This window comes from Amblyomma mixtum, chromosome 4 (assembly GCF_055824585.1).
Source record: "Amblyomma mixtum isolate Tamu chromosome 4, ASM5582458v1, whole genome shotgun sequence".
Taxonomy (NCBI): domain Eukaryota; kingdom Metazoa; phylum Arthropoda; class Arachnida; order Ixodida; family Ixodidae; genus Amblyomma; species Amblyomma mixtum.
The window spans coordinates 8,415,782-8,487,870 of record NC_143015.1 but is presented as its reverse complement, the minus strand read 5'-3'; the positions used below and the strand labels follow the sequence as shown (position 1 = coordinate 8,487,870).

The following is a 72,089-nucleotide window of genomic DNA, read 5'->3' as shown; positions in this document are numbered from 1 at the left end:
AATTATGACGTTAATATGGAGCGACCAATTTAGAGTGGAAGATATATGAACTCCGAGGTAGCGATATGACGTGACGGCCTCCAGTATGGTATTATTTAGACAATATGCACCTGTAGTAGATGATGTGCGGGAGACACGTAAAACTTTGCATTTAGAAGAATTAAGTTGCATTAACCATAAGTTGCACCATGCAGATATAGCAGATAGATCATTCTGTAGAGCGCATACGTCGTTAGTGTCGTTAATTTCGCGAAAAATTACGCAGTCATCAGCGAATAAGTGTATGTTAGAGGTTACGCAAGAAGGTAGGTCATTAATGTAAATAAGAAATAAAAGAGGGCCTAAGACGGATCCCTGTGGCACTCCAGAATGGACGGGGGTTGATGGAGAGGTGGCATTGTTAGCAGTTACGAACTGAGTGCGGTTGCAAAGGAAATATTCGAGCCAGGAAAAAAGCCTCGGATCAAGGTTTAGTTTGCTTAGCTTAAAAAGTAGTAATTTGTGGCATACCTTTTCGAAGGCTTTTGCGAAGTCGAGGAAGACGCAGTCAGCTGTTGAGCGGCGATCAAGGATGAGATTAAGTTTATGCGTAAATGATGCTAACTGAGTTTCGCAAGACAGTCGCTTACGAAAACCGTGCTGCATGTCTGTAAAAAATGAATTTGACTCCAGGAAGTTCGCGATACCTGTGTATAATATGTGCTCCAATACTTTACATGGAATACTTGTCAAAGATATGGGACGGTAGTTAAGGGGTGAATTCTTGTTACCTGATTTATGGATTGGGACCACCTTCCCGACCGTCCAGTCAGCAGGCAGAGCACCGGTGTCGAGGGACTGTTGAAATATCTTGCAAAGCAGCAATGAACAGTAAGTTTGAGAACCCTTAAGAAATTTCGCGTTGATTAAGTCAGTATCTGGACTGGAGCATGGTTTAAGGGATTCAATAATCTTCTCAATACCGCAAGCTTCGATGCAAATGGGATCCATAGTTATGTAGTTGTAAGTCTGCGCTTGTGGAAAAATGGTGTTAGTACAATGAACAAAGTTATTACAGAATGTGGAGTTCAGTACCGCTGGGCATTCTGTATCTGGGATGGCAAGGCCATTCTCGTCTAATAAGTTAATGGTATCGCTGTGGCTGGGGTTGACAATGCGCCAGAACTTTTTAGGATCAGTGGAAAGAATGCTAGGAAGTGTATTGTGAAGAAAATTATTTTTTGTGCTTTTAAGTGCAGTTACGTAAACGTCATTAGCTTCGCGGTACGCCTCCCATTTTGCGTTACTACCAGACCTTTTCGCAACTCTGTAAAAACGTTTTTTTCGATTGGACAGTCGTTTAAGATAGGAGTTGTACCACGGGGCTCTCGAGTGGGAACAGATTGTCCGTAATGGTATGTATGTATCTGTTAGTTCTTTAACTTTGGTAACGAATAGATTCCAGTTAGTATCGACAGAGCGGTCATCAAATCCGTTGCAATAATAATCGAGAAATTCGGCGAGTTCCCTGTTAATGGCCTGAAAATCAGCTTTTTTATAGTCGCGGATGTGTTTAGAAATCTTCTCAGCTGGGGGAGTAACGATGCAAATGTCAAATGAGAGCGATAGATGGTCGCTGAGACCAGGTAAGTAAGTGATTTCTGAGGCCATATCGGGATGGGTAGTCAGTATTAAGTCCAGCGTGTTTGCAGTGGTATTAGTAATTCTTGTCGGTTGAGAGACTAGTTGGGAAAAGGAAAAAGTGGAACAAAGGTTTAAGAAATCGGTGCTTAAGTTAGAAGAAGGGTTCTGAACTGGGGTATCAAAAGACCAAGATATGTTAGGAAGATTGAAGTCGCCAAGTAAGAAAACAGGCGCCAGGGGGTGTCGTGTGCAAACAGCATTTATGGCATCGTGCAGATCATCGAGGAAGTTAGCAGAGTGACTGGGAGGGCGGTAGCATACCCCGAAAACAATTTTTGAGTGTCCAAGTTCCACGCATGCCCAGACAATCTCGAGATCTGTTGTGATGTTAATAGCGTAAGACCGGAGTGTTTTACAAATGGCAAGTAATACGCCACCACCCTGACGTGACGTGCGGTCGCAGCGATAAAAAGTGTATCGGGATGAGTTGTGGAAAATTTCGGTGTTACGAATGTTAGAATGAAGCCATGTTTCAGTAAGTGCAATAATACCTGCGTTACACGTGTCAGCTACGGAATGAAATGCGTCACGTTTGTTTACGATACTTCTTACGTTAGCGAAAAGAACAGATGTGCGTGGTGAAGGCGACGACTGCCCACGTCCCCTCTCGTGATGCTACAGGGCGTTTCCGGTGTTTTGGGCATTTGATGAAGGCGACCGCGGTGTGTCCTCTTCGGGTACTTCGGTGGGAAATTCCTTTATCAGTTCGATGTTGTTTGTCACGCTGTCGTACATGTAGCACTTATTGTTAACGTAGAGTTTGTTGTAACGAAGCTGGAACTTTGGCGACTGAGGCAGGCTTTTAGCGAAATTAGTAAGTTGCTGGCGCGCGTTACGGGTTGCTGGCGAAAAATCCTCTGATACAGAAATGTTGTTAGTTTTAAGTTTAGCTCGACATGCTAGTATTCTGCCACGGTCTTTAAATGAGCCGAACCGGATAACTACAGGCCGACATTTCTGATGTGAAAACGTACCTATCCTGTGGGCGCGCTCAATGACCGGTTGATCAAAATCAGTGCCTAAAGAAGTTGAAAATGCAGTGATAATTTTTTGTTCAGTCTGTTCCCAGGTTTCACGTGCGTCGGGTATACCGCGTAAGATTAAATTGTTCCGTCGTGAACGGTCTTCAAGGTCATCTATACGAGCCTGTAATTCATACTGTCGCGAAGTCAGCTGTTCGACAGTATCTTGAGTTGCGGCGACGTCGAGTTCTAGGGTTTCCAGAGTTTTGCATCTGCTTTCAATCAGTTCCAAACGGTTGAACACGTCAACACACTTAGTTTCGAGGACTGCCTGGCTTGATTTGATTGTGTTAACGTCTGCACTCAGTTTAGTTTGGCCAGTCGTGAGTTCAGACGTTTTTTTGTCAATGCCTTTAAGTAATTTAATTATCTCATTCATTTGCTGAGAATCGTGTTCCGGATCATTAGAGGCAGAGGCGGTACGTGTGTTGGGACCAGGGTTGGACTCGACGTCGCCGCAGCATAGCAACAGATATGCAGAGTCAAAGCAATCGCGGGCAACAGCACAGATCACCCTTGGGCAAGGGAGCGAAATAAGGAATCTGTTATCGTTTTTCTTAACGAAAAGAGAGTGCCGGTTACACACCTGGGGTGCGAAGAACAGATGCGTGTTAGCCATGCTGGCGCAATGGCTGCTCCCTTGCCCACTGAAGATGGTGACGGGCTGCAGGGCCTTTAAGTGTTCAGGCTGCTGCGGTGTCGCTGTGGTAGCGAAGAGCCTGATATCTGGTACGATGACAGGAGATTGTTCCGCGATGTAGGCGCATGCGTGGCAACAGCGATCGGTCGCATCGGCATCGGGTAGACAGCCAGCTTCATGAAGTGTGACTGGCTGCGAAGCAAGCAGGCAACACGTCGCCAGGGACAGGAACGCCTGGGGTGCGAAGAACAGATGCGTGTTAGCCATGCTGGCGCAATGGCTGCTCCCTTGCCCACTGAAGATGGTGACGGGCTGCAGGGCCTTTAAGTGTTCAGGCTGCTGCGGTGTCGCTGTGGTAGCGAAGAGCCTGATATCTGGTACGATGACAGGAGATTGTTCCGCGATGTAGGCGCATGCGTGGCAACAGCGATCGGTCGCATCGGCATCGGGTAGACAGCCAGCTTCATGAAGTGTGACTGGCTGCGAAGCAAGCAGGCAACACGTCGCCAGGGACAGGAACGCCTGGGGTGCGAAGAACAGATGCGTGTTAGCCATGCTGGCGCAATGGCTGCTCCCTTGCCCACTCTTTATCACTATGTCTCTGAAAACATGAAGCATGCTCCCTCCAACCTCCGAACACGCGCTTACCGCAGTATAATTTGACCTAAATGTGAATATTTTTGCCTATTTGGAACCTGGGACCCTCATCAAACATACTGAATAAATAACATCGAATCACTGTAGTACCGGCAGTGCGTATTATTTACTTAGATTAATCACGTCACATCGGCATTAAAAAACACGCATGTATTCAGGAATTATGTCTCTATAAAAAAAATTGCACTATTATTAATTTTTTATAAACTGTATCATCACACAGTGCTCCATAACGACTCTTTTTATCTTCGTTTTTACAACTTTAGATGACGACCATTCTTCTGAAGTTAATCATTTATTATGTCGTGCATTCAACTCCGCGCATTCATCCATAACACGCGCAATAACCGACTGCAACGCTCTGACTTCACGTGCTGCAAATGCCGTTGTTCCTGCTAAACTTTACACTCTGCAGTCTACCATAGCACTGCTTAACTTCTTGCATACTTTGTTCAACATCAATGCATTGTGTTGATTTGGAATTGTATTGGTATTAATAATGTTCTTGCTGTTTCATTTCAATGCTGATGTTGTATTAATGAAGTATGTGCACCTACTTTTAGCGGAATGTTTGCTTCTCTACAATGATGCGGAAGACACTATTATGCATGAATTAGCATGTAGTATGCACCAACAACGTCTAAATAGTTTATAACAGTGTTTGCAGGAGAGGAGAAAATTGGTATGAAAAAACTGCAATGTAATCGCTGATTCTGCATTTACTGTCATTCCGGTTCTTGAAACAGGCCGGCTGTAGCATTGTAATGACCTAAAATGACGAAGAAGTGAATCAGTGATGACGATGCAGTGAAGTAGTGACATTGACGTCAACAGCCATCGTTCAGCTGTTGAAACCGCACGAGAAAATTCTATTATAAGTTATTTAACGGTCATAGCGGAATACAACATGTTTATACTCGTATCGTAATGCCTTATGCATCATCACAAGGAAGACAACTCGCACCGAAAATTCGCATTAGCTGGTAATAGTTTTTTCAGTGTCTGCTGCTCAGGTAACTGTTTTGCTTTGCCTTTACATTCGGAATTGGGAATTAAAATGAGTTATAATTTTTATCCCAATGCCACATGATGTGTTTTGTTTTGTTTTTATGGTCTCACTGCCCGGTATTATGGCCTATCACAGGTACCCCCTTCCCCCCTATGTAATAGCCTCAGTCGTGTAGACCTTTATGGGTATCGTGTATAAATAAATAAATAAGTCGAAGACTAAGCTGACGAACTTCGGGTTGGCGCTCACGATCGCTGGTCTGCTGAGCAGTAGCGTTCTAAAAAAGACTGTGGTTGTCCACATTAGTTGTGCGAATTGCCTCTTTACAAAATGAGTAAATAAAACAAAAAAGACAAAAAATGTTTACTTCATTTTTCACCGCACCAGCAGGAAGGCTTCAGTGCCTAAGTTACATTTTATTGACGCCGTCAGGGGTTCAGGCTCTACCAAATGTGTACAAAGCACAGAAAACAAGGAATTACTTAACCATTCACCTGAAGTTGATGGTGTTCCAATGTACAAAGGAGCGAGAATTTCCCAAATGGCGGGGCAAACCTCTGAGATAAGGGTGCATGTTGTTGATCTGCCAGCCATGAAATTGAACGACGAAGAGCGGAGAGCATCTCCAACTGCCAGAAACCTGCAAAATATCCCAGCTGTGCAGATGCCCTGCCAACCAGAAAACATATTGCACATTTGCGGTTCCAAAGAAAATGTTAAATGTACCATTTCGCAGTTCCCTCGAGTTCAAAAAGCTATTTCACTAACTGAAATGCAGTAAAAGAGACCTATGGTAAAGCTGCTCGAATCAGCAAATATTGTTACTAAATCAGTGGTTTATATATATCAGTTCTTCGTGGTGGCATGGATGTGAGTATGCTCTCTGGTAATTAACTGACAACAAACTAAACACAGAGTGTAAGTTTAAAAAGAATATTTAAATATAGCTCCCGGCCTTATCTTGTATCATTATGTGCTATTGACTCATTTTATGTCATTAGCACATAATGGCGAAATCGGAAATGTTATCACATTTTCGATTTCCACTCAGTCTTGAGAAAGTATAGCATGGATATAATGCAGAGACAAACAGGGGGATGACCAAAGCCTTCAAAAAGTTCGCTTCTCCTTGCATCTGAAAGCCTCGCGGTTAAGCCATACTGTTAAAAAATTACATCCATTTGCTTGCTGCTGCAGGCCTTGCAATAGCACCGTTACCGATCTGTGGCTCCAAGAAGTCCCATACTGCCTGCGGGCCGCGGCGGTATCAGTCCGCGCAATGTACACAGTCATGGACAGAGGCCTAACTGATTAAAGATGTCTTTACGCAAACAAAAAAATGCATAGCTGTGTAGAGAAGGCAAAATCCGACCACAGTTTTACTATTTTATACTAGTTTAATATAGCGGGGTAATACTGTAACATCAGCTGTAATCCATTTGAAATTTAAGTATCAACTCGTTAGACGCCATAAAAATAAGGCAAATTGTTTTACATTCCTCGGGCTCCAAGTTATTCTGCGCTCTTCACAAACTACTGCATCAGACATGACAACTTATTTCTCTAGAGAGCAAAATAAAAAGTGTGCCTACAATAAAGAATATGGGCGCGCGCCTAATTAGCAGGGCAAATATTTTTCTTCGTACCTAATAAGTTGCTCCAGGCGGTGATCCGCAGGTATCGCCTAACGAAATCGCGTGTCCTTCTTTGCAATACGGGGCCCATTGAGTTTCCCAAGCGTACCGAAGCTCCTGGGCGACATGCGCAGGTAGCTGCCTAGACGAGAAGACGAATGTGAGATGACAGCACAGCTCTTCGTATAAAATGCCGCGAAGTTTGCGTGAACTTATTCTCTGTAGTAGTCCACGTCATGCTCAGCCCTTTGTAGTTCTGCTACCATAGCCGTAAAGGAGTTGCAGAGGATAGCCGAAACAAACTTCTCTTGTTCCGCAATGCCAGCCATCTTGAAAAATGTGCTAGTTGTTCGCAGCTGCAAACCCAGGAACGGGGAATAACCGGCGCGAGACTAGCAGACTTCATAGGACGGGGAAAAAAAAAATCGCGAGCACTGCAGGGGCTCTTGCGAGCTCTTGCGAGATCTCAAAATTGTCGTAAAATCTCGCTGACTTCATACAAAACAAAGAAAGAGCAGCGGCGCGGCGGATCCGCCTCGCCCGGGCGTCAACAGATGTGAACAGGTCGTAATTTTTTCGGCGAGCGAACGGATTTTTGGAGAAGTGTGAAAGCGCCCTCACTTAAGTTCACTCATTTTACGAAATTGGAAAAAAACAAACAAACAGCAGGAGTGCTTATTTTTGTGCATCTGAAAACCTTCCAGTTTTATACACCATAACACTGGTAGCTATCGCTGAACATTTCAGCCTATATTATTCAGTCTTCTATGGCTTCAGGCAAGGACAGCTCCATCCATTGTAAGAAAGAGAGAAGCATTGGCATCAGGAGCTAAATCTCACCTGTAGAGCATTTTTAATAGCAGCTAACACGGTTTACAAACATGAACAAAAGCAATGACATGGGCACACTAAGCAAGGATTGTTGCAACCTACCTGTCACTTTAGGGGTGCAAATCTCAGCGAATATTTTTCACTCAAAGCCAGAAAAATGGCACCTTCTTCTGGTTCAATCCTCGAAGGCAGCATGTGTACAGCATAAAGTTGTAACAGCCATCCTTTGTGATATGGGCAGCTGTACAAATAGACCGATAATAGAAAGAGACGACCGCAGGAGCCACCCAGGAGTACCCATCTCAAAACTGACCTGTCGCCAACTATGTCAATCCTAGCACTGGTCGATAGGTTCCACCTGTTTCTGTATGCACAAAAGCAAAAGGTATAAGAGGGGCCTCCACTGCGAGGAGTGCTGCAGCCTACCTGCTTGTTGTGGAGTGCATATTTCAGCAATTGCTTCCCATTCAACGCCAGAAAACTGGCACCTTGTTCTTGTTCAGTCTTTCATTCATTATTACAGCGCAAAGACGGCACAGAACAAGAAGGGGACACAACAGCGCTGACTGTCAACTAAGTTTTATTCGAGACCAGTAGGGTTTTTATACACCTGGCGATCAGAACGGGAAAACAAACATACAAGAATAGCTGTAGGCATGCGCAAGGGTACAGTAACGGCGGTTATCCGGCACGTGTCAGATTTCACATTCTAGATACTTCATCTCTTTCTGGGACAATGCCACTGATGGTGCGCTTATGCACTCGTCCTGCAGTCTAATAATCATAGCAGCTTCTATTATTTCTCTTGTTAATGTGTCTCGGTGTTTCCCTATGATACTGCATTGCCTGTACAACGGTTCACATTTATCCTCGCTGTCATCTTCTGCGCTGCAGTCCCTGCAATGTTTGGCTACGTGGCCAAACAGTGGCTACCACAGGCCACGTAGCCAAACATTGCAGGGACTGCAGCGCAGAAGATGACAGCGAGGATAAATGTGAACCGTTGTACAGGCAATGCAGTATCATAGGGAAACACCGAGACACATTAACAAGAGAAATAATAGAAGCTGCTATGATTATTAGACTGCAGGACGAGTGCATAAGCGCACCATCAGTGGCATTGTCCCAGAAAGAGATGAAGTATCTAGAATGTGAAATCTGACACGTGCCGGATAACCGCCGTTACTGTACCCTTGCGCATGCCTACAGCTACAGCTATTCTTGTATGTTTGTTTTCCCGTTCTGATCGCCAGGTGTATAAAAACCCTACTGGTCTCGAATAAAACTTAGTTGACAGTCAGCGCTGTTGTGTCCCCTTCTTGTTCTGTGCCGTCTTTGCGCTGTAATAATGAATGTAGGTAACCAACTCGCCCAAAATGTTGTATTATTGTTCAGTCTCCTAAGGCAGCATGCATACTGCAAAGGCGTAATAACCATTCTTTATGAAATGGATAGCACTACAAACAGACAGAACAGAAAGAGACGCTCGGACGAGCCGCCACATTGCCGATCTCGAAACTCACCTCTCCCATACCGTACAGAAACAAGAGCGAAAGTCAAGAAAAGGGTTGACAAAGCAGAGGGTTGCAGCTTACCTGCTTCTTCATTAGGAATGCATAGTTCTGAACATGTTTCTCAGTGAAAGCCAGGAAAATGGCACCTTGCTGTTCAGTCTTCAAAGGCCACGTGTATACTGTAAAGATCTACAAACCATCGTTTATCCTAAAAACAGTAGAATAGAAATTGATGTCAAGATGAGCAGTTAGAGTCCACATCTTGAAACTCACTTGTAGCCTACACTGGCATTCCTAGCCCAGGTTAATATGCTCCTAATTATGCTTTTATATGAACAAGAGGAAAACATGTACACACCATACCACTGGCCCATAGAAGGGCCCACAATGCAAGCAATGTTGAAGCCTACCTGTCGCCTCAGTAGGGGTGCATGATGCAGTAATCGTTTCCCAGTAAAAGCCAGAATAATAGTGCCTTTCTGTTGTTCAGTCTCTAAAGCAAGCATGGTTGCTGTAGAGGCCCAACAATCACCCTTCATAACATGGTGAATTGTACAAGCAGACGTAAAAGAGAGAGGAGTTGGACTGAGCAAACACAGCACCCAACTTGAAACTCATTTTTAGCCTACCTTCAGTCCATCCATACTTCCTACGTGGGTAGCTATACGCGCCTTGTTATGCGTCTATAGAAACAATTCCAAGAAGCTTGTGAAAGCTGTCAGCATCAAGAACTCTAAAAATTTACCTACTGCTGATGTAGTTCTGTGGTTACTGACCATGTCGAAAACAAGTGATGCTTCGGGAAGGCTACGGCTCCCTTGTTCACAGTGAGGCAACCAGTTGGACGCCTCTAATGTTTGTAGCAATTAGTAGTGTTTTTTATTGATTTCGCATAGATGAGCTGCAGGGTACTATCGTCTTTGTTTAGTGTGTCACGCGTTGTCTGGATGATAAGTGACTCCAGGTTTCGGTGGGCTGGAGCATTCTTTTTACTTCTCACTACCTCTGCTTCTTCCCAGTGGATCTCGTAGCCAGTTTTCTTCGCATGCTTTACGCTTGCATATGTTCTTATTGTCGCGTTACATTGCTTCGCTAGACGGCCGTCAATCAGGACGTATTTTCCCAATTCAAGAGACACCGCAGTGCCTCAGTGCTTGTGGTGCTCGGCTTCTCACCTAAAATGCACTGGTTCGATGCCGGCCTCGGCGCTTACATTTCGATGGAGGCGAAATGCCAGAGGCCCGTGTACTGTTTACATAGAAAACAAAACTACACTTGGAGTTATCAAAATGGGGACTATGAGACCGGCGTGTCTGTGAAAGTGAAGCTATGTGCAGTCGTGGCATAACTACCATCTTCTGCGAAGTGGTGGGCCTGGGTCCATTTCTTCATATAAGCAACCGGACTAGAGCTTACGGATGTTTATAAGTGGTCAACCTTTTGTGTCAGAAAGCTCAAACAATGAAAATGCCATTAGCACCTGAACTGAATGGCTTGTGAAAAAATCTTTCTTCACCTTTATTCACGGCCAATAACGAAAGGCTTGCAAAACTTTCAATGACTACAATGGCATTATTAATCATGCAACAGTTGTCAGCTGCGCCTACACCGTGTACAAAACTGGGAAACTTGAAAAGTCTGTGCAGGGGTGACCTGCAGGAAATTAGAAGCGGACCATCCACATGCTCTTGTGTGGGGGTTAAAGCAGGTGAAGACTTGACAGACGAGCCTGTTCCTTCTCGCTATTTTAAACGATTGTACAGCTGAGCAGTATGAGTGTTGGGGCTTCTCAGGAGGCGTTAAAGGAATTGCATGTTATTTTCATTAGGAAATGCAGCGATACTTTCTAGTGGAGCCTCATTTCGGGCGTTAGTTCCCAGATTCAATACACAGTGTACATTGTATGTTAGTTGATCTTCCTCGCAGAGTTCATCATCATCATCATCATTTATTATCCCTTAAGGGCCCTGGTTTGGGCATTTATTAAGGGGGGGGGACAAGAAAGTATGGCCATGGTCATATTTATACAGACACGAAAAACACAACGAGGCATGGTGAAGTACGTGCATTGCAGTTCAGCAAAAATCTTCACAAAGTGGGAGAAAAGTCGCTCTGTATAGTTGAGATCTTATTCGAAAGATCCGGACTTGCAACAAGGAGGGCATGTCAGTGAAGGTTAAGGAAATTGCTACTGTACAGTGGTCGAGGCAACATCGATTCCATCGAGGCAACATCGAGGCAACATCGATTCCATGCTGGGCCAAAGGCCCAGCATGGAATGGAAAAAACCTCAACTCTGTTGCTTTCCACCTATAAACTTCGTATGCAATTCCTTCGGGCCTGTAAGGAAACAATAAATGGAATTAAATGAAATAAACTTCTGCTATGCTCCTTCTTTACCGCGGAAACTCGCTTGGCATGCGTTCAGCAAAGGAAACATCTACATCAGATAGCTCCTTCCGGTGCTGGTGCTGAGGTCCAAGGCGTATATGCAAAGGTCCACACACCCGTACATTCTGAAGTTTCTTGAGAGTCCAAGGCAAAGCAGACGCATGTAATCAAGCGAAGCTGTGTATACTCAATCGATTGGCAGAGCTGTGAGCATAAATGTTTCATTGTGATGATCTGGGTAAGTCTGCCGCCGGAAGGAATCATTAGTCTTTAACGTCAATTTTTTTCTTAAGGGCGAGAACAATCCGTCGGTTTGTGTAAGTTCCTTGAGCAGTGCACTTTGGGCATCTAAAATAGATCATATGACCCTTAGCGCCAAAGATAAAAGAACGTGCTGGTGCGTCTCAGCTGAAGTTGTAAACAAACTTGAACTTGTCGTCCTTTGGTGCACATCCCATTTGACATTAGTTGCTTGAGTTCATTCAAAAACGGGTCCAAGAAGCCTTTAGCCGAAGCCGGTTTTGGTGGCCCAGCAAAAATCCCAGTGACGAAAGGGGACGTTTTGTCGAAATCAACAACTAAGCACTGGCAGCCACTTGAGAAAGGGGCGAGTCTTAACTGTTGCTTCAGACCGAAATGGCAGTACTTGCCAGGGGGCATCTCAACTACTTGTGAATTATGATGCGTATTTCCGGGTGTTTGCAACAAGGTACGAGCATCACTTGGAAGAGTAGCAGAGACCACTATGTTAGATTTGAGTATCTTTAGCAGCGATGTGAAAGCGCTTTATGTTGTGTTCTGCTGAAGCGCCTAGCGCCTCAGTGCTCCAACGAAATCAGTGATTACAACACCTGAGTATGGATTTTGTCACGATCGGTGCAGCTAGTCTCAACAACTGGAGGACCTGTAATTGGTGAGGATAGCAAACCTCTTTGATCATGTTTTATGCCTGCAGAAAAGTCATGTAAAGTTTCTTCAGGCGTATCTGTCTCTGCAGGCATTCTGCTGGTACCCTCATCGTTACCAATACCGAAGCCGTCAAAACGGGACGCATGGTACGGTTATCAGAATAACTGCTACATGCTTCTTGCTGAAATTTCTGTTCATGTTAAATAGCAACCATTTCCTTCGCCTACGTTTAATTTTGGCATAGCCGTCTGAGGCCTATCAAAGGTTGCATTTGTCTGCTGGTACGCTTTCTCGCTTGCGTGCGCCTTTTCTTCTAGCTTAGGCATAACGACCCCTGCGGAACGGAGGATGCGCATGAATTAGCGAATGGCTTCAGAACTTCAACGAGGCAAGAAAGTGGGCTAGTGGGTTACTTAATTTGGAAAAGAATGTGACAGACCGGCCGAGGAGTAACAAAAGCACACTCGGGAGGAATGAGACTTACGATACACGAAAGAGCCCAAATTTCTTGTCTATAGAAGACGTGAGCTGCGCGCTCTAATCCCGTTCCTCATTTCACATGCGTCACCTAGCGATAGCACCGGGTTCAAAATGTGCAAGGTGGGAGCAGTACCTGACTCATAACACCTTATTTTCTTCCTTTACAAATCATCGCTGCACGGAGAGCCGCTTCTGCAGTCGGGAAGACAAACAGCTCGTTGTTCTAGACAATTATTTTGCCCTCTGTTCTACGCGCTTAGAGTAGACGTTCTGTTCATCTGCCCACGTTTTTTTTTACTAATGTGGCGCATTTTTCTGAGAACAAAAGTGCATTAGAGTTTAATACCCTGAAGCAACATGTGGGCTCTGTGGGGACGCCGTAGTCGAGGGCTCCAAATTAATTTAGACCATCGCACAGCAATGGCGCTTCCTGCGATTCACCTCCACCGAACGCGGCCAAAGCGGCCGGTATGAAGATGAAAAATAAAGGCCAAAGTCAGTTTGCCTGTGGACAAAAGCAGCTTGCTAATCGACGTGAGCTTTCAGGAAGTTCAGAAGTCGTTTTGTGACGATACAAAATGTTAAGACAAGCTTATGGGCTACCGACTTCCGATATCTCTCCGACTAGCGCACGAGACGTACTCCAAACACTACTTAGGCTTATTTTGACTTGCGAACGCACCACTGCGTCGTCCGGTTGCGGGGCAGAAGACAATTTCGTTTTCTGGGAATAAATAATAGGTTTTTACAAGAGCCCTTCGTTTGCTTCACCGCATTAAACACTTTGTCAAATGGCAAAAAAAAAAAAAATTAAGGTGCAGTGGAAGAACAAGATACAAGCGAGGATTTTTCTTTGGTTACAGGTAAATTCTATTTTTTGGCACTAGGACTAAAATCTGGGGCCAAAATGTCTGGTCTCATCTTATATATATATATATATGTACTTTCTAATCAATATACGACAATTTATCCCGCAGAAGTCGGCATTGATCTTAGCAGCAATGCAGCTCCGGCAGGAAGTTGAAAAAATTATCCCCCCAGCTGGGATTGCGACAATTAGGAAACACTTACAGACCTTCACTATGAGTTTCGTAAACGTTGTAAACAAGAAAACGGTAGGGAAAAAAGTTTAAAAAGTGTCATCCCTGGAGCGTCCTCGGAGCTGCACTGAACGCTGCTACTTCTGCAGGCACCGCCGTTGAACATCGCGGCATGTGACCACCTTCCCCGTCCACGTGAGATTTTATAAATGCCGGGCATGCGAGTTCGTTACACTGCAGCACGTGTAGCGACATTTCGCAGCTAGTGAGTGGTAGTGCTGTCATCGAATTCAAGTACTTCGGCAACTGAAGGCAACAGCGTGCATTTACAATTTTTGAATTTCGCAGCGTTTAATGTTTGAGTACATATTTCGTGCTTTAATTCAGACGTAAGCCATTGTCGAGTTCGACGATTCGCAAGAAGTTGAGCTCAATCCGTGTCGCTAAACAAATGATTCGGTGTGCAAGTGGCTGATGTACCCGCGGAGAGACTAGCCATTCATGTGCGTCACTAATTAGATGACGAGGCATTTGGCTATTTTGTTGGGCGTCCTCCCCACCTCCCGCCAGTGGGACAGTAGGTGCACCACCGCGCCGCCCACTTTGCCGCCTTCTTTATTGGCAAGAGATTTCAAGGCACCTTATGCATACTGAGAGGTGCAGTATTACACATTTCCACTCACCCAGTGAAGGGGAGCCAGGCGCCCCCAACGAGGACACCAGTGTGCCGTCCCCGTCAGTATGGGACTTATGCGTATTTGTACTCTCTTTCAAGACTGGCTGCAACTTTGGACAGCATCCACGGTGTGCGCAAGGTTCCATTCTGATTCCCGGCAGTTCGAGGCGGGGGCACCTCCTCTCCGCGGCATGCAGGCCTCCTGCGACACAACGACCACGAACTTTCTTTGGGTCTTACCTTGCGGCGTCCCTATTGCAGGGCTCGACGAGCCATTGAGGACTTAATGTCGGCCGGCTGTAAGAGGAGTTTGGCGTGCCCACATCTGGATGGCCTCTTACCCAAGGTGGTCCACCTGATCAAAGCTTATGCCTCGTCATAGCTCAGCCACCAAAACATCAAATACGTGGCCCGTACTGGCAACCACCACACATCAGCGCCCCCAATGAAAAGAGGGCCACCTGAACCCAAGAAGATAGAAAACATCATCAAATACATCATCATGCTGCATTCAACTTCAAGCAGTAGCAGACATGTAGTGACACACTGGCTACTTTCAAGAACGAGCAGTAGCTGAAGCTTCTGAGAGCGAATCCCGGGCCGCCTTACACACACGGGTTGACCCGGCACTCTGTCCGCCGACACAACCATCCTGCAGACAACGCCCTTTTTTTAGGGGTGTCTTGCAGGACTCTGTGGTTTGCAGTGTGGCTTCTGAAGCCGGGAGATCCGTACGGCAGTACAGCCACCATCAGGAAGCCACTGGCCACTGCAGGAATTCCAGCACCGCAGAGGTACGCTGCCGCCGCCATGGACAGCAGGCAGCACAGGTCACATCCAGAAGGTCTCGGAGGCCGACTCTCCAATTGAAGGCTCCTGGCAATCATGCTTGGGCCGACAGCCTCTCGGCTGCCGGGTTGCTCTTTCCTTGTTTTCAATACGTGCCAAGCCTTATCACTGCGCATGACACAGTGTGCCAGCGCAGAGAACTTGCCCTCGCTGATGTCAGCGGCCTGCGAAAGTGTACAGACTTACCTCCCAGGTTCACTCTTCCTTGCCTTTAGCCTCAAGCACCTTTAGGTACTAGAGTTACCGTCGCGGACGTGAGCATAAGCTCGGACGCGGGAAGGGCAACCGAGCTTTAGTAATATGCACCCGTGAGCGGGGTTGTGTTGCGCACCGCGACAATTTGGCGAGGCATTTGGCTATTTCTTTTTTGCGGTCATTCCCACCTCCGGCCTTAGCCCCTTCCGAAGGCCACCAGGGAACATTGTCCTTAGTGCAAAGCATCATGCTGGGCAGCCTTCGAGAAGACTAATGCGCCGCGATAGTCAAATCGAGACGTCGCACGCGCTGAGAGAAGGTCGTATTACTACTGTGTACCGGCAGTAGGACCGGGTGTTAGTAGGTGGAGAGCTAATCATGAGAAAAGGGCTCCATAATCAGGACCTTCTAAAGGCCGTCATCTGTTGGTGACGTCTGAAGGCCTGAACCCTCCCCCCCCGCCCCCCCCCCCCCCTTGCAGGCAGCGGAGAGTTAGTAGTTTAAAGTCTTGCTGCGCAAAACCAAGCTTTCTGAGGATTTTAACTGAAGCTGCGGCCCAAACACCGCGGTAAGAGATGGTTACCGCGAAAAGAATGGGTTTCCAGCTATCTGGCAGTTGTTGGATCAGTTCTGGGATTACATACTAAAGGGCGTTGATGTCATGGGCCTGTGAGAACGTAACCCCCTTCCCCCCTACCACTTGGGCATCCAGAAGGGCCAGGACCAGGTCCGAGAGCTTTGTGCCCTGTTTGACCAGGAAATGGGGCTCCAGCTCGATCTCAAAGCCAAGCTCACGTACACGCTCTGCAATATACCGCACAATGGAATCATGCCGCGAGGCCCGGGATTAGTCAGTTCTATGACACATCTGTGTAACGTGACCTAGTGTCTGAACGGCCGAACAGCCAGCCCGACAGGTTTTAGGAACATCCCTGACCCTTGTGGTGCGGGCAAGAACAGGCATAGCGTTGTACCGAAACTTCCCTACATTTATGAAATCGCGGCCGCTTAAAAGGTGTGTTTCTTCCCGGAGCCAACTGTTGGCGCCTGGGGAATTTCCAGCACCCCGGAGGGATGCACCGTCTGTGCTGGTGTACAACTCGTTCCTCCAAAACACTTTGACCAGTTTCCCAGAAGAGAGGGCCGTTCCACTGTAGGTAATCATCTTCTGTGCCCTAGCGATCATGTCAATCATGTACGGAATCTCTGCCAGCACTGTACAAGATGCATTCGTTCAGTCCCGTAGTGCATTCAGACGCTTCAGCTTCAAGAAGGGTATCGTGGCCCGAAACGAAAAAATCCCTAGCCCGCCATCTTCAATAGCCGCATAAAAGATGGAGTGCGTATCGTCGTGCAGCAAGTGTAGCCAACGTCGCACAGCTGCTCGGGTAGTCTTATCGAGTTTCGTCAACAGTTTTGAAGATGCCGGTCCAAGCACCACGCGGCGCATAAGTCGTGGCAGTAGGTATGTCCGGAGCACCACCTGACGCTGATGTGGCTTCAGAGGCGCCGCACTAGCCCGCTGTAGCCAGAGCTTCAGCTCCGCAGTGATGTCTGATGGTGCCATTCCTTGGGGCGAAAACGTCAGCCCTAGCCTGGTACACTCTAATCCCGGTAACCCATAAAGCTACCTATATAGGAGTTACACACAATAAATTCGTCTAAAATAAGCGTTACAGCGCGAGTGTTTTTGATGTTTTGATTATTCTTGACCGATGCATAGGTTACAACGACTCAAGAGGTGCGTTTTATAAGTTACTGCTGATGGAGCTGCCTTGTAACCCATAGAAAAAAAATGCCCAAAACCGGTTTTTTTGGTTTTGTAACCGATAAAACGCACCTCTCAGACTACGGTAACCTATAATTGGCGCGGCGATCCCGTTGAAACGAAAAAAAAAAAAAACCTTGTTTCTTTTTCAAGGCCACTGCGTGCTTTTCCCGCATTGCGGCGCCTCCCGACAAGACGGAAGGCGGGGAAGCCGGGTCGGCTGTTTTCTCGCTGCCGCCATCTTTTACCACTTGCATTTGCATTGCGGAGCCCGCGAAACGAGTATCCTTTGTGCGCACCGCTGTAAAGCAAAAAGCGTGTTAGCATGTGCATCGTATATGCGGAATGAAGTAGAAGCTTTTAATGCGCGTCGTGTTATGGCACGTTTTAAATAATTCCAGCGACATAAGCTCGGTGCATGATTTTTAGCAAGGAAGCATAAAGTAGCTGTGTTATTCTAAGGTTAAATATCGTCCAATTAGGCCCTTTAACAAGGATTGGAAATGTTGTGATCGGACTTCTTGCATGTTACGTCCATAGAATGCGGAGAGGATTGGATCTCAGCTTCTTAAAGAAAGGCCCGAGGTAGCGAAAAGATGCCAGCGGTACGGATGACATCAATTTCGAGACCATGTGGGCATCGGAGCTGTCAAGCGCGGGGCTGTAGCGAGCAGGCACGCGCGCACTCAAGAGTCCACGTGACGGCGCAAGAGAGTTCGTTCTCACTTCCCGAGAGCGATAGTGTGTACGGAAACTGTGCGTAGCCTCTTCGTGGGAGCTTCGCTACTCTGTCCGCCTTTCGCTTGCGGCAGCACGGTTGGCGCGGGCCGCGTGCGCAGCTCTCAGAGAGAGGAGGAGGAGAAGGAGAATAACTGCGAAGGCGCTCGCCAAAGATGCGTCATCTCGTTTCACGAGTGGACGATGAGATAGAAGTCAAGATGGCTGCCAGCAGCAGGGACGTGTTTGGCGCCTTGCACGGGCGGTGCAGTGAAGATAACTGTGTCTGCCCGTAGTACATGGTTTTACCGGAATTTAAACTGAAGTGCGAGTACTGCGGACACTGCCCGGCAGCGCACGGGAAGATAAACGAGATCGGTGAGTACCTTTAGGTGGATTTTTATCTCGTGGTTACATGTTGTTGTAGCAAGCTTGTTTGCACATGAACAAAGGGGGGGGGGGGGGGGGATTGAGCGCCTTAGTAGAACTCTGTGTAGCGCATCTCTTGGTTTGCTTGCGTGCATTATTGTGCGCTAAGTGCGTCTTCGTGAGTAAACCTTTCGGATGAAACAGGGAGCTCAGCAGCTCGACAGGGAACGCATGTGCAGGATTCCTTCTTTATCTTCCCAGTAATTGGTGAATAGGCCAATCCCGTAGGCAATGTAATGTCGGGCGAACACATGGCGCGAGGCGCCGTTACTATGCATTACTTGGTCCAGCGCATTACATCCATCATGCCGGCCGGCGTACAATGAGTGTTTCCCGTGTCTATTAAGGCGAAAGCCTTTAATGTCTCATCGTTGTAAGCAGCAGTTGTCGACAGAGAATGTCACGCTTTTCAGTTGGTCGAAACGGTCGTGACGTCACAGTGCGCCAATTTCAAACGGGGCCAATTGTACTTTGGCTAGTAACCAGGCAACCAATTGAAGGGACCATATAGTGATGCTCCAAGTAAGTGGGACTGAGCTTAGTTAATTGCTTAATTACCCAATTAGCCTAATTAACTTCTCTAGTCAGGCCAAATAAATAAATAAAACCTAGTAAGAAATTGGTCGAGCTCGGGAATCGAACCCCGGTCTTCGGAGTGCGAGACGAGCATGCTATCCACTCCGCCATGCCAGCTCTTTTTTTTTTCTTTATTGCATGGAAGAACATGCGTAAAATGGAGGAAAACTTCAATCAGACTGGATCGCGTCTCAAGTTGCCGGGCTGCTTAATAGGAGCCCGCCATTGCCCTAACACAACACTGCATCCCCATCAAAACATCAAAATTCAGGGAGGCACACACATGCATCTAGGCACGGCAGCCAGCTTGGAGGTTCTTCGCGTGCAGCATATACACTCCTCACCAAAGCACACTGTTCACGAAACACAGATTTGGACGATCTTGGTGGCTCGGCATGTCTGTCCATCATACGGCTTTTCCAAAGAGTGAATAGTCCCATCAACATAAACAGATCATAAGGCACAACAGAGTTTTTGTCAACAGGCAGAAATCTAATAGTGTACGGTGTAATTTCAATGTCCTTCTTGAGAGTTCGTTGTAGTATGTCCCAAAAAAACATGGCATCACGGCACAGGATAAAGCAATGATCAATTGTCTCAGGCACGTTACACAGACGGCAATTCACATTCCAAGGTACAAACATCCCCTTGTCATTAAGAAATGTCCTGACAGGCAGCGTCGCTGTGTGTAGTTTGAAAAAGAACGTTTTAGCGGCTGCCTGAATGCACATCCGCCTAACACGCTTTAGAACACTGATGTCCAAAGACCCCAGATAAGGCTGCCGATACAATGGTGTAGGGAACAAAGACTCAGTGAGAGCCTGGGTCATCTGTTTTCTCGAGAGGCTATACAGGTAATCTAAAGAGAAGCGCACAGTGAGGAAATTGAAAGTGTCAGCAACCTCCTTGAGGAATCCCCACAAAGTCCCCTCACGAGCCTGCACAGTCGGTGCGAATAAGTAAGGCAAATGAAAACTAAGCCGCCTAATGAGCACAGCTACCAGAAACGGGTGGTTTGCCGATTTTAAAAAGAAAAAAACGGGAAACAAGTTGATGCACGAACAGGTGAACAAGACCCACTCCACCACCCTCTAAGGGAAGGAACAGGTTGTCACGCCTCATGGGCTCCCATTGAGAGCGCCAAACGAATGTTGCAAATATTCTGTGTATTGCTTGCACCTTCCTCCTCGCACAATGCAGGACTTGAAGGACATACGCGAGCTTTGAAAACAAAAATATGTTACAGACCTGTGCCCTCGCAAACACTGAGAGTTGCCTACCCATCCAAGCCTGTGTTTGCCGCCGTAGAGTTACAATTTGTGAATCCCAGTAGGCTGTACTGTTGCGAACTTGGTGCAGCGGAACGCCTAGGTACTCAAGAGGGCTACTGTCCCAGCATATGCCACCGAACTGGCTTGGCCTAGTTCCCCAATAACCCAACCAAAAGCCTTTGGATTTCTCTAAATTAAGAGCCGCGCCTGACACATCACAGAACTGTTTAGTCAAGTTTAGAGCCTCAAGTACACTCTTTTTGTCAGAACAAAAGAGGGCGACATCGTCAGCATAGGCTAAAACTTTAACTTCACATTGAGCCAGAGAGAAACCACGGATAGCTGCGCTGTTAATTATACTGAGACAGAGGGGTTCCAGATATAGGGCAAACAACAATGGAGACAGTGGACATCCTTGACGAACAGATGCTTCTAGTGGTATTGGTTTCGTTAGCTCCTGATTAACAATAACCCTTGTATAGGAGTTCTTATAGCACAGCCTTATGCCTTTGAGCAAGACGTCACCAATATTTGCATACTCCAAGACCGCGAACAAGAAATCGTGCCGAACTTTATCAAAAGCCTTCGCCAAGTCAATTTGAATCAGAGCAACTTGGCCTGTCTCATCTGATATTGTCTCGAATACTGAACGTGCTATATGGATATGTGTTTGAATACTACGGCCTCTAATACCACAGACCTGATGCGAACCTATCAAGTTCATAATGACGAGCTGCAGACGACTGCTAAGAACCTTGGCAAAAATTTTGTAATCAACATTGCAGAGAGAAATTGGGCGATATCCCTCAACAATTTTCAACCGATTAGTATCTTTGCTTTTGGGAATTAATATTGTGTGCCCAGAATAGAAAGTGGGAGGCAGGACACCCACATCATAAGATGCTTGGAAAACTTCCATCAAAACAGGCACTAGGCAAGGCGAAAAAGTTTTATAGAATTCGGTAGTAATACCATCTGGCCCAGGAGATTTCTGGCTCTGCAGGGCAGAAATGGCTGATTGAATTTCATCCAAAGTGATAGGTCCCTTCACTATAGCACACTTCTCATCGTCTAGTCGAGGGAAGTTTCCGAGTAAGGAACTGTAATCGAAACCCTGATTTGGATCATCGCAACTACCAAACAGCTTTCGATAATAGTCGAAGAAAGCAGCAAGAATACCAGGCGCATCGCTGTATGTGCAATCACCATACTGAATTTCCAATATTTCCTTCGCAAGAGCATTCTCTCTTTCATCACTCAGGGCCCGACGAGAAGAATGCTCATCAAGAAACCTTCGGGACCGAGATCGTATCAAGGCCCCCTTATATCTTTCTGTCGCAAATTGTTGAAGCTCTGCTTTTACGTTATTAATCTCTTCGAGATAGGCACCCGGGCTTACCCTCTCTAGCTCATGTAACTCCGTTAGGGTGCGCCCAAGCTCACGAAGGTGGTGTCTCTTCAGAAAAGCGATTCTTGCTGAGGCCTCAATTGCCAAGTTTTTGATCTCCTGTTTAAACAAATCCCACTTTTGAAAAACGGACAGATCACGGCGTGGCCATACGTCCTTCAAACAAGTAGGGACAGCACGCTGAAAGATTTCGTCTGAGAGCAGACAGTTATTCATCTTCCACAACTCCCATCGAGGGTGAAGTACATGCCGAGTGTACCTCCCTATCTGAAGAGACACCATACAGTGGTCACTGAAGAAGATGGGGCGATCCCAGTAGCCAAACAGACTTGCTAACGCGTCTACAGAAACGTAAATTCTGTCAAGGCGAGGATTAGAGGAAAACTGAAAATGAGTGAAATGTATGCAGTCGCCTTTTTCCTGTCCCACATCCACAAGACTATATTCAGAAACCAAGTCGGTAAGTAATGCAGCACTAGGGTCGTATCTCTTACATACCACTGATCGGTCCTCATCCCTACAAACGCAATTAAAATCTCCCAACAATATAATTTTGCGGTCCGTGCAGAAATGTTCAACTAATGACAGAAAGAAGAGCCTTCTCTCGCGCTGCTTTGTGGGGGCGTAAACACAAATAATCCGCCACTGTACACCTGAAATTGTGAGATCACAGCATATAAGTCTCCCCTCGTCATCTATGCAATAAGACAAGGCTGTCATCTCTAGCGTGTTCGCCAGGAATAGCATACAACCTCCTGATAAGCCTCTCGCGTGGCTAACAATAATGTTGTATTCCGACAAAAAAGGCTCGAGAGCAGCTGCTGTCTCTTCATCAGAGGACAACTTTGTTTCCTGGATAGCGGCCACACACACATTCCATTTCTTTAAGAGATGCCGTATCTGCTGTTGCCTCCTACGATTACGCATACCCCTAACGTTAAGGGTAGCGACTTGATATGCTGCGACGCTCGCCATTTTTGGTGCCAGTCTTAACAAACGCCATCCCCTGGAATGGGGTGGCCCGCCTCCAAATTGGCGGCCTCTCGGGCAGACATCGCCCTCCTCTTTAACGCCACCCTTCCCGTGGCCTCTACACATTGTGCCTTGTGGTCAGCGCCATCGATACACACCTCGTCAGCATCTGCTGGACGTTTCAAAGGTGCAGTGCTGTCCATGTCTTCCTCTGAGACAGCGAAGGCCTCGGCCCACGAACTCGAGGGGAGCACATCACTCGCTGCCACACTGACAGCCGACAGAGAACCGGACACGCCAGAGATCGACGCCACACACGGCTCACCGTTACCCTCCAACGACGAAGCAGAATCAGCAACAGAGGAGGATCGGCGAGCATTCACTGGCTGTATCGCCTCGTCTGACTCCACAGGAGGCATATCCGGACGTTGGCGACGAGGTGTTCCTGTGCAGCAAGCACAACAGTCTCTGTAGCACTCACGGAGGGGCCCGGGTCCGGCGGTTTTCGTTCTGGAGGCGCGGATGCTAGATGGCCAGTCGCTTCAGATTCCGTGTTGATTTCAGGTGTTGAAGTCTTCTGTTCCCCATCTATTCGATGCTCACGACTTAGTTCTCCGGTCGCGTCGACAACCTCAGACACATCCATGATGTGTTCTGATGCCACGTCATCTTCCCGTGACCACTGGCCTTGACGCAGCCTGTCAGCGTAACTCAAGACACAGTTCTCCGCAGTACGGCCAAAGCGTCGGCACTGGGTGCACCGAGGCGTGCGACACTGGCGCCGTACATGCCCAACCCGGCTGCATCGGAGGCACAGTGGAGGTCTCCCTGGGATAAGGACTAATGCCTGCACTCCATAAACATTAAGTGTGTGTGGGATTGTGCTTGCTGACACTCCATCCTTGAGTGTGAGGGAGATTTCACGGTTCGACGTTTCCATATGCTCCATCCCTGGGCACCGCCACTTTTCACGCTCCACAGACTGAACCGTGCCATAAGGCTCTAATGCTTCCACAATCCTCCGGTGTTCCATATAGCGGGGAAGCCAAAGGAGCTTAACCTTGACGTTCTTAGTATCCGGGTCAAACACCAAGCACCGCAGTCCTTTGACAGGAAACTCCGCTTTGTTAACAAGCTTCTGTTTGGAGGAACTACTCTCGCAGGTAACCATCCACACGTGGCTCATTTGGTATTGACCAATGCACAAAATTTCCCGGAGATCCAATATCTGTGCGAGTGCATCACGGAAGTCAGGTGCTCGGTATGGGCGACCCTTAAGGTCAGCATGCAGGAAAACGGTATTAAGGACAACATTACCGGTAGGCAATCGGGGAAGTACAACTTTGTACGAGTCCGTAGTGCCCTGAGACGTCGGTAGACCTCGGCCAACGGCCGATGCGCTGTTTCCAGCAAGGAGCATGTTGAAGCACAGCCGCACAGAACGGCTTCTCACTCCGCCATGCCAGCACGATGGTTTGGAATGAACCTCCGCCATGCCAGCTCCATCGAGCTCCGCCATGCCAGCTCGATGGTTTGGAATGAACAAAGGCACGTCTAGTGAATACGGTGTCTTCGCTCACTGCCATACTCCTCCCTTCCCTTCCGGCGAGGTTTAGGTGTCCACCGAGATATGACAGAGAAATACATTTCCTTTCCTCAAAAACCAATTTACCGACGAGCGAGGCGTAGAACCGAATGGGCGATGGCGTTCTATGGACTCCCTGGCAGCGTTGCAAGACGCTCTCGCGTTCCACTCTTAGAGGCGAAGCTTAACATCTTAACCACACATCAGTGACCACACTTTAAGTCAAAAAAGTGCCCCCCCCCCCTGAATTTTGACGGGTGTCCACCGAGATATGTGAGACAGTTACTGCGTAATTTTCTTTCCTCAAATACAATTTTCATTTTCTTCATTACGGGCCATCTTCGTCTTTCTTCTTTCACTCCCACTTCCTCCGTTCCTCTACGGTGCGGTTCAGGTGTCCACCGAGATGACAGAGATTTACTGCGCCATTTCCTTTCCTCAAAAACCGTTGCGTTGAAACGGCAAGGCATCGCGCCGAACGGGTGGTGGCGTTCCGTGGACTCCCTGGCAGCGCTACAACACGCTGTCGCGTTCCACTCCTAAAGGCGGAGCTTAAGCTTAAGCTTAATTAGCAGTTAATTAGTATTCAGGCATTAATCAGTAATTAACCATTAATTAGTGATTTGTCATCACTTAGTAATTAGTATTCAATTACATGTGACGCCACCAGTGCCACAGAAGCACTGAAAGTGGTGCGGAAAACGCTTTCGCCTCTACGCACTTTAGACAGTCAAAGTGCCCCCTGAATTTTTTCGCTGGTTCGAAGTCGCCGCCGTGATTTTCATTACCTCAAGGCGTGAGGGTGCATCAACAGCCTTGCTAAATTTTAGATTGCTGAATGAGATTTAAAGATGAATTGTGTAATTGATGTGCACCTTGTGCTTCCAATCTCCTTTAAACATCTGCATAACAGGAGAGATAAAGCAGTGAAACGAGTGTACGATAAATCTTTCTCGCCTGTATGTCGCAACCATGACTCTTAGAGCACTGTTAAACTGCTTCGTATGGGAGCCGGTAACTCACTTCTGTGTTAAGTACCTCTTCCTTTTTTTCTTGTAGGCGGCACTGCCGGCAGGTGAAGTACAAGTAACGGCGCCTCACATCTACACTTGCACGGACGGAACGTTTGTTTTTGCTGGCAGCCTAAACGAAGTCATCAGGGTGTCCTCAGGTGGCCTGCAGCGTGCGTTAATTATTTCTCTTCTCATCTATTATGTCAAGAACTTGGAGTATCCCTCTGCTTTTTCACAAATTCTTTTTCTGGTGCAAAAAATAGTTCTGCCAGGGGGGAATTATTCCTAGGGGCCTTGTTTCAGCGCGCCTGAGGAAGTTTCTGACTGTTTTGAATAAGATATTGTAAAGCTGTGGAGCTTGCCGCGAAGGTTTGTTGGTAATCTTTACAGAGCCAAAGTCTGGCCCGTTCTCAGTATGTACATTATTTTCACGCAGTGAGGTTCAATAAAACAAATTGTGCCTCATACCATTTGTTCCTTTTTACGTGTGCACAACAGCGGCTTAACATTGAAGCGCGCATTTCACTACTGCGCAGTACAGTTATCTTCAACTTGGACGGGTCGAAGACTTATTTGTTGAAACATTAACCCGCCATAGCGGTTCGAACTTCCATGGGACCTCGGCTACTGAGCCAGAGGTCTTATGTGCGAACCGAGCCGCGTTTCGGAGGTGAAACGCTAGGGCGGCAGTGTGCATAAATGAGAGTTAACACGTAACGTGTGAAGTACTAAGATATATAGCTCCACGTTGTGTCCACTGTGGCCTTTGGAACAGCATCACTGCCGATGTTAAAATGCTGGCTATCGTCTATCTTGGTAATTTTTCTTTTCGCATGAGGGAGGTATGCCACCGTCAGGCACTTTTTAGCGTTGATGGCTAGTCCCCGCGGTGTAAGGTAGGCGTACAAGCCATCCAGTTGGTCGTGGAGACCTGCCGACGTTGATGCCATGAGAATCAGGTTGTCGTCAAAAGCCATGGCATTTACAACCAGTGGTCACTCTTGAAGTCTATCTCAGGTGGGCACGCCACCAACCACTCGTCCAGCACAAGATTAAACAACATAGGCGAGAGTGGGTCCCCTTGTCCCACGCCCCTTGGAATGCGAGAGCAGTCTCGGCACCGTCGTAGAAATCTGGTATAGCGTAGGAAAGGCACATCCAAAGCTTTACGTCGTAGTCCCTCCAGGATTGCTCCTTTGGTCAACCGGTCGAATGCCTTAGCTATATCAAGAGTTGCCATGTACAGCGGACGATAACGTCGTCTAGCTTCATAGATGGCACCCGCCAACAGGTGGATATTTTCGGCACAGCCATCCACAGGCATGACCGCCCGCTGCTTGAGATCTAATGGGACAGCGCACTGAAGTCGTGCGGCAAGAACCTTATGCAAAAGCCTCACCAGAATGGGCGCTACCGTAATTGGCCTAAATTCGCCAGGCCCACTCGCGTTCTCTTCTTTGGTATGAAGATGGTGCGAGCTCCCTTGACGCAGACTGGCAGTCGCCCCAAAAGCATTGTCATTGACAATATGACCTTGAGCACCGAAACCGGCACACCCCGTAGGTCCTTAGCCGTCAAGCCATCGTGTCCTGGCGCTGAATTCAATCTCGGCATTGCTGCCTTGAGCTCGCTTATAGTGACTGGTTGGAAGATGGACACTTCTTTCACATCCCGTTCTCCTGTACCAAGAATTGAAGATGGTGGCTCCGTTTCCATAATCTGCTTCCAAGTATGGAGAAAAGCGGGGGTGTCCTGCACGTTGGCATGCTTGGAACCATTCAGTACCTCTCGCGCGCACCGCCTTTGGCATTTTTTTGAATTCCTCTTGAACTCGGCGTACTCCATGCGCCGTTTCATCCGTTTGCTTGGAGTCTTCGTCTTGTGCTGTGATTGTCGTTGCGCTTGCAGTGGTGGTTGGTCGCGAAAGAAGTACTGTCTGAAATAATTGTTGAACGCGGTCAAAACATCTGTCCGTCTAGGTACAACTTAGCGATTGTCCAGAGATCGTCAGCCCCGAATAGTCGGGGACATGGTCTATTCGCCAAAGATTGTAACTCCTCACGATAAAGTTCGTGATCTGATTTGGTGTTTATATTGCTCTCAGGTGTACTGGCCGCCGCCTCAGCATCAATCCTGGCACTAGCTGACTCGGTTAGTGGCTCCAGTTGTTTAGCAAGAAGGTCTTGTACCAACGCCTCGTATTCTGTCTGGCGCCGGTTCGACTTCAGACTGTCAAACGTTCGGTGCGTGAAGAACACGTGTAATCTCTCGTTGATGTTATACACATATACCCGGTCCTCACTTGCCTTCTTAAAGATCTGTGCTTCGCGAAAAGCAAGTCTGATGTTTTCCTCCAGAAGCCATCGCGGTTTAGTTTTGCTGACAACTATGTCCGCATTGTACGCAGGTAGGTGGGCCCGTTTAAGGTGGAGACTCGGGCCTACCTTGGTTGTAAATGTTCTACCACAGTCTATGCAGATGTTGTGATTGAGCTCAGCTGATTCGTCTGGATCAGAACTCAACACCATATTCTGAAGTCTAGCAAGTCGGTCCTGCCCAGCAGTAGATGGGCCCGCGACAGACGCTATACCATCGGAAGTGCGTCTTGCATCGACGTCACCTTTGCACCCGGAACTACTACTAGAACTAAGTCCCATGCGCCTAGCGCCAGGACGTTACCGCACAACTATATCACTGTCGGAGGATGGAGAGTCCGATAGAGAGTCGGAGGAGATGGAGATGTGTGTTGCATAAGTTCTCTGTCTCTTCTGCCGGGCTCGGTTGGCATGAGCCTGTAAAGCAAGCCAAAGGCTGGCTGAGACTGGGTTCCTAAGAACATGGGTGAGCTCTCACCCGAGGCGACCCTATTAAAATAGGGCTAATCTGTGCTGCCTAAAGGGTGTACGGCGCCTCGTTTGTTTACGTTGACATTAAGAGCACTGGGCAGAAATAACATTTCGTCAGCACCGTTATGGCTCTCGCAATGCTTTGTTGCGGCTCACCGATACCACAATTTGTTTCCTTTGATGAAATGATCATCATGGGAAAGTTCCGCAAGCACGCGGGTGTTTAGTGAGAGTTCAGAATGTTTCCAGCATTTTTTTCTAGCCCATATGAAAAATGGCAAAAGGTGCTGTGAGCAGTGCACTTTACATCAGACCTGTCGATGAAGCGGCGATGAAGAGAAAAAGGAACAAGATGGAGCACTAGCGACTTGGAAACTGACGATTGTATAGAAACGCTGCTTTCGCACTCGAGGAAGCCGAATTTGCGTAATATATTTATTTAATTGCCATGCTTTGTTAACACGTGGCTGTCACACTTGTATGCCTGGGAACCTGTCGTACTTGGCAGTGGCTGTTACTTGCTAGCATTACAATTTCACAGGCTGAAGAGTTTACGAAACTAGATTTTGAATTGTTCTTATGAACTGAAAATCTTTGAAATAATTTTTTACAGTCCTATGTTACATGCTAGAATTATATTCCTCCTTGTTTTCAAAACTTCCCCCTCGAGTTCAATATAATATAGTATAAAAATATGTGAAAAAGCACAATCTTTAATGTGATTACTCTATTTCTTTTTCAGTAGCTTGGTGCTGTCCATGTTAACTTTTTGGTCATGGCTACTGCGGATTGATCTCTTCAAAATAAAAGTTTTCTCTCCCTCTCACTGGTTATCGCGTTTGTCAAATTCCACTTATTCTACACAGCTCGCCATCGGATTGTTCGGAGAGTGCAAAGACTGAGTGAGTCACTAGAAACTGCGTTTCCAAGTTACACTTGCAGGAGGGAATCAAATTAGGTGCATTTGTTGCTTGTTTTATGTTCTGTGCAAGATTAATATTAACATTTTAAAATAATCTAACGCAGCAGGCAGTCGAGTGATGAAAGATTATGAGTCAGTGGTAGCATTTAAATGTTGCAGCCACACGAAAACTATTGTACAATCCTTGTTTTCAAAAGCAAACCTTATGCTAGATGTTTAGAATGCTCATGATTTTGCAGTTGGATATGAAGGATGCTTTGCAATGTTTTATTCAATGAGATAGCTTCTATTCATTTTTGCGGTTTTGTTTCAGCTAATGAACATATTTTTTTGTACTGCCAATTTTTAAATATGGTAGCAACGCAGAAAAAGGCAAAAAGAAGAACGGGCGCGGGTGTTGAACAACTTACCTTTCGGCGGACTCCGGGGGTAGGCGAACGATTTACTCCTCGACTAAAAGGGTTTTTTTTTTTTCGTTGCGGAAGTAGCACTACGCCAGCCAGTTCGCCTCGTCGCGTAGCACTCTGACCTCGAGCCGTCGCCTAGCAACCTCCCCAGCTGTCGGTGCGCCGCCGCTCGGCGCGCCACCTGCTCCGGCGCTCCGCCGTCACTGCGGCCGCGGGGCCGCTGCCGCTCGCTTCGCCAGTTGTGCGCATGCGCGGTAGAGGAGAGGAGGTGTCGCAGTGTGTGTATATATTTGTTTATTGATATTGTCGACCTTGGCATTAGGGTCGTTACAGGGAGGGTATACAATGCAATGTACAAAAAACAAATTTCATATAACATTAAGTTGGGCGCCCTCGACACAAAATATCGATAGAACGTTCGAACTTCGAACTGCACGTCTGATTGCTCGACAACTTGAACAGGCAAAGCATTCCAAATTTCGATCACATCAGGAAAGAAAGAGTAACGAAAAACATCAACACGTGAGTCGTAAGGCTTCATTGATCGAGTGTGATTTGTTTTCGCGCTGTCTTCCGGGAGAGTGAACATACCTATCTGTTTCTATCTTAAAGTGCCCTTGAATTATTTGAAAGAAAGGCTTGAGTCTTGTTTTTTGCCTTCGATTTTCAAGTGACTTGAGCCCACATGAGTTTAGCATTTCCGTCACTGAGTCCCTTCGGCGTAGCGGGAGGCGAGCCGTTGTGGAGGGCGACGAGTCGGCTAGACTCTAGCTTTCGCAACACCATTCGGTTAACCAGATTTAACCACCAGCCAATTTGTTTCTTTCATTCGACTAAAAGTGCAAGCCTGACTAGTTGGCGTTATTTATTGAATTGTTCCAATTGCGGTTTATGTCGTTTAACCGCTTGGATCTGGCTTCATTTCAGCAGCATTACAGCGCGAGAGCGACGTCTCTCGAGCCGCCCGCGAGGTGCTCCTCCGGTGAGAGAGAGCGGGTGAAATGGTCGAAGCTGGCAGCGCTGCATTTCTCGTCTTATCGTGGGGCCCGCTGCAGACACGCAGAACTATCCGCTGCGGAATGGTTCGAGACGGTTCACGTGCCCTGGAGGCGAGAATACGAAAACATCCACCGGGTAGAACATCCGAGGCTCGGGAGAAGCCCGAAATTATTTGCAAGTCTTTCCCTCACATTCATACATAAACACAAGGGGTGTCAGAAAAAAAAAAAAACCTACACAGCGCGCACAGGCAGTTCAGCAGTCGCTGAACTTAGCGCGTTGCGCACCTAAGCATAAAGATGGCCTTCTTTTGGCGATTTTTTCAACGGGTTTTAGTAAAATTTGATATTAATGGGAAAGCCTCGTATGGTTTACCCGCAACAAAACCCAGCCTCGGCGTTCACCAGCAGCAGTAGTTCCAAAAATTTCAGATGACGTAACCATGGTATCGAAGAAAAAATAAAATTTCTTCCGAAGGCGCGGGAAATTGAACCCAGGACTTTCAGATGGAGAGGCGAGAACGCATCCCATACACTAATAAATCGTGCTGTTCCTGGCGAACAATGTAAACGTAGTATACCGGTTGCCTTACGACTGGATGCTAATAGGTAGGCGAGTCATGAAGAAAGAAAAGAAAAATAAAATTAATAAGAAATAAATTAAAGAATAAAGGTAATCTTTCCCATTCAAAGCACGTAAGTAGTCTTAAGTGCCCTGCGTATTTTTTTCTTTTCTATATTCTGAGCCTACTATTACCATAAATGTTCACTATGCAACTTATTAGTCTATTATAGCAGTTTACCACTGATATCTTCATTAACGCTGGGAAGTCATCTTAAATGCCGTACGTTTTGATGGCCGGAAAGCCAAGGCTTTTAGATATGGAGTGCAGGCGTTCTCCTAACTGCGACTAATCTGCAAAGGGAACACTCTGACGCTGTTCCAGCTTTCTGAAATCACAATCAGGCTCGTGGACGCTGTTGCTGTACCAAGTTAATTTTTTGTGAATAGTTGTTGTTGTAAAGCTTATTGGTGTGACGTCAACTGGGCGACACACCTATGCAGGCAGCCATGGCGGCCAACAGCATGGCGGTCGCACCCACACACGAGCCACACGAACGAGCTAATATTGCTGTTCGCCAAATTCAATAATAAGCCCCCGCCTCCTACATTGTGGTGAAAGGGACTTTGTCAGCGCGCTTCAACACACCTATTAGAGAAGCGGCTTGGCTGCCGCTCCACACCTCCCTTTGCTCACCGTATTTTAGGGCCGCGAGCACTCCTGAGTTGAAGTTTTTAATTTCGAATGTCGCAACCCTATGACGGCAGGGGTAGCTGGTGAGTACAGGCTTGCCACGGAGGAACTTCCCGACATCTGTCAAATCTGATAGTGAATAGAACCTGACATCATGTTCTCTTTATAACGGTGAGTCACGATCTCTCCTTCCCCGATGGGTTAAATGATGGTGCTGACGTTGTGGGGACCTGCCCACTCGTCCCCTTTGGCTGGCTTCCCTTCCCTGTGGCTGGAGACGGCTCTCTTCGGCTGGGCATCTCGTCGTGTACGGAGATGTCTGCACGGCCGTCCGCCCTTCGCCGAGGGGGCGAAGCCTCGTGGTGAGGAATGTTCCCCCGCATCTCGTCCCGTCCGGCCACGGAGTATCCCTTGCCCTAACGTGGGCGAACATTCGCTCATAACCTTGCTGACGAGTCGCACGACCTTGTTTCCTTAGTGCATTTTGTTGCTAGCTGGCGTTACTGTTGTTACTGTAGCAATAAACGCCTGTTTGTGTCAGCCACAGTGTCCTTCCTTTGTTCCATCAGAGCAAGGCCCGCCGTGGTCGACATGCGCTCGGTAACGTACGCCATCATGGGGTATGGTCCCGACGGTTTTGAATGGTTTCAGCCGGGATTAAACAGGGAAAATGTATCCCCCCCTGCCCTCTATAAAAGCCCCACATCTGATGAACAATGTGGGGCTTCGTCTTGAAACTGTGGACGTCTGTCTGTTCGGTTGATCTGTCTGTCCGCTCTTTGTCCAAATTTGACAAGCGCTAGGCCTAGCGTGAATTCTGATAGCTAGGACTTGCGGCATGCTTTCTTGGATGCGAGGCATATTGCGCAGCGCGTATTTCAACTTTTCGACATGCTCAGCCCATTTTCTTCCCTGGAGTTTCAAAAGAGCGAGATAACCAATTGGTCCGCAACAAGGGAGCGCAAGGCCTAGCGCCCGTGGAGTTGCCGAGCCCGAAGCGAGAGAGTGCAGAAGCCGCGCGGGTATTCAGAGTTTTCTGGACATATTTTTCTCTACTGTCTCTGTTTCGACCCTGGGAGTCGCACCTCCAAGAGCCTTGAGGCCTAGGGCCACGGGTGCTGCTACGAGCTCGCTGGTGTTGCAGCTCAACACCGGGTGCTCTGAGACCATCCAACACGTTTGGCGCCGACTGCTCAGAAGCTGCTTCGTGCAGTAGGCGGGATAGGACCCCCCCCCCCCCCCCCAGGGATGATGTTTCCTAGCAACTGCGCACACGTAACTCTTTTTGGGTCATTTCTTTGTTCAGGTTCGTTGTCACAATGGTAATGAAGCATAAGGCTTTTCAGAGCTGCCTGCATCACGTCGCAAGAGACACGACCACCGGACCATAGTGCTGAGAGGGCGCGGACTTTGCTGGCCACTCGATTTGTAACCTCCAACGAACTGAGCGGTCTCGTTCAACTTAACAAAGGGCTTTGTTCACTCGAGCTTTGCGTTTTCACAGCCGTCCGACACGTTTTGCTAGCGAGTTGAGCTTAGCGCGATGAGGATCTTGCGGACGCCGTTTCCCCTCCCGCAACCTATGTAAAGCCATGGCCATGCGCAGTGCATTTTAGCAATCTTGCAGATCCAGTGGAGCCACCTAGGCTTGCTGCCCTGTGCACATCGTCTGGCCTGTAGTTTTCAACCGGCCTTCTCTTCGCGTGTCAGCGGTCGCGTAGTCCACGGGCCAGGCGAGTCGTCCCAGCGTAGACCTTCACCCCACCTTCGGAACACCGCGGAAGTCTGCGTGTACGCGGTCGGCGTGACCTCAACTGCAAGAACTGTCTCAAGTCCAGAAGACTCCTGCGGAACATGTAGTTCTAGACGCGTGGCTTTTTTTAAGGTTTGGGGAATGTGGGGACGTGCCCGCTCGTCCCTTGTGGCTGGCTCCCCCGCATTGCACCTTCCCTGGGCTAGTTAGTTACCTTAACTAACAAGAGAGGGAGCCAGCGTTGCAGCGAGAGGAGCCCCACGGACGGCGTGAACGCGGCGCGCGCGGGGGAGACGCCGCTATTCGGCTGAGGATCTCTTCGTGTACGGACGTGGCGGCGCGGCTCACCGCTCTTCGCCGGCGGGGTGAAACCTCGTGGAGGTGAACGTTATCCCTCATCTCATCCCTACCGTCCGCAGAGTATCCCCTTTTCTAGCGTGGGCCAGCATTTACTCATAACCTTGGTGGAGAGTCGAACGACCTCAATTCTTAAGCGTATTTTGTTGCTAGCTGGCGTTATTGTTGTAGCAATAAATGTCTGTTAGTGACCGCCAGAGTGTCCTTCCTTTGTTCCGTCAAAGCAATGCCCACCGTGGCCAGCGTGCGCTCGGTAACGTACGCGATCACGGGGTGGGGTCCTGGCGGTTTTGAATGGTCTCAGCCGCGATTAAGCGTGTGAGAACGTATCCCGCCCCTATTAAAACTCCAAAACGTGAAGTGGCAGAGGGTAGGTCTCGTGACACCCTTGGGATATGATTCGCGACTGGCGGGTTCAGAAAGATGTGCGCGTCTTCCGCAGCTGAGGCAGGCACTACGTAGCTTTCTCAGAAAAGGCTTTATCAGCTATTTACTAAACCGTGTTACCTTAGCCGAAACTATACTACCGCCAACTATACTACTCCCGTCTCAAATTCTAAGGCCCCGGTACCAACACCAGACACGCACGATCGACATGCCCGATTGCAGCAAAACCAACCACCTGACATTTCGCTCATTTGCAACCCTACAATCACATTCTCGCCGTGCCCCCACACCCCTCCGGCCATCAGCTAAATCCTCCGCCTTTTATTTTATCTAGCTCCCCGCAGGGGGGCGTCTGCAGCATGCAGACGTTGGTGAGTGGCGAAACCACGGGGTATCCCGAGCATCCGCAGGGACATCCCCGCAGGGAGATGATGGTGAGCAATGCGTCACCACGGACCCGAGCATCCGCGCTTAGCCGTGCGTGGCATCGCCGTGTCCGGGGAAAAGGGGATCCTGGTGGTTGAGCCGATGCCGACCCTTAAGGCCCCTCGGCGGAGGCAACACACCACTTTGGCCCCAGCTTCCTGTAGACGGCACCTCCGGCCTGACCCGACCGGGGGAAATCGGCAGTCGCCTTTTCCTGTTCTTCTCTCCATCTTTCAGTTTCCTATCTTCTTTCTTACAACTTTCCTGTATTCTCCTCCCTTCTTAGTTTTTTCCTTTTTTCTGGCGGCGAGGGTTAACCTTGTGTGACCAACTAACCTTGGTTGAGTCATATTGGGTTATAGTTAAGGTGTACAGCTGGCGTGGGCAGGACTTGCTTTCAAGTTCCTGTCGCGTCCCCTTGTTGAACTCCGTGGTGGGTGGCTGGCACCATGACCGAAAAACTAAATTTTTCTATGGCTCCCCCCCTTTCCAAACCAGATCGCCCTCTCAAAAGAGGACGGACCGATGTGATAGCTCAGTACATCCTCAAATCTAAAGAAAATTTTACGAAATTCCTTGTTCTCCACAGCGAAGACACTTTCAACACACTTGATCTAGTTTTTGTCACGGATGCAGAATTAATAGATTCTATGTCGTGTGTCGATGGTCTGAGTGATCATAAAATGCTGTTATTCAACCTATCCATTCAAGCACCTGTTCGTCAACCATCCATTAAACACATACGCGACTTTAACAGTGCTGATTTCACCCGCATCAACGAAGAGTTGGAACTGTTCTACCTTTCCTTTCGCGAATCTGCTAACAGTAGATCAGTAAACGAAAACTGGATGGCTTTCAAACACACACTTTTATCTCTAATTCATACCTATGTACCACTCGTTTCCATTCGTGGTGACGCAGGCAAACCTTGGTTTTCCAATCCTTTGAAAAAACTATCGCAAAAGAAAAAACGCCTTTTCCGCGCTGCCAAAATATCAAATTCTGCTCTTAAATGGGAAAAATATTTTACTGCTCTGAGGGAATACAATAAGCTTTTAAAAAGTTCTAAGAAAAAGTTTTATCATCTAGACCTACTGAGCATCCTCCGTACCAACCCCCCAAAGTTTTGGAACGTTCTTACTCCTCCGCGTAGTAAAAACCATAACATTTCCTTGCTTAACGAAGACGGTTCTCTGGTACCGGTAGAGCAGCGCTCCAATGTAATGAATTCATACTTCTCATCCATTTTCACTCATGAACCTGCTCAAAGCATGCCGGTCTTACCTCGCTCACACCTCAACCAGATGCCGCCCATTCATATTTCTGCAGAAGGAATCGAAAAACTTATTGACAGCCTTAAGTTCTCTACCAGCCCCGGCCCTGACAACCTCCCCGCGAAGATTCTGAAGTCCACTAAAATAATTTCTAGCCTGATCTTGCAAATCATATTCACCCAGTCATTAACCGACAGCTCGCTTCCGGAAGACTGGAAACTAAGCAAGGTAGTGCCAGTATTCAAATCAGGAAACCGCTCAAATCCGTCCAACTATCGCCCAATTTCATTAACGTGCATTGCATGTAAGCTCATGGAACACATTATATACTCTCAAGTCGCCAACCACCTTCACAATAACTCATTTTTCTTTTCTAAGCAGCATGGCTTCCGCCCCGGTCTTTCATGCGAGACACAACTTTTTGAATTCACTACTGACCTTCATTTGCATTTGGAATCATTATTTCAAACCGATGTCATATTTTTAGACTTTTCAAAAGCGTTCGATCGCGTCCCGCACCGACGTCTTATGTCAAAACTTTCTTGCCTCAATATTGATCCCCTCACACTATCATGGATTAACTGTTTCCTCACTAACCGGTTTCAATATACCGTCATCGGCGGTTATCATTCAGCAACTCATGAAGTGATTTCAGGCGTGCCGCAGGGTTCTGTGCTTGGGCCCCTGCTCTTTCTCATATTTATCAATGATCTCCCATCCGGCATATCTTCGTCCATTCGTCTTTTCGCTGACGACTGCGTGTTATATCGTCGCATTTCCTCTCACCACGACCAGGTTATCCTACAAAATGACCTACAAAAAATAGATAATTGGTGTTCCGAATGGTTGATGGAGCTGAACATCACTAAATGCAAATTTATGCAAATTTCACGCAAGCATTCCAATATTACGTATCCTTATTCTCTTCAATCAACTATCCTTTCGCTGGTTGAATCATATAAGTACTTAGGTGTCACAATCAGCAGCAAACTGACGTGGGAAAAACACATCACTCAACTCGTTGCTGATACATCAAAAACACTGGGTTTTTTTAGAAGGTCACTTTCACTGTCTCCGCAATCAATCCGTAAACTAGCATACGAGACTTTCATTCGCACTAAACTTGAGTACGCATCAGCAATTTGGTCTCCTCACCAGGCTTACTTAATTAACACCATTGAATCCATTCAGAATCGTGCGGCACGCTTCATTACTTCAGATTACGATTTTCACCACAGCATTACCGCTATCAAGTCATCCATCGCTATCAGCCCACTAGCCCTTAGACGCAAAGTTTCTCGCTTATGTTTATTGCACAAATTATATCACAATTTTCCTAACCTACGCGAGTCCCTGCTAGTCCCTCCTGTGCGCACGTCATCCCGTTTATTCAACTCCATGAGCATCCAACGTTTACACGGATCAACTAATGCCTTTAACAAATCTTTTTTGCCAGCCGCTATTCAAGACTGGAATCGGCTTCCAGAATCGGTTGTCATTGAAAGTGATCCTGAAAGGTTTAAGGAACGTCTGATGTGTTATCTTGCTGTATAAATGGTTTCATTTCCCTTTCGTGACTTTATTTCTCTTTATGCTTTTGTTGTGTGTGTGTTTTCTTGTTTGTTCTTTTTTTTTTCTTTTTTTCCCCACCAATGTGAGTCATGATGAATGTACTACTCCCCCCCCTTATGTAATACCCCCTCCCAGGGGCCTTTAAGGGTCTAATAAATGATGATGATGATGATGATGATGATGATGAAGAGACAGATAAACCTGCCCGAACGATATCTCCATTCTCGGTAGCAAAAAGCCTGACCGATGCCTTGGGCACGGGTTACAAGCTAAAAAAAATGCCTAGTGGCGACCTCCTTCTGGAGCTTAAAGACAATGGGCAACTTTCCAAGCTCTCCACTATATTTTCAGTCGGGGAAAAACCAGTCTTAATAGCTCCACACCGTTCCTTGAACAGTGTCCATGGTGTCATTTCCGAAGCAGACTTTGTCTGCCTCACTGAGGAAGAAATCCTTGAAGATCTCAGTGACCAGAATGTCACAAACGTGCATCGTATTAAAAGAAGGAAAGACGGCAAAGAAATCCCGACGAAACATATGGTTCTTACATTCAACTCCAGCACACTTACAGAGTCCATCGAAGCAGGCTACATGAAAATAAACGTACGTCATTACATACTGAATCCACGAAGGTGCTTAAACTGTCAAAGGTACGGACATGGGTCACAGAGTTGCCGTGGCCACAAAACTTGCGCTAAATGCGCCTCAAAAGACCATGCTTCTGAGAACTGTGAAGGAGCAGCAGTTCGCTGCGCAAACTGTGAAGGTGATCATCCCGCATATTCTAGATCTTGTCCTTCTTGGAAGGCTGAGAAAGAAATCATCACAATGAAAACAAAACACAACATAACTTTCAAGGAAGCAAGACAACTCTACCACGCGAAGAACACCTTCACGTTCTCCACAAAAACAAACTTTGCTGACGTGGTGCGCAGGGGCTGTGCACCACGCAGCACTCCGGCATCTGCCCAGGCTACCTTTACGGAGCCTGTGGCAGGGCCATCCACGCTCCAGGCAGGGACAGCGAAGGCTGCCCTGCCATCTCCAAAGCAGGGAGTACCGGCCCACGAGTCGGCCCACCGCAGGACTTTTCCCCGTAGGGGGAGGCCTAACACCAAGACATCCGCGGCTTCGCGGTCCTCCAGCACCTCTGGTGAGGTGAGGCGTCGCAATCGTCATTCAATCGTCACTCTCGGGAGGCGTCGCAATCGTCATTCAAAGCGGCGTCCCGGCTCAAGAAATCAAACTGAAAACAAAATTTGAGGCGGTTGCGGTTAGCGTCATCAGCTACCAAACCATAACAATATGTTCTGCATATATTCCCCCACGCATAACAATAACATGCCAAGATCTAGAAGGCCTGATCGATGAATTGCCGGAGCCATTTCTGGTAGTTGGCGATTTTAACGCTCACTCTCCATTTTTGGGAAGCGAACGCTGTGACTCTAGAGGCCAAAAAATCGAAGATTTTATACTTTCAAATAATGTCTGTCTTTTAAACACGGGAAAAGCCACTTATTGCTGCCCAAGCTCAACAAAAATGAGCTTTCTCGATCTAGCTTTCGCATCACTATTACTTTTTAACAATTTTAAATGGGATGTTTTAAATAACCCCATGGGCAGTGATCACTTACCTACTGTCATCAGGCTCTCATCGTCTACTCCAATCATACCCACAAGACCACGGCGCTGGAAAATTCACCGCGCCGACTGGTCACTTTTTACAAAAAGTGCCACACCGGAAAATGAATTTTGTGACCACCTCAGCACAGATGAAATTAATGAGAAGTTTACTGAATGCATAATAACGGCCCCAACATTCGCTATACCACAAACAACAGAAATTGCACAGAAGAAACATAAAGTCTAGTGGACACAAGAATGCACATTAGCAAAAAAAAAAACAGCAAAACAAAGCCTGGAACGTTCTCCGTCGATATCCCACTGCAGAGAACTTACATACCTTTAAAGGCTGGAATACATGCGACGATTTTTTTCACGAAAAACGCGCGTCAGAAAGCGCTGCAGCGGCGATGCGAAGAGAGTTCGCTGGGCACGGATACATGGAGCGGAGAACCGGCGGACGCCGCCTCAGTGTGGGCAGACGAACGGAAAATATTTTCGCCAAAAAGAAGTAAACAAATGAGCTTTAGAAACCATTCTTCTTTGCTTATAACAACTAAGTAAAACAGAAACATTCTAAACATTTGTTTACGATTGACGTTAGCCGCTTTTAAGAATGTTTCGGTATTTTTGCGCCTGTTTAAGCGGAGCGCGCGCGCTGGATGGCTACACTGTGCAGACAACGAGGTACAGCGGCGAGCTTTTTGCCCCGATCTTTCGTCCTCTTGACTTCGTTGACTTCGTTCGCTTCTCTATACAATCACTTTGGGTTCGGAGGCACTGCGAGAGGAGCAGAATATGAAGGAGTGCGCGCAGCTTGGGCAGACTACTCGACTCTCCATGGGGGTACTCCGTCGGCTACTTCTAAAGAAGAGGTTGCTCCTCGCGAAGGCGAAAGAACTAGAAGAGAAAAAAGAATAAGGAGATTTTGGGTGCATCCCGTATGGGAGGCACGAAAACAGGAGGGCGAGTACCACACATCGGTAAGTACGTTTTGGCTGATTGCTAACGACTGACCCATTGTCCTTTCTTCTGCTTCTCATCTAATGCTCTGGTGCAGGCGGAATCGTAGCTCATCTCTCCGCTCAAAATTATTAACTTTACCTGCTTGCGCGTGTCGTGAGCATGAGATTTTCCTCCGTTTGGAGAACATCACAGATCAGACAGTCTTGCAGCATGTTTTCAATAATTTGCGTGTTCGGGCTGTCAGCTGGGCATAGTAAACATACGTGGATTACATTCAAGTATGCGCAAAAAAAAATGTGAGAATAGCTTTGTATGGGCCGCGATTGTGCTCAAAAAATGTGAGAATAGCCTCGTATAGGCCGCGATTTCAGGGATTCCATCCTGGTGTCTTCCAACGTATATTTTTGAACCGTCACTCACGTCAGCGTCCGCGTCGGTTCCGCATGGGCCATGAAACGCAGTCGGGAGGTCAGGATTCTCCGCGAAGGCGTTTATTATTTCACAAGCAGCACGTGTTCGCTGCGCACCGCGCCCGATCCCACGCTACTGACAAGAATGGTAAAGGAAAAGTTTTCCTTCGAGTGGCGACAAAGGCTGTACAACCCTTAGAAAAACGGGCAATAAAAAAAAAAAAGCTTCAGGTCTTCGTGTGATTTTGCTTGCCAAGAGCCCATTGAAGCGAAATGAAAGAGTAGGACGGAAATTTTAGCGTTTTCATGAAATAATGGCGTACCGCTGACAGTTTACTTTTGTTTTCTGTCATTATTTCAGTACAAACTCATGAGGAGGGACCCGGAGATGTTTTTCCAATACTATAGGATGATGCCGCAGCAGTTTGACGAGCTGCATGGGATCATCCAAAGGGATTTGGAGCACCAGTTCCTTTGCAGGGAGCCTCTCTGTTCTGAAGAGAGGCTGGCCATCACCCTCAGGTATACTGGAGCGCTTGTGAAACCTATGTCGTCATGCATGTTATTAATTTTTCATTGTATGCAGGTACCTTTCCGCGGGAATGGCCATCAAACTGGTGGCCATGGTGTTCCGAGTTGCACCGTCAACCTGTCGAAAGGTGATGCACAATACATGCAGAATTATCTGGAAGTATTTGGAGCCACTGTATGTTCCGGTGATTACTGCTTGTCTTACTTTACTGCTCCCTGTTGTGGAGCTTGAGTAGAAAATGTTATATATATATATATATATATACATGCATGATGCATTCTGAAAAGCCATCAGTTCATTCTGCCATTCTAAAGAGCCACGTGAAAAGTATTGTCGTGGCTGGCATGAAGTAGTATGAAAAGTGAAACGAGTTTTGGCTCATGATTAGCATGCAAAACTAGATTCTCCACAAATCTCTTCTTTTTTCTTTCTGCTATCTAGGAGCCAGGGCCCGAGCAATGACAAGCTGCTGCAGATAATTTTGGCAGGCGGTGGAATTTCCCCAACTGTGTTGGTGCAGTTGACGGGAAACATGGACAAATAACGGCGCCACCGCTTTCTGGTAGCAATTTTTATAACTATAAGGTAAGGTTCATTTAGTGCATTTGTTATATTATAACTTGTTCAGACTTTGTACCCCTTCAGTGGTGTTGATGCATATGCTGTGTTACGTATTTTCAGGGCACATTCTCCATAGTCCTCATGGCTATCGTTGACGCCAACTACAGATTTTTAATGATTGACGTTGGCGCTCCTGGGCGGCACAGCGATGGAGGCGTCTTCAAGGAGTGCAACTTTGGGATGAAGCTCGCCCGTAACGCTGCCAACTTGCCGTTACCAGCACGCCTTCCCAAAACACAGACAGTAGCTCCACATGTCTTCGTCGGGGATGAAGCTTTTCAACTGCGGAAAGATTTCTGGCGTCCCTACCCCGGCATGAATGTGGAGCCTACAAAGAGGGTGTTTAACTACAGGCTCAGCAGAGCAAGGTATCGAATGACATTCTGTTAGCTGGGCATGCCTTTCTTTGTCCGTTATGAGAAAAGAAAACAAAATGCTCACCTGAAATATAGAGTACATAATCTCTAGCATTGTTAGATGAGTGATATTCAGATATGCTCCACCTGGCCTGTACATTTGGTTTCTGCAATTAGTTACTTGATCCAGTGAAATTTCGTTGTTTGATACTTCCACCTGGAGCGTAAATAACGACTATGCAAACCTTTATTGCAAGGTGACAGATTATCATGGATTTACTGTCTTTAATGCAGACGCATTGTGGAAAATGCATTTGGGATCTTGGCAGCACCCTGGAGAGTTTTTCTGGGCCCACTGAACCTCCTGCCTGAGAATGCAGCTTTTGCTGTCCTCGCGTGCTGTGCGCTGCACAGCTTTTTGTGTGCAACAAAGGACACCTCATATTGTCCACCAGGCTATACCGACCAAGAAGATGATTACGGAAATGTCATCCCAGGTCAGTGGAGGTCAGAAGGCGAAGCCGGTGCCCTCCTCGACCTGGAACCCACACAGTCGAGGAATCATACAGCAGCCGCTGCCCAAACCAGGGACATTTTTGCCCGCTATTTCATGAAAGAAGGTGCCGTACCATGGCAGTGGGCGCACACCGGGCTTCCAGCACCTCAGAATGTGTAGGTCTTCGCACATTATGCAACCTCTTTCAGTCGGTTCTGTTTATTGGAGTTTAACGTTCCAAAGCTACTCAGTCTATGAGGGGCACCGTAGTGAAGGGCTGCGGAAATTTCAGGCACCTGGGGTTCTTTAACGTGCACTGACGTCGCACAGTACAGGGGCCTCTGTATGTCCCGAAGGTGTCCCTTTGGTTGCGCCATTTGATTAGACGTGTGTTGCTCTTTTTATAAAATTTATGTTCTACATAGCAACAGCTCTTGTAACTAAGTGCTCAACCATTGCTGCCTAGACAATCATGCTTCGAAGCGTATCTTTTTGCTGTATGTGCTTTAGTTAGCTGTGTGCTGTACTTTGTATAAAATTATCCTAAGTGTTCACTGCACTGGGAGGCGAGGCCTTGTAAGGTGTGTTTGAAATGCGTTTTTCCTAGTCTACCTTCATACAATGTTCGCCTTGTAATCTGTCTTGTCCATGATATGTACCCACGTTCCGCTAAATATGAATACAAATTAGACCTGCTGCCACATTGACCATCAAGATTTGTAAGGTTTAGGTGGTGTTCCATATTAAACTGAAACGCAAGACAATGAATCGCAGTTGCTCTTTGCTGCCTGCTATTCTGTGCGCTCGGGCACATTGTATTCAGTTCGACAAAAACTTATTTATTGAATAAGACAAGCTGTCTGAGTAGTTGGTGTTGCATCATTTCCAGCAGCACGTAGCAGCATGAGCGCAATGCACATTCAAAACACGAAGGCAGAACAAGCCCTGAACTTCAACTTCAATTCGGAGAATTGTCAAAACACTGCATATATACTCCCAGAAAAAGAGAAAACACCAACCATGATTACAAAATTTTTCTTGCAATCCTGGTGGGTGTTTTCTTTTTTTCAGTGGGTGTATATGCAGTGTTTTGGCAATTCTCCGAATTGAAGTTTAAGTTCAGGGCTTGTTCTGCCTTCGTGTTTTGAAAGTGCTCTGTGCTCATGCTGCTACGTGCTACTGAAAATGCGTTATTTATTTAACCTATTGTGCGTCTTCAAAGGTGTACTTTGCAATAAACTATAGAAGTTCCATTTCCATTTCACGTTTGTGCTCTCTTGGGCATTCGCGCAGCTTGTGCGCCACAATTTGTCCATACAGAGAGGCCTGGTCCCTATCATCTTTGATCAGCTGCTCCACCCTCTGTATGTCCGCTGCCCTGCGGTCCGCTGCCCTTGTCGAGGGTTTGCTGAGGCAGTCTGTGAGCAGCCATTGGATGTGCTCGGCTCCGGGCTGTCTCTGCCGAGGACGCTGCTCTCCTGTGTCGGTTCTATGAGAAAAAAAAAGAATTTTGGAACTGAATCTCTGGAAAGCATTTTATATTATGCCACAAAACAGAGTTCAGGAGAGCAAAATGACTCTCCAAGAACTTGTGCTGCTTCCAGACATGAGCCCACAGGGGCCAAGATAAAGGTCGGCCATGCTGACTGCAGTAACATGCAATGGTAGTTTTCACTTCTTAAGACCAGCTTGTGGCGTTTCTGGATGGTCCTTGCGAAAAGCTCAAGTGCATTTTATGTCTCTGTATGGCTTCAATATTGCCTGGTTCTTTTGCATTTGTGGACCCTCTGATGTCGCACCTTTGCTTAGACCAGCTTGTGGTGCTTCTGGATGGTCCTTGCGAAAAGCTCAAGTGCATTTTATGTCTCTGTATGGCTTCAATATTGCCTGGTTCTATTGCATTTGTGGACCCTCTGATGTCGCACCTTTGCTTAGACCAGCTTGTGGTGCTTCTGGATGGTCCTTGCGAAAAGCTCAAGTGCATTTTATGTCTCTGTATGGCTTCAATATTGCCTGGTTCTTTTGCATTTGTGGACCCTCTGATGTCGCACCTTTGCTTAGACCAGCTTGTGGTGCTTCTGGATGGTCCTTGCGAAAAGCTCAAGTGCATTTTATGTCTCTGTATGGCTTAAATATTGCCTGGTTCTATTGCATTTGTGGACCCTCTGATGTCGCACCTTTGCTTAGACCTCCCCGCAGGGAGGCGTCTGCAGCATGCAGACGTTGGTGAGTGGCGACACCACGGGGTTAACCCGAGCATCCGCAGGGACATCCCCGCAGGGGGATGATGGTGAACAATGCGTCACCACGGACCCGAGCATCCACGCTTAGCCGTGCGTGGCATCGCCGTGTCCGGGGAAAAGGGGATCCTGGTGGTTGAGCCGATGCCGAGCGTTTGGACCCTTAAGGCCCCTCGGCGGAGGCAACACACCACTTTGGCCCCAGCTTCCTGCAGACGGCACCTCCGGCCTGACCCGACTGGGGGAAATCGGCAGTCGCCTTTTCCTGTTCTCCTCTCATCTTTCACTTTCCTATCTCCTTTCTTACAACTTTCCTGTATCCTCCTCCCTTCTTTGTTTTTTCCTCTTTTTCCTGGCGGCGAGGGTTAACCGTGTGTGACCAACTACCCTGAGTTGAGTCATATTAGGTTATAGTTAAGGTGTACAGCTGGCGTGGGCAGGACTTACTTTCAAGTTCCTGTCGCGTCCCCTTGTTGGACTCCATGGTGGGTGGCTGGCACCATGACCGAAAAACCAAATTTTTTTATGGCTCCCCCCCTTTCCAAACTTGATCGCTCTCTGAAAAGAGTGCGGAACGAAGCAGCAGACTTTTTTTCGAAAAAGAAACCGACATTCACTAAGTTTCATGTTATACACAGTAACTGTGAACAAAAGCAAGCCCGAATCATATCCCCATTTCTTGTTACCAAATGCCTAACAGATACCTTAGGGCCTGGCTACAAGGTATCCAAAATGTCAAGCGGCGACCTACTCCTCGAACTACGCGAGAGCATCCAGTGCTCGAAACTTGCAAACATCGATTCCATAGGGGACATCTCTGTCTCCGTGACTCCCCACCGATCCCTCAACTCAGTCAAAGGCGTTATCTCAGAAGCTGACTTTATCCACCTAACAGAAACTGAAATGCTTCAAGGACTATCCGAACAAAATGTAATAGACGTCCACAGGATCAAAATCCGCAAGGATAACAAGGAAATAGACACCAAACACATGGTCCTCACATTTAACACCAGCAGCTTGCCCGAAACAATCGAAGTAGGATACCTGAAAGTCAACGTAAGACACTACATACCCAATCCCCGTCGCTGTTTCAATTGCCAGAAGTTTGGCCATGGCTCACAAAGCTGCCGCGGCCGCAAAACCTGCGCGAAATGCGCATCAAAGGACCACCAGTCTGAGGAATGCGACGCAGCACTACGCTGCGCAAACTGCGAAGGCGACCACGCTGCGTACTCCAGGGCGTGTCCGTCCTGGAAAAAGGAAAAAGAAATTATTACAATAAAGACCAAAGAAAACATTTCATTCAAAGAAGCCAGAAGGCGTTTTGCACTTAACAACACATTCTCCTTCACAGCGAAACCAAACTTCGCTGATGTGGTGCGCAGGGGCGTAGCACCACACAGCACTCCGGCACCTGCCGCGGCCACTTCCACCGCGCCTGTGGCAGTGCCATCCACGCCCCAGGCAGAGACAGCGAAAGCTGCTCTGCCAACTACAAGCCAGGGAGTGCCGGCCCACGGGTCAACACCCCGCAGGACTTCCCCCCGTCGGGGGAGGCCCGACACCCAAACACCTGCGGAATCTCCGCGGTCGTCCAGCACCTCTTGCGAGGTGATGGACCAAACTCCCAGCCCGCCTGCTTTACAGCGGCGGAACAGCTCTCTTGAGCCGAAAAAAGGCAGGGCCACCATAACGGCCCCAGAACATAAGTAAACTCTCAATCGTTCCTATCCCAAACATAAATATGGCTTTCCTAGTTCAGTGGAACTGTAGAGGAATGTTGAGGAACTACAATGACATAAAAGATATCCTAGGGTCAATCTCGCCCGTAGTCTTATGTCTTCAAGAAACAAATCTAGGTCCACAACATACAAATATCCTGAAACATTATAAAACTTTTAGACGCGATCGTGAGCAGGCAAATAGACTATCTGGAGGCGTTGCGATCGTCGTGCAAAGCGGCGTCCCTGCTCGAGAAGTCACACTCAAAACAAAACTTGAAGCCGTCGCGGTCAGTGTCGTCAGCCATAAAACAATTTCTATCTGTTCTGTATATATTCCTCCACATTTTACATTAACAGTCCAAGATTTACAAGAACTTATCAATGAATTTCCAGAACCGTATCTAGTAGTTGGGGACTTCAACGCTCACTCCCCTTTTTGGGGAAGCGAGCGCTGTGACTCAAGGGGTCAAATAATCGAAGATTTTATCATCACAAACAATGTATGTCTTTTAAATATAGGAAAAGCCACCTACTGCTCCCCTACTTCGGGGAAAATGTCCTTTTTAGACTTGTCATTTAGCTCACCTTCGGTTTTTAATGATTTTAAATGGGATATCATTGACAACCCATATGGCAGTGACCACCTCCCTACACTAATCACTTTAACATCCCCACCGGAAATAATCCCCACAAGGCCACGGCGCTGGAAGCTTCACCTCGCCGACTGGTCACTTTTTAGAGCAAAGGCAAATTTAGAAAATATACTTTTAGATAATCTCTCCATCGACCAGATAAATGAAAAGTTCACTAATTGTATCATCACTGCCGCACTCACAGCTATTCCACAGTCGTCAGGAGTGGTGCAACAAAATCATAAAATATGGTGGACAAAAGAGTGCAAGAAAGCAAAAAAACTACAAAACAGAGCTTGGGGTAAATTTCGCCGGTATCCGACACATGAGAATCTCATAAATTTTAAAAAAGCAAGAGCTAAAGCTCGGTACGTCCGTCGTAGTGCCGAGAAAAAATCATGGCAAACTTACGTCTCTTCCATAAACAGTCACATCATATCTAAAAAAATGTGGGAACATGTGCGAAAATTAAATGGTAACTTTTCACCATACACAATTCCTTTTTTAACAACACCCGGCACACAAACAAGCATAGAGGAACAGGCAGACATACTAGGGGAACATTTCGCTGCAGTTTCAAGTTCATCTCACTATACACAGTCTTTTTTAAAATACAAAAACACAGCTGAAAAACAGAGGCTCCCAACAAGTGGAGGCACAAATGAAAAATACAATTGTCTAATTACCCTCCAAGAACAAGAAATCAATAAAGTACTATCTGCCGGCAAAAAAACTGCTCCAGGACCCGACGAAATACACTATGAAATGCTTGCGCATCTTTCCGAGCCAGCCGTGGACGCACTTTTAAGATTCTTTAACACAATATTCATGTCTGGGAAAATACCGGAAGCCTGGAAGAAAGCTATTATTGTACCTCTTCTTAAGCCTAGTAAACCCCCAACTTCTCCTAGCAGTTATAGACCCATAGCCCTGACTAGTTGCCTTGCCAAATCCTTCGAAAGTGTCCTAAATATAAGACTAACCTTTGTTCTTCAATCTGGTGAACTTCTTGATATCCATCAGTGTGGATTTAAAAAGGGATGCTGCACTACAGACCACCTAGTCCGCCTTGAAAATACTGTCAGAGAAGCTTTTATACACAAGCAACACTGTCTTAGCGTCTTTTTTGATTTAGAAAAAGCATATGATACTACCTGGAGGTTCGGGATCCTCCAGGACTTAGCTGAGCTTGGCATCCGTGGCAGAATTCTGAACTCAATTAAAGACTTTTTGACTAACCGTTCATTTAATGTTCGTCTAGGCTCAACCCTTTCGAGGGATTTTATTCAGGAAAATGGAGTGCCTCAAGGGTGTATTTTAAGCACAACTCTTTTTATTGTAAAAATGAATTCTCTTAACAAAATTATACCAAGGTCCATAACATATTCAGTCTATGTCGACGATCTTCAGATAGCGTGCACATCTTCCAATATATCTACATGTGAAAGACAAGTACAACTTACAATCAACAAACTGGCAACATGGGCAGACAGGAATGGTTTCCAGTTCTCACCACAGAAAACAGTAGCCTTACTTTTTTCACTAAAACGAGGCTTGCACACAGATCCCACATTACACCTAAACCAAACCACACTGCCTTTAAAAAAAGAACACAAATTTCTAGGCATCACCTTCGATAAAAAGCTTACTTTCCTGCCTCACATAAACGCACTAAAGAAGAAAGCGTCGCTATCACTGAACATACTTAAAGTCCTTTCACGCAAACACTGGGGATCTGATCGGGTATGCCTTCTACAGATTTATCGCTCTGTAGTACGTTCCGTTTTAGATTATGGCTGCATAGTGTATGGATCAGCACGGCCATCGTACTTGAAGCGACTGGATCCTGTGCACAATATGGGTTTGCGTCTTTCAACTGGTGCTTACAGGACATCACCCATAAATAGCCTTTACGTGGAAACCAATGAACCACCACTTGCAGACAGACGAACAATGCTTACATGCTCTTACATTTTAAAGATCCGTTCCCAGCCTAAACACATCTGTTACCCACTCGTTACAAAGTGCCCATGCCGAACACTATTTACCAACAAACCTCTAGCAATCAGACCACTTCTTCTCCGCTTTGAAGAGAAATGCCAAGAACTAGACATAATGAACATATTACCTAATATTGCCCGCAAACCTGATCCACTCCCGCCTTGGTACTGCCTACCATCTGTGTGCGACTTCACATTAACACAATTTCGAAAAAAACATACACCACATGAACAGATATTACAAGAATATTTAGCACTCAAGGAAAAATACAGAGAATACGAAGCATTTTATACCGATGGATCAAAATCGGCGCACTACGTGGGAAGTGCTGTAGTTCAGAATAATTGGGAAAAAATAGTACGGCTACCTGAGTGTACATCCATTTTCACCGCCGAGGGTTACGCAGTCTTGGTGGCTGTAGAAAAAATAATAAATGAGAACATTCAGAACAGTATCATTTACACTGATTCTCTGAGCATACTAACCTCACTTCACCATAGAAATGCAGTGACACCACTAATTGGTAATATCATACACAACATAACGAGCGCCACAATACAGGGACAAGACATAAAATTTTGCTGGGTTCCCAGCCACATTGGAATCACTGGCAATGAGAAGGCGGATGAATGTGCTGCGAAAGCTCGCAACAAAGAAATAAAGAAAGTGAATATCCCCTACAATGACTGTATGAAGTTGGTACAGTGCAAGCTAAGAAATAAATGGCAGTCGCAATGGAATATTGAACGAAATAATAAGCTCCACTTAGTAAAACCATTTATAGAAGAATGGAAGTCATGCTCCCACCAAAAACGTTTCATCGAAGTTATTTTATGCCGTCTCCGTATTGGACACACACATCTCACACACAACTTCCTGCTAACAAAGAAAGACAAACCTGTTTGTGAAAAGTGCGGAGATGAACTAACAGTAAACCACATATTATTCTCATGTGCAGAACTCGAATCACTAAGAAAAAAACATTTTACTACCTTTTACCAAGAACACATTCCTTTTCATCCAGCATTGATATTAGGCAAAGAAGCACTTGTCAGTATACCCTGTGTTTTTAGCTTTTTAAGGGAAGCCAGTATTCTTCATCAACTCTAATCTACTCACCCTGTGCTTCGCTACATACAATTATACACCTCAGCCACTTTCTGAATCACGAGAAGGAGGCTGAGGTCTTTATCTGAGTTGTTGGGAGCCTCGAAATCCTTGCCGAGCCAAGGATGTCTGCGGAGGTAACCCAACCTTTAAAAGTTTCTACGTCAGACATTTTTAAAATTCTTGTCTTTTATCTGCTAGTTAGTGAAAATAACTTTTAGGCCCTTTACACCAACGTTTTTATCCACTTTGTTTTCAAACTCTGCTCAAGCATATTTTTTCCATACCTTGTTCTTGGCGCATGATAGCCTTAGCTGCTTATGCGCCAATAAACCCAACACAACAAAAAAAACTTTGCTTAGACCAGCTTGTGGTGCTTCTGGATGGTCCTTGCGAAAAGCTCAAGTGCATTTTATGTCTCTGTATAGCTTAAATATTGCCTGGTTCTATTGCATTTGTGGACCCTCTGATGTCGCACCTTTGCTTAGACCTGCTTGTGGTGTTTCTGGATGGTCCTTGCGAAAAGCTCAAGTGCATTTTATGTCTCTGTATGGCTTCAATATTGCCTGGTTCTTTTGCATATGTGGACCCTCTGATGTCGCACCTTTGTTTAGACCAGCTTGTGGTGCTTCTGGGTGGTCCTTGCGAAAATCTCAAGTGCATTTTATGTCTCTGTATGGCTTAAATATTGCCTGGTTCTTTTGCATATGTGGACCCTCTGATGTCGCACCTTTGTTTAGACCAGCTTGTGGTGCTTCTGGATGGTCCTTGCGAAAAGCTCAAGTGCATTTTATGTCTCTGTATAGCTTAAATATTGCCTGGTTCTTTTGCATATGTGGACCCTCTGATGTCGCTCCTTTGTTTAGACCAGCTTGTGGTGCTTCTGGATGGTCCTTGCGAAAAGCTCAAGTGCATTTTATGTCTCTGTATGGCTTAAATATTGCCTGGTTCTTTTGCATATGTGGACCCTCTGATGTCGCACCTTTGTTTAGACCAGCTTGTGGTGCTTCTGGATGGCCCTTGCGAAAAGCTCAAGTGCATTTTATGTCTCTGTATGGCTTAAATATTGCCTGGTTTTATTGCATTTGTGGACCCTCTGATGTCGCACCTTTGCTTAGACCAGCTTGTGGTGTTTCTGGATGGTCCTTGCGAAAAGCTCAAGTGCATTTTATGTCTCTGTATGGCTTCAATATTGCCTGGTTCTATTGCATATGTGGACCCTCTGATGTCGCACCTTTGTTTAGACCAGCTTGTGGTGTTTCTGGATGGTCCTTGCGAAAAGCTCAAGTGCATTTTATGTCTCTGTATGGCTTAAATATTGCCTGGTTTTATTGCATTTGTGGACCCTCTGATGTCGCACCTTTGCTTAGACCAGCTTGTGGTGTTTCTGGATGGTCCTTGCGAAAAGCTCAAGTGCATTTTATGTCTCTGTATGGCTTCAATATTGCCTGGTTCTTTTGCATATGTGGACCCTCTGATGTCGCACCTTTGTTTAGACCAGCTTGTGGTGCTTCTGGATGGTCCTTGCGAAAAGCTCAAGTGCATTTTATGTCTCTGTATGGCTTAAATATTGCCTGGTTCTTTTGCATATGTGGACCCTCTGATGTCGCACCTTTGCTTAGACCAGCTTGTGGTGTTTCTGGATGGTCCTTGCGAAAAGCTCAAGTGCATTTTATGTCTCTGTATGGCTTGAATATTCCCTGGTTCTTTTGCATATGTGGACCCTCTGATGTCGCACCTTTGTTTAGACCAGCTTGTGGTGCTTCTGGATGGTCCTTGCGAAAAGCTCAAGTGCATTTTATGTCTCTGAATGGCTTCAATATTGCCTGGTTCTTTTGCATATGTGGACCCTCTGATGTCGCGCCTTTGTATAGACCAGCTTGTGGTGCTTCTGGATGGTCCTTGCGAAAAGCTCAAGTGCATTTTATGTCTCTGCATGGCTTCAATATTGCCTGGTTCTATTGCATATGTGGACTCTCTGATGTCGCACCTTTGCTTAGACCAGCTTGTGGTGTTTCTGGATGGTCCTTGCGAAAAGCTCAAGTGCATTTTATGTCTCTGTATGGCTTGAATATTCCCTGGTTCTTTTGCATATGTGGACCCTCTGATGTCGCACCTTTGTTTAGACCAGCTTGTGGTGCTTCTGGATGGTCCTTGCGAAAAGCTCAAGTGCATTTTATGTCTCTGAATGGCTTCAATATTGCCTGGTTCTTTTGCATATGTGGACCCTCTGATGTCGCGCCTTTGTATAGACCAGCTTGTGGTGCTTCTGGATGGTCCTTGCGAAAAGCTCAAGTGCATTTTATGTCTCTGCATGGCTTCAATATTGCCTGGTTCTATTGCATATGTGGACTCTCTGATGTCGCACCTTTGCTTAGACCAGCTTGTGGTGTATCTGGATGGTCCTTGCGAAAAGCTCAAGTGCATTTTATGTCTCTGTATGGCTTGAATATTGCCTGGTTCTTTTGCATATGTGAACCCTCTGATGTCGCACCTTTGTTTAGAGCAGCTTGTGGTGTTTCTGGATGGTCCTTGCGAAAAGCTCAAGTGCATTTTATGTCTCTGTATGGCTTCAATATTGCCTGGTTCTATTGTATAAGTGGACCCTCTGATGTCGCACCTTTGCTTAGACCAGCTTGTGGTGTTTCTGGATGGTCCTTGCGAAAAGCTCAAGTGCATTTTATGTCTCCGTATGGCTTGAATATTGCCTGGTTCTATTGCATATGTGGACCCTCTGATGTCGCACCTTTGCTTAGACCAGCTTGTGGTGTTTCTGGATGGTCCTTGCGAAAAGCTAAAGTGCATTTTATGTCGCTGTATGGCTTGAATATTGCCTGGTTCTTTTTGCATATGTGAACCCTCTGATGTCGCACCTTTGTTTAGACCAGCTTGTGGTGCTTCTGGATGGTCCTTCCGAAAAGCTCAAGTGCATTTTATGTCTCTGTATGGCTTCAATATTGCCTGGTTCTATTGCATATGTGGACCCTCTGATGTCGCACCTTTGTTTAGACCAGCTTGTGGTGTTTCTGGATGGTCCTTGCGAAAAGCTCAAGTGCATTTTATGTCTCTGTATGGCTTAAATATTGCCTGGTTTTATTGCATTTGTGGACCCTCTGATGTCGCACCTTTGCTTAGACCAGCTTGTGGTGTTTCTGGATGGTCCTTGCGAAAAGCTCAAGTGCATTTTATGTCTCTGTATGGCTTCAATATTGCCTGGTTCTTTTGCATATGTGGACCCTCTGATGTCGCACCTTTGTTTAGACCAGCTTGTGGTGCTTCTGGATGGTCCTTGCGAAAAGCTCAAGTGGATTTTATGTCTCTGTATGGCTTAAATATTGCCTGGTTCTTTTGCATATGTGGACCCTCTGATGTCGCACCTTTGCTTAGACCAGATTGTGGTGTTTCTGGATGGTCCTTGCGAAAAGCTCAAGTGCATTTTATGTCTCTGCATGGCTTCAATATTGCCTGGTTCTATTGCATATGTGGACTCTCTCATGTCGCACCTTTGCTTAGACCAGCTTGTGGTGTATCTGGATGGTCCTTGCGAAAAGCTCAAGTGCATTTTATGTCTCTGTATGGCTTGAATATTGCCTGGTTCTTTTGCATATGTGAACCCTCTGATGTCGCACCTTTGTTTAGAGCAGCTTGTGGTGTTTCTGGATGGTCCTTGCGAAAAGCTCAAGTGCATTTTATGTCTCTGTATGGCTTCAATATTGCCTGGTTCTATTGTATAAGTGGACCCTCTGATGTTGCACCTTTGCTTAGACCAGCTTGTGGTGTTTCTGGATGGTCCTTGCGAAAAGCTCAAGTGCATTTTATGTCTCTGTATGGCTTGAATATTGCCTGGTTCTATTGCATATGTGGACCCTCTGATGTCGCACCTTTGCTTAGACCAGCTTGTGGTGTTTCTGGATGGTCCTTGCGAAAAGCTCAAGTGCATTTTATGTCTCTGTATGGCTTCAATATTGCCTGGTTCTTTTGCATATGTGGACCCTCTGATGTCGCACCTTTGTTTAGACCAGCTTGTGGTGCTTCTGGATGGTCCTTGCGAAAAGCTCAAGTGCATTTTATGTCTCTGTATGGCTTAAATATTGCCTGGTTCTTTTGCATATGTGGACCCTCTGATGTCGCACCTTTGCTTAGACCAGCTTGTGGTGTTTCTGGATGGTCCTTGCGAAAAGCTCAAGTGCATTTTATGTCTCTGTATGGCTTGAATATTCCCTGGTTCTTTTGCATATGTGGACCCTCTGATGTCGCACCTTTGTTTAGACCAGCTTGTGGTGCTTCTGGATGGTCCTTGCGAAAAGCTCAAGTGCATTTTATGTCTCTGAATGGCTTCAATATTGCCTGGTTCTTTTGCATATGTGGACCCTCTGATGTCGCGCCTTTGTATAGACCAGCTTGTGGTGCTTCTGGATGGTCCTTGCGAAAAGCTCAAGTGCATTTTATGTCTCTGCATGGCTTCAATATTGCCTGGTTCTATTGCATATGTGGACTCTCTGATGTCGCACCTTTGCTTAGACCAGCTTGTGGTGTATCTGGATGGTCCTTGCGAAAAGCTCAAGTGCATTTTATGTCTCTGTATGGCTTGAATATTGCCTGGTTCTTTTGCATATGTGAACCCTCTGATGTCGCACCTTTGTTTAGAGCAGCTTGTGGTGTTTCTGGATGGTCCTTGCGAAAAGCTCAAGTGCATTTTATGTCTCTGTATGGCTTCAATATTGCCTGGTTCTATTGTATAAGTGGACCCTCTGATGTCGCACCTTTGCTTAGACCAGCTTGTGGTGTTTCTGGATGGTCCTTGCGAAAAGCTCAAGTGCATTTTATGTCTCCGTATGGCTTGAATATTGCCTGGTTCTATTGCATATGTGGACCCTCTGATGTCGCACCTTTGCTTAGACCAGCTTGTGGTGTTTCTGGATGGTCCTTGCGAAAAGCTAAAGTGCATTTTATGTCGCTGTATGGCTTGAATATTGCCTGGTTCTTTTTGCATATGTGAACCCTCTGATGTCGCACCTTTGTTTAGACCAGCTTGTGGTGCTTCTGGATGGTCCTTCCGAAAAGCTCAAGTGCATTTTATGTCTCTGTATGGCTTCAATATTGCCTGGTTCTATTGCATATGTGGACCCTCTGATGTCGCACCTTTGTTTAGACCAGCTTGTGGTGTTTCTGGATGGTCCTTGCGAAAAGCTCAAGTGCATTTTATGTCTCTGTATGGCTTAAATATTGCCTGGTTTTATTGCATTTGTGGACCCTCTGATGTCGCACCTTTGCTTAGACCAGCTTGTGGTGTTTCTGGATGGTCCTTGCGAAAAGCTCAAGTGCATTTTATGTCTCTGTATGGCTTCAATATTGCCTGGTTCTTTTGCATATGTGGACCCTCTGATGTCGCACCTTTGTTTAGACCAGCTTGTGGTGCTTCTGGATGGTCCTTGCGAAAAGCTCAAGTGGATTTTATGTCTCTGTATGGCTTAAATATTGCCTGGTTCTTTTGCATATGTGGACCCTCTGATGTCGCACCTTTGCTTAGACCAGATTGTGGTGTTTCTGGATGGTCCTTGCGAAAAGCTCAAGTGCATTTTATGTCTCTGCATGGCTTCAATATTGCCTGGTTCTATTGCATATGTGGACTCTCTCATGTCGCACCTTTGCTTAGACCAGCTTGTGGTGTATCTGGATGGTCCTTGCGAAAAGCTCAAGTGCATTTTATGTCTCTGTATGGCTTGAATATTGCCTGGTTCTTTTGCATATGTGAACCCTCTGATGTCGCACCTTTGTTTAGAGCAGCTTGTGGTGTTTCTGGATGGTCCTTGCGAAAAGCTCAAGTGCATTTTATGTCTCTGTATGGCTTCAATATTGCCTGGTTCTATTGTATAAGTGGACCCTCTGATGTTGCACCTTTGCTTAGACCAGCTTGTGGTGTTTCTGGATGGTCCTTGCGAAAAGCTCAAGTGCATTTTATGTCTCTGTATGGCTTGAATATTGCCTGGTTCTATTGCATATGTGGACCCTCTGATGTCGCACCTTTGCTTAGACCAGCTTGTGGTGTTTCTGGATGGTCCTTGCGAAAAGCTAAAGTGCATTTTATGTCGCTGTATGGCTTGAATATATCCTGGTTCTTTTGCATATGTGGACCCCCTGATGTTGCACCTTTGCTTAGACCAGCTTGTGGTGTTTTTGGATGGTCCTTGCGAAAAGCTCTAGTGCATTTTATGTCTCTGTATGGCTTCAATATTGCCTGGTTCTATTGCATATGTGGACCCTCTGATGTCGCACCTTTACTTAGACCAGCTTGTGGTGTTTCTGGATGGTCCTTGCGAAAAGCTGAAGTGCATTTTATGTCTCTGAATGGCTTCAATATTGCCTGGTTCTATTGCATATGTGGACCCTCTGATGTCGCACCTTTACTTAGACCAGCTTGTGGTGTTTCTGGATGGTCCTTGCGAAAAGCTGAAGTGCATTTTATGTCTCTGAATGGCTTCAATATTGCCTGGTTCTATTGCATATGTGGACCCTCTGATGTCGCACCTTTGCTTAGACCAGCTTGTGGTGTTTCTGGATGGTCCTTGCGAAAAGCTCAAGTGCATTTTATGTCTCTGTATGGCTTGAATATTGCCTGGTTCTTTTGCATATGTGAACCCTCTGATGTCGCACCTTTGTTTAGAGCAGCTTGTGGTGTTTCTGGATGGTCCTTGCGAAAAGCTCAAGTGCATTTTATGTCTCTGTATGGCTTCAATATTGCCTGGTTCTATTGTATAAGTGGACCCTCTGATGTCGCACCTTTGCTTAGACCAGCTTGTGGTGTTTCTGGATGGTCCTTGCGAAAAGCTCAAGTGCATTTTATGTCTCCGTATGGCTTGAATATTGCCTGGTTCTATAGCATATGTGGACCCTCTGATGTCGCACCTTTGCTTAGACCAGCTTGTGGTGTTTCTGGATGGTCCTTGCGAAAAGCTAAAGTGCATTTTATGTCGCTGTATGGCTTGAATATTGCCTGGTTCTTTTTGCATATGTGAACCCTCTGATGTCGCACCTTTGTTTAGACCAGCTTGTGGTGCTTCTGGATGGTCCTTCCGAAAAGCTCAAGTGCATTTTATGTCTCTGTATGGCTTCAATATTGCCTGGTTCTGTTGCATATGTGGACCCTCTGATGTCGCACCTTTGTTTAGACCAGCTTGTGGTGTTTCTGGATGGTCCTTGCGAAAAGCTCAAGTGCATTTTATGTCTCTGTATGGCTTAAATATTGCCTGGTTTTATTGCATTTGTGGACCCTCTGATGTCGCACCTTTGCTTAGACCAGCTTGTGGTGTTTCTGGATGGTCCTTGCGAAAAGCTCAAGTGCATTTTATGTCTCTGTATGGCTTCAATATTGCCTGGTTCTTTTGCATATGTGGACCCTCTGATGTCGCACCTTTGTTTAGACCAGCTTGTGGTGCTTCTGGATGGTCCTTGCGAAAAGCTCAAGTGGATTTTATGTCTCTGTATGGCTTAAATATTGCCTGGTTCTTTTGCATATGTGGACCCTCTGATGTCGCACCTTTGCTTAGACCAGATTGTGGTGTTTCTGGATGGTCCTTGCGAAAAGCTCAAGTGCATTTTATGTCTCTGCATGGCTTCAATATTGCCTGGTTCTATTGCATATGTGGACCCTCTGATGTCGCACCTTTACTTAGACCAGCTTGTGGTGTTTCTGGATGGTCCTTGCGAAAAGCTGAAGTGCATTTTATGTCTCTGTATGGCTTGAATATTGCCTGGTTCTTTTGCATATGTGAACCCTCTGATGTCGCACCTTTGTTTAGAGCAGCTTGTGGTGTTTCTGGATGGTCCTTGCGAAAAGCTCAAGTGCATTTTATGTCTCTGTATGGCTTCAATATTGCCTGGTTCTATTGTATAAGTGGACCCTCTGATGTCGCACCTTTGCTTAGACCAGCTTGTGGTGTTTCTGGATGGTCCTTGCGAAAAGCTCAAGTGCATTTTATGTCTCCGTATGGCTTGAATATTGCCTGGTTCTATAGCATATGTGGACCCTCTGATGTCGCACCTTTGCTTAGACCAGCTTGTGGTGTTTCTGGATGGTCCTTGCGAAAAGCTAAAGTGCATTTTATGTCGCTGTATGGCTTGAATATTGCCTGGTTCTTTTTGCATATGTGAACCCTCTGATGTCGCACCTTTGTTTAGACCAGCTTGTGGTGCTTCTGGATGGTCCTTCCGAAAAGCTCAAGTGCATTTTATGTCTCTGTATGGCTTCAATATTGCCTGGTTCTGTTGCATATGTGGACCCTCTGATGTCGCACCTTTGTTTAGACCAGCTTGTGGTGTTTCTGGATGGTCCTTGCGAAAAGCTCAAGTGCATTTTATGTCTCTGTATGGCTTAAATATTGCCTGGTTTTATTGCATTTGTGGACCCTCTGATGTCGCACCTTTGCTTAGACCAGCTTGTGGTGTTTCTGGATGGTCCTTGCGAAAAGCTCAAGTGCATTTTATGTCTCTGTATGGCTTGAATATTGCCTGGTTCTATTGCATATGTGGACCCTCTGATGTCGCACCTTTGCTTAGACCAGCTTGTGGTGTTTCTGGATGGTCCTTGCGAAAAGCTAAAGTGCATTTTATGTCGCTGTATGGCTTGAATATATCCTGGTTCTTTTGCATATGTGGACCCCCTGATGTTGCACCTTTGCTTAGACCAGCTTGTGGTGTTTTTGGATGGTCCTTGCGAAAAGCTCTAGTGCATTTTATGTCTCTGTATGGCTTCAATATTGCCTGGTTCTATTGCATATGTGGACCCTCTGATGTCGCACCTTTACTTAGACCAGCTTGTGGTGTTTCTGGATGGTCCTTGCGAAAAGCTGAAGTGCATTTTATGTCTCTGAATGGCTTCAATATTGCCTGGTTCTATTGCATATGTGGACCCTCTGATGTCGCACCTTTACTTAGACCAGCTTGTGGTGTTTCTGGATGGTCCTTGCGAAAAGCTGAAGTGCATTTTATGTCTCTGAATGGCTTCAATATTGCCTGGTTCTATTGCATATGTGGACCCTCTGATGTCGCACCTTTGCTTAGACCAGCTTGTGGTGTTTCTGGATGGTCCTTGCGAAAAGCTCAAGTGCATTTTATGTCTCTGTATGGCTTGAATATTGCCTGGTTCTTTTGCATATGTGAACCCTCTGATGTCGCACCTTTGTTTAGAGCAGCTTGTGGTGTTTCTGGATGGTCCTTGCGAAAAGCTCAAGTGCATTTTATGTCTCTGTATGGCTTCAATATTGCCTGGTTCTATTGTATAAGTGGACCCTCTGATGTCGCACCTTTGCTTAGACCAGCTTGTGGTGTTTCTGGATGGTCCTTGCGAAAAGCTCAAGTGCATTTTATGTCTCCGTATGGCTTGAATATTGCCTGGTTCTATAGCATATGTGGACCCTCTGATGTCGCACCTTTGCTTAGACCAGCTTGTGGTGTTTCTGGATGGTCCTTGCGAAAAGCTAAAGTGCATTTTATGTCGCTGTATGGCTTGAATATTGCCTGGTTCTTTTTGCATATGTGAACCCTCTGATGTCGCACCTTTGTTTAGACCAGCTTGTGGTGCTTCTGGATGGTCCTTCCGAAAAGCTCAAGTGCATTTTATGTCTCTGTATGGCTTCAATATTGCCTGGTTCTGTTGCATATGTGGACCCTCTGATGTCGCACCTTTGTTTAGACCAGCTTGTGGTGTTTCTGGATGGTCCTTGCGAAAAGCTCAAGTGCATTTTATGTCTCTGTATGGCTTAAATATTGCCTGGTTTTATTGCATTTGTGGACCCTCTGATGTCGCACCTTTGCTTAGACCAGCTTGTGGTGTTTCTGGATGGTCCTTGCGAAAAGCTCAAGTGCATTTTATGTCTCTGTATGGCTTCAATATTGCCTGGTTCTTTTGCATATGTGGACCCTCTGATGTCGCACCTTTGTTTAGACCAGCTTGTGGTGCTTCTGGATGGTCCTTGCGAAAAGCTCAAGTGGATTTTATGTCTCTGTATGGCTTAAATATTGCCTGGTTCTTTTGCATATGTGGACCCTCTGATGTCGCACCTTTGCTTAGACCAGATTGTGGTGTTTCTGGATGGTCCTTGCGAAAAGCTCAAGTGCATTTTATGTCTCTGCATGGCTTCAATATTGCCTGGTTCTATTGCATATGTGGACTCTCTCATGTCGCACCTTTGCTTAGACCAGCTTGTGGTGTATCTGGATGGTCCTTGCGAAAAGCTCAAGTGCATTTTATGTCTCTGTATGGCTTGAATATTGCCTGGTTCTTTTGCATATGTGAACCCTCTGATGTCGCACCTTTGTTTAGAGCAGCTTGTGGTGTTTCTGGATGGTCCTTGCGAAAAGCTCAAGTGCATTTTATGTCTCTGTATGGCTTCAATATTGCCTGGTTCTATTGTATAAGTGGACCCTCTGATGTTGCACCTTTGCTTAGACCAGCTTGTGGTGTTTCTGGATGGTCCTTGCGAAAAGCTCAAGTGCATTTTATGTCTCTGTATGGCTTGAATATTGCCTGGTTCTATTGCATATGTGGACCCTCTGATGTCGCACCTTTGCTTAGACCAGCTTGTGGTGTTTCTGGATGGTCCTTGCGAAAAGCTAAAGTGCATTTTATGTCGCTGTATGGCTTGAATATATCCTGGTTCTTTTGCATATGTGGACCCCCTGATGTTGCACCTTTGCTTAGACCAGCTTGTGGTGTTTTTGGATGGTCCTTGCGAAAAGCTCTAGTGCATTTTATGTCTCTGTATGGCTTCAATATTGCCTGGTTCTATTGCATATGTGGACCCTCTGATGTCGCACCTTTACTTAGACCAGCTTGTGGTGTTTCTGGATGGTCCTTGCGAAAAGCTGAAGTGCATTTTATGTCTCTGAATGGCTTCAATATTGCCTGGTTCTATTGCATATGTGGACCCTCTGATGTCGCACCTTTACTTAGACCAGCTTGTGGTGTTTCTGGATGGTCCTTGCGAAAAGCTGAAGTGCATTTTATGTCTCTGAATGGCTTCAATATTGCCTGGTTCTATTGCATATGTGGACCCTCTGATGTCGCACCTTTGCTTAGACCAGCTTGTGGTGTTTCTGGATGGTCCTTGCGAAAAGCTCAAGTGCATTTTATGTCGCTGTATGGCTTGAATATATCCTGGTTCTTTTGCATATGTGGACCCCCTGATGTTGCACCTTTGCTTAGACCAGCTTGTGGTGTTTTTGGATGGTCCTTGCGAAAAGCTCTAGTGCATTTTATGTCTCTGTATGGCTTCAATATTGCCTGGTTCTATTGCATATGTGGACCCTCTGATGTCGCACCTTTACTTAGACCAGCTTGTGGTGTTTCTGGATGGTCCTTGCGAAAAGCTGAAGTGCATTTTATGTCTCTGAATGGCTTCAATATTGCCTGGTTCTATTGCATATGTGGACCCTCTGATGTCGCACCTTTGCTTAGACCAGCTTGTGGTGTTTCTGGATGGTCCTTGCGAAAAGCTCAAGTGCATTTTATGTCTCTGTATGGCTTCAATATTGCCTGGTTCTATTGTATAAGTGGACCCTCTGATGTTGCACCTTTGCTTAGACCAGCTTGTGGTGTTTCTGGATGGTCCTTGCGAAAAGCTCAAGTGCATTTTATGTCTCTGTATGGCTTAAATATTGCCTGGTTCTTTTGCATATGTGGACCCTCTGATGTCGCACCTTTGTTTAGACCAGCTTGTGGTGCTTCTGGATGGCCCTTGCGAAAAGCTCAAGTGCATTTTATGTCTCTGTATGGCTTAAATATTGCCTGGTTTTATTGCATTTGTGGACCCTCTGATGTCGCACCTTTGCTTAGACCAGCTTGTGGTGTTTCTGGATGGTCCTTGCGAAAAGCTCAAGTGCATTTTATGTCTCTGTATGGCTTCAATATTGCCTGGTTCTATTGCATATGTGGACCCTCTGATGTCGCACCTTTGTTTAGACCAGCTTGTGGTGTTTCTGGATGGTCCTTGCGAAAAGCTCAAGTGCATTTTATGTCTCTGTATGGCTTAAATATTGCCTGGTTTTATTGCATTTGTGGACCCTCTGATGTCGCACCTTTGCTTAGACCAGCTTGTGGTGTTTCTGGATGGTCCTTGCGAAAAGCTCAAGTGCATTTTATGTCTCTGTATGGCTTCAATATTGCCTGGTTCTTTTGCATATGTGGACCCTCTGATGTCGCACCTTTGTTTAGACCAGCTTGTGGTGCTTCTGGATGGTCCTTGCGAAAAGCTCAAGTGCATTTTATGTCTCTGTATGGCTTAAATATTGCCTGGTTCTTTTGCATATGTGGACCCTCTGATGTCGCACCTTTGCTTAGACCAGCTTGTGGTGTTTCTGGATGGTCCTTGCGAAAAGCTCAAGTGCATTTTATGTCTCTGTATGGCTTGAATATTCCCTGGTTCTTTTGCATATGTGGACCCTCTGATGTCGCACCTTTGTTTAGACCAGCTTGTGGTGCTTCTGGATGGTCCTTGCGAAAAGCTCAAGTGCATTTTATGTCTCTGAATGGCTTCAATATTGCCTGGTTCTTTTGCATATGTGGACCCTCTGATGTCGCGCCTTTGTATAGACCAGCTTGTGGTGCTTCTGGATGGTCCTTGCGAAAAGCTCAAGTGCATTTTATGTCTCTGCATGGCTTCAATATTGCCTGGTTCTATTGCATATGTGGACTCTCTGATGTCGCACCTTTGCTTAGACCAGCTTGTGGTGTATCTGGATGGTCCTTGCGAAAAGCTCAAGTGCATTTTATGTCTCTGTATGGCTTGAATATTGCCTGGTTCTTTTGCATATGTGAACCCTCTGATGTCGCACCTTTGTTTAGAGCAGCTTGTGGTGTTTCTGGATGGTCCTTGCGAAAAGCTCAAGTGCATTTTATGTCTCTGTATGGCTTCAATATTGCCTGGTTCTATTGTATAAGTGGACCCTCTGATGTCGCACCTTTGCTTAGACCAGCTTGTGGTGTTTCTGGATGGTCCTTGCGAAAAGCTCAAGTGCATTTTATGTCTCCGTATGGCTTGAATATTGCCTGGTTCTATTGCATATGTGGACCCTCTGATGTCGCACCTTTGCTTAGACCAGCTTGTGGTGTTTCTGGATGGTCCTTGCGAAAAGCTAAAGTGCATTTTATGTCGCTGTATGGCTTGAATATTGCCTGGTTCTTTTGCATATGTGAACCCTCTGATGTCGCACCTTTGTTTAGACCAGCTTGTGGTGCTTCTGGATGGTCCTTGCGAAAAGCTCAAGTGCATTTTATGTCTCTGTATGGCTTCAATATTGCCTGGTTCTATTGCATATGTGGACCCTCTGATGTCGCACCTTTGTTTAGACCAGCTTGTGGTGTTTCTGGATGGTCCTTGCGAAAAGCTCAAGTGCATTTTATGTCTCTGTATGGCTTAAATATTGCCTGGTTTTATTGCATTTGTGGACCCTCTGATGTCGCACCTTTGCTTAGACCAGCTTGTGGTGTTTCTGGATGGTCCTTGCGAAAAGCTCAAGTGCATTTTATGTCTCTGTATGGCTTCAATATTGCCTGGTTCTTTTGCATATGTGGACCCTCTGATGTCGCACCTTTGTTTAGACCAGCTTGTGGTGCTTCTGGATGGTCCTTGCGAAAAGCTCAAGTGGATTTTATGTCTCTGTATGGCTTAAATATTGCCTGGTTCTTTTGCATATGTGGACCCTCTGATGTCGCACCTTTGCTTAGACCAGATTGTGGTGTTTCTGGATGGTCCTTGCGAAAAGCTCAAGTGCATTTTATGTCTCTGCATGGCTTCAATATTGCCTGGTTCTATTGCATATGTGGACTCTCTCATGTCGCACCTTTGCTTAGACCAGCTTGTGGTGTATCTGGATGGTCCTTGCGAAAAGCTCAAGTGCATTTTATGTCTCTGTATGGCTTGAATATTGCCTGGTTCTTTTGCATATGTGAACCCTCTGATGTCGCACCTTTGTTTAGAGCAGCTTGTGGTGTTTCTGGATGGTCCTTGCGAAAAGCTCAAGTGCATTTTATGTCTCTGTATGGCTTCAATATTGCCTGGTTCTATTGTATAAGTGGACCCTCTGATGTTGCACCTTTGCTTAGACCAGCTTGTGGTGTTTCTGGATGGTCCTTGCGAAAAGCTCAAGTGCATTTTATGTCTCTGTATGGCTTGAATATTGCCTGGTTCTATTGCATATGTGGACCCTCTGATGTCGCACCTTTGCTTAGACCAGCTTGTGGTGTTTCTGGATGGTCCTTGCGAAAAGCTAAAGTGCATTTTATGTCGCTGTATGGCTTGAATATATCCTGGTTCTTTTGCATATGTGGACCCCCTGATGTTGCACCTTTGCTTAGACCAGCTTGTGGTGTTTTTGGATGGTCCTTGCGAAAAGCTCTAGTGCATTTTATGTCTCTGTATGGCTTCAATATTGCCTGGTTCTATTGCATATGTGGACCCTCTGATGTCGCACCTTTACTTAGACCAGCTTGTGGTGTTTCTGGATGGTCCTTGCGAAAAGCTGAAGTGCATTTTATGTCTCTGAATGGCTTCAATATTGCCTGGTTCTATTGCATATGTGGACCCTCTGATGTCGCACCTTTGCTTAGACCAGCTTGTGGTGTTTCTGGATGGTCCTTGCGAAAAGCTCAAGTGCATTTTATGTCTCTGTATGGCTTCAATATTGCCTGCTTCTATTGTATAAGTGGACCCTCTGATGTCGCACCTTTGCTTAGACCAGCTTGTGGTGTTTCTGGATGGTCCTTGCGAAAAGCTCAAGTGCATTTTATGTCTCTGTATGGCTTAAATATTGTCTGGTTCTATTGCATATGTGGACCCTCTGATGTCGCACCTTTGCTTAGACCAGCTTGTGGTGTTTCCGGATGGTACTTGCGAAAAGCTCAAGTGCATTTTATGTCTCTGTATGGCTTCAATATTGCCTGGTTCTATTGCATTTGTGGACCCTCTGATGTCGCACCTTTGCTTAGACCAGCTTGTGGTGTTTTTGGATGGTCCTTGCGAAAAGCTCTAGTGCATTTTATGTCTCTGTATGGCTTTAATATTGCTTGGTTCTACTGCATATGTGGACCCTCTGATGTCGCACCTTTGCTTAGACCAGCTTGTGGTGTTTCTGGATGGTCCTTGCGAAAAGCTCTAGTGCATTTTCTGTCTTTGTATGGCTTCAATATTGCCTGGTTCTATTGCATATGTGGGCCTCCTGATGTCGCACTTTTGCTTAGACCAGCTTGTGGTGTTTCTGGATGGTCCTTGCGAAAAGCTCTAGTGCATTTTATGTCTCTGTATGGCTTCAATATTGCTTGATTCTTTTGTATGTGTGGGCCCTTGGGTGTCGTACCTTTGCAAAGAGGCAGTAAGGAACTTGAGTGCACATTCTTACCGTCACAATCACTGTAGAAGGCATTTAGGACTGCCTCAGCAGTTTCTCCGCAGGCTTCTTCGTCCAACTGTCGGCTCTTGGAGAAGGTGCTGGAAAAAAAAATGTTACGTGCAGGTAATCAGCGCACGCTACTTTTCATACCTCAGCTTTGGAAGCATTCCTTCATGAACATTTGGAAGCACAGCATCTCCAGTACTGTCCAGTACTTATTATTGCAACTACTGTAACTTTGTATTTGTTTAACTCCTTTTACATCATCTGGTTGTTATGTAACACGCTTCTCTGAACCACAATGGAAAAATAAATGGTTTTGAAAAGTGAACATCAAGCTATGGAGACATACCTTCCGATATCCACCTGGTCCTTCAGAAACATGAGCAGGTGAAAATATGGCCACCGCACCTGCTTCACTGCACCTGCTCCAGAGCCACTCGGAGCGCCATCCTTCCAGGCGCGGTGTTTTTTCGTGAACGTGCCCCTAAGACTCTTCCACCGCGCCTGGACATTAGAGCCTGCAAGTATAGTTTAATAATGCCGCATTTATTCACCTCAAATGATGAAGACGGCTGCGGGAAAAAGCCTCACGGGTTTGACCAGCCGTTGACCCGTTTATATATACAGACAACAGGCGAGAATTTGTTATTAATAAGGCGAGATCACACTGACAGAAAACGAGTAAAAAGCCAGTGATACACACATTTCAAGAAAACAAAACCAGCCAAGCTCCTCTTGTATATGCTGATAATAATCCAAAAGCTCGTGGATCGGCGCAGTCAATACATCAACATTATTTTCATGTAACATGATTGAGTGTTTGGACAGTCGATAAGAAACCATTTGTTGCCCGTAATTGGTCCTAGCAGTTTTCATATGCCTCGGTGGGTGGTGTGCGATATCAGTGTTCCGTTCCGTGTCCGATAAGTTAACATTTCAAAGTATTGAATGCTTTGAAAGAGCTGTTCGTGTTGAAAACTATAGACAGAAAGAATCATCATCCTGGTCGCGGCGAAGCAAAAGAATACTCTCTATATAGCTATCTTTACAGCATATGAATTCTTTCTAGGTTGCTTACATCATGGAGTCCCATACAAGGGGACAGTACGTTGCATGAGTGAAGAGCAATTTATACGCAAGTTTCATAGATTAAACCCAGGTCATCACCACAATGCCATCGAAAGTGCAAAAGCTATCCTGAATATTTCTCGCACCACTTTCAACAACAGCTGTCTCATTAATATGCGGCTAGCTGACCTTCACCTCGTCGTGGTATAGTTACAGTCTGAAATATAATGCATATTGTTGCAAAGCTTGTGTGGCAAATAGAATGGCTAAACGTTTGCGTGTAAACAACTACGTGCGGCCAACTTCGCTGTGCACCTATCATCTGGCTTGATCAGACAGTGCGCGATGCGCCATGGAACAAATGAATTCTTTTTGCAGCTGCTTTCCTTGGTGCACGATTCTCGGGCACAATTCTCGTGTGTATTTGGGCCACGATTCTCGTATGCATTTTTAGCTTCGATCGAATGCAAGCATTCTGTCTGAAACGCAGTACCTTAGATTTCATTCGTTAGCTTAGCGACGCACGCTTCAGCACTCTGAAGAAGCGGGCTCACCTCTGTACATGCAAAAAAATTCTCAGGCAAATACGTGTCGCAGCACTATCATGTCGCAGATGAGATTCATTGAATCGTCGTAGCGTCCTCGAGACCTCTGCAACGTGCTTCCGCAGGCATCGCCGTGCACCACCGTGCATGCTCTGTGCTCGGCGGTGAGCTAGATTTCTGACGACGGCAAGCATGAAGTTCGTTTCTAGCGAGCATAACGATCGACGAAAAACGAACATTCATAGCAAAGTAAACATACCTTCTGGATCGCATCCTACTTCGGCGACGACTTCGGCCCACGCTAGCCCCTTTTTTTCTTATGTCCTTGTAGTCTGATCTTGCTTAGTCCCACAATATGGGATGCCTCTGCACAGCGCTTATCAAGCGGTCGTTCAACTCGAGGCGAGCTGCCTTGGAGGACTTGGCCATTTCGATAGGCTAGCACTCGCGCACGAAGCACAACAACAACGCGAGCGAGAAGCGGAAGTGTCAGCCAGCCTGAGCGCCGATTGGCTGCTCCTGCTAGCCGCTTCCGGCGGCCGTCAGACGCCGCGGGTCGAAAATATGGCTGGGCCAGATCGACGGCGGCGTCGTGTGCGGTGGCGTCGTGTGCGCGCCCTCGGGCGAAATTCGACTACTTGACGCGGTAATAACGCTCCATGTATCCCGGGCTTAAGAAGGCAAAAGTCAGAGCGTGGTATGTGCGAAGAAATGCAGAGAAAACCTCTTGGCAGAAATACGTCTCCTCAATAAACAGTTCAGTAACATCAAAGAAAATGTGGAAAAACTTCGTAAATTTACTTCCGCTCTCGACAGCACCCGGGACACAAACATCGTTAGAACAGGCCAACATATTGGGCGAGCATTTTTCTGACATCTCAAGCTCATCCAACTACAAAAACACATTTCAGAAATACAAAGCAATAGCTGAAAAACAAAAATTACCATCTGGAGCAGGTATGCATGAATATTACAACCAATCTCTCACACTGCAAGAATTAAGTAAGGTATTATCTTCTGGAAAAAAGACAGCACCAGGACCAGACAACGTGCATTACGCTATGCTCGCCAATCTCTCTGAGGTTGCTGTAGAGGCACTGTTAAAATTCTTTAATAAAATCAGTATAACTGGACATATACCTGAAGAATGGAAAAAAGCAGTCATAATACCTTTTCTGAAACGCGGAAAACCACCAACAAGTCCTAGTAGTTACAGACCAATAGCCCTCACCAGCTGCATTGCTAAATCTTTCCAAAGCGTAATAAACATTAGACTGACCTTCGTACTTGAATCTCGGCAACTATTAGACGTACATCAATGTGGGTTTAAGAAAGCATGCTCGACCACAGATCACCTGTCCACCCAGAAGACACCATCCGGGAGGCGTTCATCCACAAGCAGCGCTGTATTGGGGTCTTCTTCGACCTGGAGAAGGCATACGGTACCACGTGGAAGTTCGGCATCCTCCGTGACCTAGCAGAGCTAGGTATCCGCGGCAGGATGCTGAACTGCTTGAACGACTTCCTGGCTAACCGCACATTCCGAGTCCGCCTAGGAGCAACTCTCTCCATGACTTTCGCCCAAGAGAACGGCGTACCCCAGGGGTGTATTCTAAGCACGACACTCTTCATAATAAAAATGAATTCCTTAGCTAAAGAAATACCCAAGTCCATAGTGTATTCAGTTTATGTAGATGACCTACAAATAGCATGCACATCCTCCAGCATATCAACCTGTGAGAGACAAATACAAATAACAATAAATAAACTGGCCACCTGGGCAGATAGAAACGGATTTAGATTTCCCCCTCAGAAAACAGTAGCGGTTCTGTTCTCCTTGAGACGAGGCCTACAGGCCGACCCCACACTATATCTAAACCAAACCCCATTACCTGTCAAACAAGAGCATAAATTTCTAGGGATAAGTTTCGATAAAAAGCTCACCTTCTTGCCACATATAAGCAGCTTAAAGAAAAAAGCTTCCCAGGCCCTCAATGTACTGAAACTACTGTCAAGAAAACGCTGGGGGTCTGATAGGGCATGCCTGTTACATATATATCGTTCTCTGGTTGGCTCTAAGTTAGACTATGGGTCCATAGTATATGGCTCAGCAAAACCGTCCTACATAAAATGACTGGATCCTATCCACAATATTGGTTTAAGGTTGTCTTCCGGTTCTTACAGAACTGCCCCAATAGCAAGTCTGTATATGGAAACTAATGAGCCTTCCTCAGAAGATCGGAGAACTGCACTGACTTGTACATGCATCCTCAAAATCCTTTCTCAGCCCAAACATCTCTATTACCCAATTGTCACGAAATGCCCGTCCCGAATACTCTTCAACAACAAGCCTCACGCGATTAAGCCTTTGCTCTTGCGCTTCGAAGAAAAATGCCAAGCTCTGAACGTACTAAATGAAATTAAAAATATTGCCCCAAGACACGAAGCACTACCAGCATGGTACACTCTCCCCACAATGTGTGACGTCACACTAACACGCCTCAGGAAAACCTGTACGCTACACGACCATATAATACAAGAATATCTAGCACTACAAGAAAAATACAGAAATTATACTGCATTTTATACTGACGGGTCAAACACTCATGCTCATGTAGGAAGCGCAGTAATACAATGAAAATTTAAAAATGCAGTACGACTGCCCTCATGTGCTACAGTTTTCACCGCTGAGTGTTATGCCATTTGTGTTGCGGCACAGAAAATAACAAATGAAAACATCAAAATCAGCATCATTTACACGGATTCACTGAGCGTCCTTAGAGCATTAAACTCCAAAAATGCCACGGAGCGACTGATAGGAAGCATCATACACAATATAGTAAAGGTCACAGCACAAAAACATGTTATAAAATTCTGCTGGGTTCCCAGTCACGTTGGCATTAGGGACAATGAGAGAGCCGACTTGTGTGCTGCACAGACCAGAACCATGGAAATAAAACATGTGAATTTGCCTCCTAGGGATTACATGAAGTTAGTACATAGCAAACTAAGAGCCAAGTGGCAAAGTTCTTGGGAAAATGAAGGAAACAACAAGCTGCATACCATAAAGCCCATTTTAAAAGAATGGAAATCATGCCGCCATAAAAAGCATTTTATCGAAGTAATTTTATGTCGTTTACGCATAGGTCACACACACATCACCCATAACTTCTTATTAACAAAAAACGACAAACCTGTGTGTGAAATGTGTGGTGAGGAGCTCACAGTAAATCACATTTTAATTTCTTGTTCGCATCTCGAAGAACTTAGAAATAAAATTTTTACGGTATTTTACAATGAACACATTCCATTTCATCCCGCATTGCTTAAGGGCGAGCAAACACTTGTCGAGTTTTCACTTGTTTGTAAGTTTCTAAAGAAAGCCAATGTTTTAAATCTATTATAATGACGTAACCTCTATACACTTACATAACATCATCTAACCTTGTGTTTGGCGCATGATAGCCATAGTTGCTTATGCGCCATAAAACCCCATATAACTAACTTTTATTAGGTCTAGCATCACACAATCACACAGAAATGCTTCAAAAGAGGCGCAAAACATCAAACGCAAGTGGGGCCTTTACAGGCTTCGAAGCGATGACACCAGAAAACACAGCACCAGTCCCAGAGGAGTCATACACTGTTCGCTTGCGGTCCTCAGGCGTCCCACGAAGCAACTCTTGAAAAAAGCAAATCGCCACTTCGGCTGGGGCTTCTCGTTAAGGGGCTTTTTGCTCTAACGATGCTCTTTCGTGTAAAGCGACTCGGGTGTACACTCACCTAAGAGGTTTTCCATTCTCCGCAATGATGCTCTGGCACGCTTCGCTTTTAAAAGCTTTTAAAAACTTTCCCATTTATTTTTTGTTTTTGCATAGCGAATTCTCTTTTCCAAAAAGCGTTTCCACAGTGCCCTGGCGTCTGGAAATGGGTTGTTCGTGCACGGAAGATTTGCAGGATTTTTTTGGAGCGAAAAAGCACCACGGCCGAATGAAATCAGCCAAGAAGTTGTATGTTCATCATTATCAGCTTTGCAGTCCTTTATTCATCATTCATTTTGGCTAGAAAAATGTAATTGGTTTCGAGAAGGGCAGAGGTTCCCGTATATTTCTTATTTCGAAAGCGGCGGCTCTCATTTTATCGGCCTTGCGGAAACATTAAATAATTAACTTGGGGTGAGGCAGGATTTGGTAGTCGTAACCACAAACAGCAGAGGTCGGTTCATTTGTTAAATGGAAAGTCAGTAATGGTGTGGAAAGCTGAAAGTGAACATAATACAGCACTCAGAATACGTGAGTATCAAACACAATTGCCGGAATCGAAGCGAACTGCGTTGTGCTTGTCACTGACATTTGCAATTACTACAGCGTAGGGCTAAGTACCAAATAGGGCTAAGTACCTTAAAAAACGCCAAGCAGGTTTTTTTGCAGAGTACGATTCCGTTCTTGTTGGTTGGTAATGCGAAAATATTTTGGAACATCATTTCTGGTCCCAAGCATAAAACAATAGCTCTAAACGAGAGCAGCGGCGCAGCCATTCCTTCATCAGAGTGCCCTCAAGTGCTCAACTACGCCTTCTCTAATGCCTTTTTACCGCAGTCATCTGTTTCTCTTCCCTCTTTTCAGTCTGTGCAGAATCCACTAATGGACCCAATTGTGTTTGACAGCATTGGTATACAAAGTCTAATTAATAATCTCAAAATTTCTTCGTCTTCGGGAGTGGACGACATCAATTCTAAATTTTTAAAGAATAAAAGTGTTTATTCTTCCATTTACTTGTGTGCACTCTTTTCGCAATCTTTGAATTCAGGACAGCTGCCCGGGGACTGGAAGGTGGATAAGGTGGTACCAATATTTAAGTCTGGTGATGCTCATTGTGCCCTTAATTACAGACCCATATCTTTAACGAGTGTACC

At 46.1% G+C, this 72,089-nt stretch overlaps 1 protein-coding gene and 1 pseudogene across 1 annotated transcript; both read right to left on the bottom strand.

Annotated features, from left to right (window-relative positions):
* Positions 1-14,580: 14,580 nt before the first annotated feature.
* Positions 14,581-24,091, bottom strand: LOC149345630 (uncharacterized). Its single transcript, XM_089541168.1, has 4 exons — positions 23,206-24,091; positions 16,228-16,334; positions 15,230-15,499; positions 14,581-14,688 (listed from the first exon to the last, which is right to left on the bottom strand). Exons 1-4 carry the CDS (start codon positions 24,089-24,091, stop codon positions 14,581-14,583), a joined length of 1,371 nt encoding a protein of 456 aa, XP_089397294.1.
* Positions 24,092-43,673: 19,582 nt separating this feature from the next.
* On the bottom strand, positions 43,674-67,603 carry LOC149345629 (transcription factor Adf-1-like; annotated as a pseudogene).
* Between the last annotated feature and the right edge of the window lie 4,486 nt (positions 67,604-72,089).

Coding starts and splice junctions, on each gene's coding strand:
- LOC149345630 (XM_089541168.1), bottom strand. CDS start 24,091: ATGCTCCTTGCTGGAAACAGCGCATCGGCCGTTGGCCGAGGTCTACCG. Junction 16,335..23,205: donor CACGGAATCTGAAGCGACTG/GCCATCTAGCAT, acceptor GGTATATTGCAG/AGCGTGTACGTGAGCTTGGC. Junction 15,500..16,227: donor CCCTTCTGGATGCCCAAGTG/GTAGGGGGGAAG, acceptor ACACTTTCGCAG/GCCGCTGACATCAGCGAGGG.